At 37.0% G+C, this 71698-nt stretch overlaps 5 protein-coding genes and 1 non-coding gene across 10 annotated transcripts in view; 3 read left to right on the forward strand and 3 right to left on the reverse strand.

Moving 5' to 3' along the window:
• Positions 1 to 5524, reverse strand: part of LOC106157536 (adenosine receptor A2b-like) — an 8987-nt gene extending 3463 nt beyond the window's left edge. The window contains exons 1-2 of one of the 2 annotated variants that reach the window (XM_086994081.1): positions 4138 to 5524; positions 2252 to 3908 (exon numbers count right to left, since the gene is read on the reverse strand). In XM_086994081.1, coding sequence (XP_086850207.1) covers positions 2252 to 2556 — 305 coding nt within the window. In that variant the 5' untranslated portion in view covers positions 2557 to 3908; positions 4138 to 5524. Of the gene's footprint in view, positions 1 to 2251 lie in introns of both variants that reach the window. The other variant, XM_013533216.2, reaches the window with a different exon arrangement.
• An 8116-nt stretch (positions 5525 to 13640) lies between these two features.
• Positions 13641 to 13712, forward strand: Trnaw-cca (transfer RNA tryptophan (anticodon CCA)). Its single transcript has one exon. It is a non-coding gene; the product is annotated as a tRNA-Trp (tRNA).
• Positions 13713 to 21372: 7660 nt separating this feature from the next.
• LOC106172989 (uncharacterized) lies at positions 21373 to 36077 on the reverse strand. Its single transcript, XM_024075087.2, has 14 exons — positions 35918 to 36077; positions 34711 to 34939; positions 33892 to 34353; positions 33344 to 33424; positions 32263 to 32313; positions 31548 to 31970; positions 30561 to 30753; positions 29184 to 29933; positions 28470 to 28779; positions 27861 to 27955; positions 25365 to 25534; positions 24722 to 24878; positions 23890 to 24056; positions 21373 to 23512 (listed from the first exon to the last, which is right to left on the reverse strand). Exons 1-14 carry the CDS (start codon positions 36025 to 36027, stop codon positions 23252 to 23254), a joined length of 3459 nt encoding a protein of 1152 aa, XP_023930855.2. The 5' UTR covers positions 36028 to 36077; the 3' UTR covers positions 21373 to 23251.
• Positions 35960 to 38647, forward strand: LOC106173034 (kelch domain-containing protein 9). The gene is made up of 2 exons (XM_013554017.3): positions 35960 to 36125; positions 36961 to 38647. Exon 2 carries the CDS (start codon positions 36967 to 36969, stop codon positions 37954 to 37956), a length of 990 nt encoding a protein of 329 aa, XP_013409471.3. The 5' UTR covers positions 35960 to 36125; positions 36961 to 36966; the 3' UTR covers positions 37957 to 38647.
• Positions 38648 to 38772: 125 nt separating this feature from the next.
• Positions 38773 to 44539, reverse strand: LOC147760279 (U11/U12 small nuclear ribonucleoprotein 48 kDa protein-like). 2 transcript variants are annotated; one of them, XM_087019178.1, is made up of 10 exons: positions 44429 to 44539; positions 43728 to 43993; positions 43246 to 43362; positions 42919 to 42982; positions 42481 to 42540; positions 41312 to 41497; positions 40917 to 41029; positions 40487 to 40593; positions 39638 to 40090; positions 38773 to 39282 (listed from the first exon to the last, which is right to left on the reverse strand). In XM_087019178.1, exons 2-10 carry the CDS (start codon positions 43881 to 43883, stop codon positions 39177 to 39179), a joined length of 1362 nt encoding a protein of 453 aa, XP_086875304.1. In that variant the 5' UTR covers positions 43884 to 43993; positions 44429 to 44539; the 3' UTR covers positions 38773 to 39176. The 2 variants fall into 2 exon arrangements, with proteins under 2 accessions (XP_086875304.1, XP_086875303.1); XM_087019177.1 differs by having other exon boundaries at positions 43246 to 43374.
• LOC106175579 (translation initiation factor eIF2B subunit delta) lies at positions 44522 to 52320 on the forward strand. 3 transcript variants are annotated; one of them, XM_087019176.1, is made up of 12 exons: positions 44522 to 44656; positions 45031 to 45103; positions 45525 to 45846; positions 46610 to 46655; positions 46913 to 47117; positions 47404 to 47521; positions 47888 to 47964; positions 48428 to 48530; positions 49989 to 50116; positions 50283 to 50460; positions 51168 to 51348; positions 51758 to 52320. In XM_087019176.1, the coding sequence occupies exons 3-12, from the start codon at positions 45532 to 45534 to the stop codon at positions 51961 to 51963; spliced, it is 1557 nt and encodes a 518-aa protein (XP_086875302.1). In that variant the 5' UTR covers positions 44522 to 44656; positions 45031 to 45103; positions 45525 to 45531; the 3' UTR covers positions 51964 to 52320. The 3 variants fall into 3 exon arrangements, with proteins under 3 accessions (XP_086875302.1, XP_086875301.1, XP_086875300.1); XM_087019175.1 differs by having other exon boundaries at positions 45031 to 45085; XM_087019174.1 differs by lacking the exon at positions 45031 to 45103 and having other exon boundaries at positions 44543 to 44656.
• Positions 52321 to 71698: the final 19378 nt, after the last annotated feature.

Genomic DNA, 71698 nt, shown 5'->3' on the forward strand with positions numbered 1-71698 from the left:
CGTCGGACCACGTGACCAAAACAGATCACTACCCTATATAATAATCTCTCAAGAGAACATAAAAAAAACCTTCTTATGAAAAAAAATAAATAAATAAATAAGCTGGGGATAACTTTGAATGCCAGAGAGGATTCATTAACCGTTGGTAAGTTTGGGGAAATTTTCAATTTTTTGCTAAAATGAACAGGTATTATTCCTTCAAAACCTGACTATTACGTAACATATCCCCCCCCCCCCCCATTTGACACTAACAATGGATCAACTCTTAAGCACACGAGTTTTTTTTTTTTTTTTTTTTTTTTTTTTTTTTTTTTTTTTTTTACAAATTCACGTTTTCATCTTTGTCCAGTTTGGCCTGTCTGCGACCCCACAAAATTATTTTATCCCTGACGTATTAACATTATAGTTTTGGCACGTCAAAGTTTTCTGCTCGCGACAATCAATGACAGATTTACATTTCCTCTTATGGCCAATTATTTAAAGTAAATTTCCTATTAATTCTCATTTCGGTTAACACTAAGGGCGTATTCCCATAGATGTTAGATCGATCTATCCCCGTGGGGAGTCCCACTAAATTACTGTCAGATAATCTGGCTTAAATGTCCGTCCCGCCTACTACAAGCTGTAATGGGGTAATTAACTATGGTGCCCGCTCGGCTGACAGCTATTTAGCGTGAACCCCCAGGGAGTTAGGTCGATCTAGTTTGGATCGATCTAATCTCTGGGAATGGGGTCTAACAAAAGCGGTCTCACTGGTCACATATCAATCAACATATTGTGTCTGTCCGTGTCACTACTTTCACCACTCAATATAAACACGCTGAGGAAAACAGAGATTAAAAACATCGCTTCTGTTACCTTGTCGTATGCTAATAGGATAGGTGGTCAGGGGCCGGTCAGGGATTTTTTAAGGGGATGAGGGTCTGCGAAGGGGAACCGACCCACTGAAAGGCCCCGAAAGTTTTTTAGGGGGATTTTAGAGGTTGAACGTTGCCATTTGGTACGGTTTAGAACTATTCAGATTCAGTTAAAATTCTAATTTTAAAAGGGGATCATTGGTGCGTGTATGAGGTTTTTTTTCAGATATCGACACCTCTGACCCCTCCCACTAAATCCGCCACTGGCGTTGAACGGAGCTTTCATTCTCAAAAGCAATTCCGTCACTTGGCTTTTTATCCCTTTTTTTAAGAGCTTTATCCAACATGAGAACATGAAGTTCGTCCATATCGCTTAGTCGATTTTAAAACTCTGTGGTGAATGAAATGCTATATTCCTGACAGAGTGCTTTACCGTCTGTTGCATATGTGGATACAACAATTATACGATTATATTTACAGCTGCTTAAATGATACAGCAGAATATTGTCAGAACCGGGTGAACTTCATCCACTAGTATATATATATATATATATATATATATATATATATATATATATATATATATATATATATCCTTATAGTATTCCTGCATGTGACAGCGCCAAAAGAAGCTAAATGTGCATTCCCATTCCCATTCGACTTTATCGGATATTATTCATGCATAACTTCTTACGCTCATCTGGTTAGAATTAAAAACCAAGTATTGTATTGAAAATAATCCTTGACATTCGACTTTCCAGCAACTTCAGAGAGGGGTTCGTTTTCTGAAAAAGTGGACCTTTTACCATAAAATCCTCAAGTACATAGGTCAAATTTTACCCAGAGTGGACCTTTTCCCAGCAAAAAGGGTGGTTCTCTTGGACCCCCGCCCCCCCCCCCCTCCGGCTACGGTTCTTCAGATTCCCTGACCCCCCCCCCCCCCCCCCCCCGGTTGTTTCGGACCCCCTGAAACCCCTGGCTACTGGCCTGCATGCTGTTTTTTTTTTTTTTTTTTTTTTTTTTTTTTTTTTTTTTTTTTTACTGTTAGCACCAGCGCGTTAGACCTATATCGTTGCGATGTAAAGAGGTGGTAAAAATTAATGACGACCAGCCCGCGTCATCGTCTGTCGTCCTTAATTAACGGGTAAAGACACATTTTGTGTATATATATATATTTTTTTTTTCTTTTTTTTTTTTTTTTTGTCGTCCCGAATGGCCGTGAGGACAGAGGAGTGAAAGAAATAAATATAAATACAGAATGAAAGGGTCTGTGAATAAAGGAATGCATGAAGAAACTGAGAGAGAAAAAAAGAAAGAAAGAAAGAGGGAAAATCCGATCAAAAGAAAGAATGCTTGTACTGCATGGATTTTGATTAAAAACAATTAAAACCTACCTAAACACACAAACGTATATATTTTCCAGTATCCGTCTATCAAAGAAGATATAGATGTGGAACGGCATCGTGGCCCCGACACAAGTGTCTGCAACGGCGAGATGGAGGATGAAAAAGTTGGTGACCGTCCTCAGCGCCGCGTTTCTGTAAAAAGCCGCAATGACCAGAACGTTGCCACAGCAAATGACCACCATAAGAATGGCCTCGCATATCACGATTGTCAGAACAAGGGTGGACAATGTCCCCGGCTCCGTGGAGTCGCTCGAGTTCCCGGTAATATTCATGTCTGTGTCACTCGGGACCATATTTGTATTGTGAATTGCTGGCGATGTCTTTTCTAAGCTTATATTTTTAAATACTTAATTGGCGTACTGGCGTTGATTGATTATCTATAAATATTTGAGGCTAACGACACTCATCTAAATGACCCCTCAAGTTTATAATACCATCATTCCATCATACTTGTCAGTTCTCCTAATAGTTTAGTCACAAGCGTCTGTTAGATTATACGTTTGAATAATCAATAACCCATGTTATGTCATTTAGTTACATATTTTCACTAAAGGTAGCCCCTTGTATCTCTGCCTGAATCGATCCGAGACAATCGATAAGACGTTGTTCCCGCTGAAATACTTTCACTTTCACTATTTCAATCACGAGACGCATCGACAAACAAAGACGTTGATGTATCAGTTTTAATAATTTCACTCTCTCACAGTGCACTTGAGGTCTAAAAATCCAGTCATTTGCTATTGTCACTGTACATGGCGACGTTTGTTGCGAGTGTTGAATAATATGTCCTTATATTGTTGAACTGTCCGTACTTTCAGTCCCGTTTAGTCTTGATTCGATCCTTATTACATTAGTCCAGTTTTATAGACGCCGTGGTCCTTGTTTGTTTGTTTGTTTGTTTGTTTGTTTGTTATGATAGCTGGGATATTATATCGAGTTGTCCCAACCTGCTTGGTAATTTTATAAAGCCAATATTTCTACACCCATCCGGTCTTCACGTAGACGTCCTAGTACATCGTTCCTTCTTCGTTGTTTCCTAGAGTTATTTCCCTAGCAGTCTGTCGTTTATTTTAAACTTGTTTTCTATACTTCACGCAACATTCTTAGCATTTGTTGATAAAATCTAAGCCCGTGAATCTCTTCACTCAATCCAATATAGGGAGGAGGTCAAGCTACATATTTCCGTCGAGGGTGTATATATAGAAGACAGTAAACCGTATAACGAGGCCCGAGCAAATATCGCAGACAGAGTGCTAACCTGTCATTAAGTTAGTGTGAAATGTCGATGACCTATGGCCGTCAAAAGACGAGATAGTACGTCGCTTCACTGAGTGAACACGCTTGGGTGATTTCTCTGTTCAATTATGAAGCACCTTGATCCATGTCCGACGCGTTGATGTGTCTAAATACTGGGTTTCTTCTGTGCCACTCACGTCACTGTATTATTAAAAACAGAGTAGAATCTGAGGTATATGTGTTTCACAAGCCGGCCCAGTCGAAGATCCGAAGTAGCTTTATGACAGTCCTCGTATGTCCTTTTGAATTATACTCCCAACAAATTGCATTTCATATGAATCAGCCAAAGAAAAAATCATCAAGCTAGCCCCAAGTGATGTCACAGTGTTCACATTAACTTGTACCAGTCCTTTAAAATGATACAACAGTCTGTCAAGAAATACACATGTATACTGGGATAGTCAGTAAATTATTGTAATTACCTTACAATACTAGCGCACATAGGCTAACGGTATAATAACGGTCGGTGAATCACAAATGTTCAATTAGACGTTATTTGTGTACAGCCCTGTCCGGATTTTCCCTTCGCCTAGCTGTAAAAGATAGAATATTCTTTTCTCTCCGAATATACTGCCTACCTTTCAATGGTGTCTGCTACCAATACTTGTACCGGGGTACCCTACAATCCTCGGGCGCTTTTTCACCTGAGTCACTTTCATTGTGTGACAAAACATCTTAGTTATTCATGTATGTATATAAGGGACAGAGTTGCGTTCCTACCTGAAGGTTATCAGTCCCTTTGTCCATTAACGTCAATGAATCCCTCTGTGGTGCTATAATTAGCCATCCATTGTAAACAGTTCATATTCAGAGACCTCTTTGAGGACGTCATTTACACCCCATTCTCACAGATTAGATCGACCTACATTGGATCGACCTAACTCCCTGGGGGTTCACGCTAAATAGCTGTCAGCCGGGCGGACACGAAAGTTAATTACCCCTTAAAGCTTGTAGTAGGCGGGGACGGACACTTAAGGGGGATTATCTGACAGTAATCTAGTGAGACTCCCCGCGGTGATAGATCGATCTAAAAGTTGTGAGAACAGAGCCTTAGACCCCATTCCCAGAGATTAGATCGATCTACTTAAGATCGACCTAACTCCCTGGGGGTTTACGCTAGATAGCTGTCAGCCGAGCGGGCACGAAAGTTAATTACCCACTTACAGCTTGTAGTAGGCGGGACGGACATTTAAGCCGGATTATCTGACGGTAATCTAGTGAGACTCCCCGCGGGGATAGATCGATCTAAAAGCTCTGGGAATACGCCCTTAAACTGTGCTTCTAGTCTATATTCTCCTTGTAAAGAGCCTATTTTTAATTTTTCGGATGGGAAAGTATAGTGACTTTTACGGTGTTAATTGTAATGTCGTCCTTGACATGTTCGGGATATCCGGATTGGATCCTCACGCATGCTCTGTCGCAAAGATAGAGCCTGTGGTTTTATATTCTGGACAATATCGTTAATTCTTCCTAGATAATACGATATTTGGATACTAGAAAGTCCACGAGACATCCATCACTGTCAAAGCCCCTCCATTGTGTAACTTTAGAACTGATAAGTAATTTCCCTCGGGAGGTTTTCAAACGATAAATCCCTGGCCTAACATTTCCATATTACGTAACGGTCGTATTACGAAATGTAGTCTTCTTCGGTATATTTGGATGGGACTACAAACTTGGTTCCAACGGGAGAACCGGCTTGTGAAATTCGAAGTTCTGAATCTTTAAATGATGTAAAACGACAACAGTGTCTCTCTTCCAAGACAGGACCGGTCAAAAGTCTCCTCACCTTCAACTCTTTGTTTTGAACTCGTACTGCTGGTCGAATTGTTGAGCCGATGACGTACTTGGTATGCATAAATTATCACAGGTCACGGAAGAGAAATATCCATAGCTTGCGAAAAGCACAATCACGTTTCCACTGTAGCGAGAAAATGACGTTTATCTTCGTGACCCCGCTAGAAGATAATAAACACCCACCTGTTACTCTTTGGGCAACCCATTTGAAGAATTTCATGTACATGTGCTAGTGACGTCAAGCCGCAAATATACCCGCTAGCTCCTGTCACCCGGTAGCTCTTATCTGATGAAAGAGCTCCATTCAATGTCCGTTGTATATCATTTTTTATATAAATGGTTTAATTTGTATTTTTTATTCATATCCAACCTTGCGGTTACCATGTGTTCACAAATTTATTATTATAATAATTATTATTATTATTGTTATTATTAATTTAAGTTTCGGCGACATTGAAGGACTTAACTGTTATAGGCCTGTCTTATACCAGTATACTGTATATTCTTTCTGTTCATTTCGATGGAAGTACACTTTTACAATAAGTGTGATCGATTCAGAGAAGAATGTCATCAGCTGTGTTATGTTATAAGAATGAAGTAATTTTTCATCTGTCAACAGTTAATTTTGAGATTTTTATTATTATTGGGTATGATCGAGGGATATACGGTTTCACAAGTGCACGCAGTACTTACTACATGTGCAATGGCTTATCATAAAGTTGCTGTTTTAAGAATTAGTACTGTAGTGAAATCTTTTTTTATATGGTAGGGCACTACGCCGTATACTAGGAGACAATATTAATTGGAGACCTAGGGGGTTATCATTGCAATAGCGACGGGAAAAGGGGAGGGAGTTCGGCTAAGCTCTCCCCGTACTTTCTGCGCTGATAGTGACCAAAATGAAAAAAGTGGCGGCTCCCCTCCCCAAAGACCGTCTCACACGCATGTCTCTCTCTATTTTTTTTTCTTTTTTTTTGTCGTTATCATTGTAGGATCTGCTTGTACCGAAATGCCATCAGGTTATAACAGTAACTATAGAAATTGACAATGAGCGTTTTGACACTTCAACTTCAATGCACAAAGACTAGCCTATTATAGCGCCACAGGAAAAATACATAAAAAAATATTGCACCCCATACTTTAAAGAGAAAACAACTCGTCCTCAAAATTCCACAATAAATACAACGTAAACACGCACATAGGTACATGTACATAATAAATTCCATTTACCACCAAAACGACGATGATCGCAATTCTTCTGAGATTTGTACTTGTCATCGGACCATCGTGGATCTTCAAAGATAGCTACCATAAGTACATGTAATGATCTGCTAAGAAATAATTATAAAATTGAGTTACTCTGAAGGTCGGAACGGATGCATTGACCACTGGAAAGTATGGGGACATTTCATGTCACGTTTCCCGCCAAAATGAAAAAGCTCTCTTCCCTTTAATGTCAAAGAATATTGATTGAATAAAACGATAAAAAAGGCAAAAGGGCCAAAGATCTGATGGCCTGTTTGCAGTGGCGATTGGTCGAACTAACTTAGGTCTATCCAGATATTGAAGGGATGATTTGACAACGGTAAGTTTACCCGAATCCTGGGCCATTTCTTGTCGCGTCCCCTGTAGCTTGAGGCCCACGTATGTCGCGAAGCGCGAGCTAGCCTTGAGCTTGTTGTTAAAGTTATCCGTAGAAAGCTCTTGAATAAACATTTCCCAACACACCGGGTATCCATTTATTTTTATTTATTAAGTATTACCAAGCGGTTTGCCACTTGTGTGACATACATACATCAGTGCAATCGTATTCTTCAACTTATATTTGATATATTCAAATAATAACAATAACAATAGCAAGGCAATCCCTTCTGTAACATATTTCCGGCATATTCAAATACTACTACTACTTCTACTACTACTACTACTACTACTACTACTACTACTACTAATAATAATAATAATAATAATAATAATAATAATAATAATAATAATAATATATCAATAATCCTTATCCATCTTTATTTAAATAGACCCACATCTGTTCTTGTGCCTCTCAACTTGCACTTTGTGTTAAAACGGCTTTATCCAAAACGTTCGTGAAGGCAAAAGTGGACCACTCCTAAAGACTTTATTTCCTCATTCCCCCTGTATTGGAGTTAAGATATTACCGTCATGAATTATTCACGTTCTATATATATAAACTTGTACTTCTCCCGAGGCTTTGAGCATTGTTATCGTCTCATGGCGAGGTGTCCCCCGATTCACGACCGTGACGACCTGATACAAAGATATGGAGTCAATGAGGACTTTTGTCAACAATACGCTTTACTTGTATCACTGTGCAGTCAAAACATGTCTCAAAATGGCGATACTCCATGTAATAGATAAATAAATAACATAACATAAAATAACATATAAGAATTGTAACATTACGGTTATAAAATATGTGCATACCTTATTCTGTTTTACATAAAGTACTTTCATTGCTCACCATTAGTGTTTTTATCTGACTTAATAAAACACGACAGAGCAGAAAACAATAGAGGCGCCATGCTCTGTTCCTTGTAGAGTCACGCAGGATGCGGCTCTTATTTTTTATTTATTTTATCCATTATTTTATTTATTTTTATTACTTTGCTAGGACCACTCAGGCCCGTAGCCAGGGGGGGGGGGGGGGGGGGGGGTTCGGGGGGTTCGAAAGAACCGCCCCTTTTGCTGGGAAAAGATCCACTCTGGGTAAAATTTGATCTAGTTACATCTAGTTTTTATGGGAAAAGGTCCACTTTTTCAGAAAAAGAACCCCCTTTTTGAAATTGCTGGCTACGGGCCTGGGTCCATGTTATGCTTCAAATATAATTAAAAACTGATATTAATCAAGTGCTAGGGTACAATTTCACCTGTAGCGCCTCATGTATCTTTCATGCATTATTTAGCACAAATAGTGCATATCAGAGACCGTGAATAACAGCACCAGTGCTCACGCGTGGAACTTGTGCTATTAATTATAACAGAACCCTGGCACTCCAAATGTTAATGCAATGCATGCCTAACATAAATTAATGACTCCGTGGCGCAACGGTAGCGCGTCTGACTTCAGATCAGAAGGTTGCGTGTTCAAATCACGTCGGGGTCACAGGTTCATTTTTTTTAAATTGTTGGTTGTCTGATCTATGCAGCCCATTATATCTACGTGATCCCTCCTTATTTCATAGTAATGACAAGTGCATGTCACACTTCTTCGTAGAGTTCTATTATGATTCCTGTTATATTTTATTGCAATATTTTTTATTGTTCCTTGCAGCATTCTAACTGTTAAACCATTATTTATAGAGACATTTCCTCTGTATTCATAGAAACATTTTCTTATTGTGTAATATGTAAATCATATCATAGCATTGCGTTTTAGGACATCAAATGTATGAAGCAATTCATGAATAAACTGAACTTGAATATAACCGCGATGCATTTTCTTCTGTTGTTTTTCTTCAGGGCATTAAATACGTGCCGCACCTGTCGCATTGAGAAGTTCCTCTGCCAAGGAGGTTGTGTTTTCACCTCCGTTTGTCTGTCTATTGAAATTTTCAGGATAGATCTGAAAAAGCCGTACTGAAAGTGATAATATTTTTGGTGGTTCTTTGTAAGTAACTTATATTAATACCCATGAGACTTGACCTGCTTTTTTTAGTAATTACACTGCATGTATAGACTACCGTTTGCTACGAATTTAATCCATGGAAACATTAAAAACATGGAAACAATGCAACGCATCTAGTAAAAGTACTTTGTGTCTATATAAGCTTGTGAAATTCGAGAAAAATGTCTGTTAAGAAAATCAAGATTCAATTAAAACGTATTCATTTAATTAGGAAAAATGCAAAGATATCAAATTCAGAAGGGAGCTTGCACTCATCGGTGGGGAATGGTGGGATATTTTTTCCAGAGAAAATGGCCTATGAAATGATTTAAATACACCCCACTTACCGAACAAAGTAAAGTAGAGTTTTGTAAACCCCCATTTATCATGGTCAAAATATATAAACGTGCTCTCACGCAAAAATACTTGGTTTCGTCTCTCTTCATTTGTTTGAATGGGGTTAAAAGTCAGAGGTGGGAATCCCGCCTCTCTCTCTCTCTCTCTCTCTCTCTCTCTCTCTCTCTCTCTCTCTCTCTCCAGAATGGCAACTCCGCCACCCCATCCCCACCCTAACTCGTGAGCCCCTTAATGTGCATCGGGGTTTTGGGAAATTAACGATCACATAGATATGATTGGTTTAATAGCGTTCTTATGAATGGACATTGTAATAATCTTTTAAATTAATCTCAGAGTCCGTTTAATGACCACTGAATTTTAGCAATTGAAATTAATAACGATATCTGGTAATATATATCCGTCTATTAACTAGCTTAATATATACAGTGAGCCCTAGATTTTCATATCTGCAGAAAGACGGTCAAAATTGTAGTAAATTAAATTTTATAAGCATGTAATATCCCACCCAAAACCGTCCAAAACAGTAAGGCCCTGTTAATCCGTTTTGTCTTGATATATGGTTCTTGTCGCCTCGTGTGTAAATTATTGGGTTATAGCTACATTGCGACCCTGAATAAATTAAAATATTAGAATAAAAAGGAAATTGTTCATGAATTGCATCTCTGTATATCTAAATAACGAAGAATTAAAATTATCTTTTTGGCATTATTCTGTCTTAAAACTCAAATTTGTAAGCGGCACATGGTCTTTTTATATAGTGAAGATTCTCTCTTTGCTATAATATTGCCGCCTAGAAATATTTAACATGATATATAAACTACACATGGTATTTGTTTTTAATTTTACGTGTGTATTACTTAATGCACTTTCAAATAATTGAAAACACATTTCTTTACATTTTGCCTGTTTAATATACTGTACATAGAGAGGAGAATTCGTGCAAAAAAGGAATCTGTAAATCGTTATTTATTGTTCCAATAAACAAAACACGTTATGCATGCAACGTATGGCTTCTTTATCGTGTTTCTTCAAGTTGTCATCCACTGGCCCTGAAATGTAACAAAAATAGATGTTAACATACTAACACCTATACACTGTACATAAACCATACTGAAATCGAAACTAAAACAGAAATGCGCTCGGGCGAGAATAATTTAGAAAGCAGAATAAGTTTCACTTTTTGCATCAACCAGTTGTCTAAGGGCTTGTTACAAGTAAACCTCTGTGGTATAGCGCACAAATGTTATTGTACTGTCGTTCGTCAATTCCACATACTTAATTAAAGGTATTCTAAGAGAATTAGAACTTTAAATAAGAAAAACAAACAAGAAAAGCAAACAAACAAAAATAACAATAAATTAAAACGCTGTTGTGAAAAATCGCGACATACGTTTTCTCTTTTATAAGTAATTTTCCCCGTCATGTTTGAATTTCACCTGTCTCTATCTCAATTACGATAGCGGCTAAAAACGAAAAATTATAATTTTGTATTTAGTCGAAGTTCTAATGACGATTTTTACTTGTTTATATATTATTAGGATTCCCCATAGGGGAATACTATTGTTTTTGGTATTCTTATTATTCTTCTTCTTATTATTTTTCGTCAAAAAATTTCTTTCTAAAATTCTGAAAAAATTCATACTGATAGCCTATGAAAAGTTATTCCGGTCCACCCAATTTTTTTTTACCTTGACCTAATTTTAAAGGTCAAAGAGCCTTTTAAAGTGAAATTTTTGCAAATTTCAAAATGCAATATCTCCTAGAATTTTCAACATTTTGACAAATCCTTTCACAGGTGAGGTTACACAATAATTCTATATCAAGTGATGTAATTTTAGAAAAGTAGGTCAGGTCAAGGTCAACCTATTGTAAAATACGCTCCAGGAGGTTGACACTCAGCAGGGGGTAAACCAGATGTCACAGAGCCACAAGGATGATGTAAAAAGTTGCCTTAGATATCTATCCAGTGCAGTATTTAATAATATTGACAATTGACTGATTAGTTTTTTTAATATAGATTTTTAAATATTAATAATTTCACAGTAATAGTGACTTTGTCAATTTCTCCATGAAATATTGATTTTTTGTGATAACATGCTATAGTAAACTACCCCAAACATATACCCAACACCCCCAAATCAAATGTCAAATTTGACCTTGACCCTCATTTTCAAGGTCATTTGGCTATTTCATGGAGAAATATTAAAGTGGCCTAAAAGTGATGTTTTGTTGCCCCCCCCCCCCCAATTCGCACATGCTCTTTCAGAATATGGGGTCAAATTTAACCTATGACCTTCACATAACCTTGTAAGAGCATTTCCACACCTATTTTGCAGGGGAATCCTCTGCCACTAGCTTTAGCCAGTTGCAGTCTAGTTATTATTATTATTATTATTATTATTATTATTATTATTATTATTATTATTATTATTATTTGACACGGTATACTTTGGTGATTAACATGAAACGTGTTGGTAATACTTCGTAGAAAGGAGGCAAAAGCATCGCTTTGGTTGTAGAATGAATAATCAATGATCGGCCAGTTGTCGGCACGTAAAGTATTTTTTACTCTCAAGCGAGGTCTTGCTGCAGGACGCAGAAAAGACGCCACCCACGGGGGCTTAAGTAAAGAAATCATTGAAAAAAAAAAAAACGCTCACCTCCTATTAGGTTTTCTTGTCCAATGAAATAACATCATTAGTACAGGTTGAGTTTTGGCAGTTCGGTGCCTCGGCACAGCTGCATCCACAGGTGACATAAAACATTCAGGGTTGACCCTGCTGTATAGGGATGAAAGAGAACGTGGCATAACTTGCCCCAGCGTTACACAGGTCGTTATACGTTGCATTCAAAGACGGTACCACAGGACATTCAGCTTCAGAGTTCAGGCACGAGCTTAATTTCCCCGATGGAGAGTCGTCGTGCTCCAATTTCAAAACGGGGCGTGGGTCTTTCTCGAGGCCCGACATCTTGCAGAAGCTCTTCATGTCCCGTGGAGCGTTTGCAAATGGATCTGGAGTTGTGTTCGGTGGTAGGGTTGCTGACAGAACTGCCGCTGCGAATACGGCGACTGCGGTCACGTAGAATATACCAGACATATTTCTGGTCGTTCGTTTCCAAAATACAAGTAATATATAATGATGCCAGGACAACAGCCAGACTATTTATATATACGGATCATCACGCGGGATCCTGACCAATACCATTATAATTGTCATCAAATTTAAATGAAACTATTTGCAACGAACCGAAATTAGCCAAAATGGAAGTGGTTATGCCATAAGTCAGCTTTTGATTATTGTCACTTTCCGGTGCTATATTGGATTCTGGTCAACAGTAGTGCACCACAAAAAATGTACCATACAAGAACACAATATAAGATAGGTACACATAAATCCTCACTAGCTCAAATTTAAACAAAACTATTTTACCAATCCAATTGGAATACAAAAATCTATGGGTATCATCCGAAATAGCCTGAGGTTATCCAAGTTAGCCCAAAGTGATCCAAGTTAGCACGAAGTCGTCCAAGTTAGCTCGAGGTTTTCTGAGAAATTTAATCATTGTTTCTTTGTTGGTATTCCATAAATTCTGCGCATGCCGAAGTACAGTCTATTACAACATTCATCACACCACGGGCGTCACTTGTGTATTGTTTTGTAATACGACTTTTCGGAGCATATATTTTCACCCACGACGACCTGATACAGATATATGGTGTCATTGAGGACTCTAGTCAACAATATGCTTTACTTGTACCTTCTATATCACTGTGCAGTCAAAACATGTCCCAAAATGGCGATAATTTATGTAATAAATAAATAATTATTAACATATAAGAATTTTAAGACATTATGGTTATGAAATATATGCATACCTTATTATGTTTTACATAAAGTAATTTCATTGCTCACCATCAGTGTTTTATCCAACTTAAAAAAAACGCAACACAGCAGAAAATAATAGAGGCGCCATGCTCTGTTCCTTGTAGAGTCACGCAAGATACGGCTCTTATTTTTTATTTATTTTATTTATTGTTTTTATTTATTTTTATTATTTTTACTAGGACCATGTTATGCTTCAAATATAATTAAAAACTGATTTTAATCACGTGCTAGGGTACACTTGCACTTGTAGCGCCTCATGTATCTTTCATGTGTTATTTAGCAAAAATAGTGCATATCATAGACCGTGTATAAGAGCGCTTGTACTAACACGTGGAACTTTGTGCTAGTGACAGAACCCTGGCACTCCGAATTTTAATACATTGCATGCTCAATGTAGAACACGGACTCCGTGGCGCAACGGTAGCGCGTCTGACTCCAGATCAGAAGGTTGCGTGTTCAAATCACGTCGGGGTCATTCCCTTTTTCCCCTTTTTTAGGAGTGTCACAGCTCTCCTTTCTTTAAAAGTATATGTTGACTGATTTAAGCAGCCCTTTATATCTACGTGATCCCTCCTTATTTCATAATAATAACAAGTGCATGTCACACTTCTTCGTAGAGCTGTATACTGATTCCTTTTATGATGTTTTTTTTAATTTAATTTAATTTATTTATTTATTTATTTATTTATTTTGCAATAAGCAGTTGTAATTAAAAAATCAAATGTTATTGCTAATGTTTTAATACGACGAAGTGTCACATTAGTACATCGTATAAGCAATCAGAAACTTCGCATATTGTGGGACTAGATATACGCTAATATACTGCAGAGACCTGAACCTTTTTTTATTGTTCATTACATCATTCTAACTAATAGAGAAATCTTATTGTGTAATGAGTCAATCATATCATAGTATTGCGTTTTAGGACATTGCATGTTTGCAGCAATATATGAATAAATTGAACTTAAATTAATTTTTATTCTGTTTATTTTCGTCTGTTGTTTTCTACAGGGCATTTAATGCGTGGCGCACCTGTTGCATTGTAAAGTTCCTCCGCCAAGGAGGTTGTGTTTTCACTTCCGTTTGACTGTCCGTAACCCGCCTAACTCGGAAAGACTTACAGATGGATTTGGATGATATTTTAGGATACATGTTGATCAGAAATGGGCATACTGAAAGTGATAAGATTTTAGTGGTGATATATATAATTAACTAATAATGATAAATAGCCAATGAAAATTGAGCTGCTTTGTCGGAGGTTCCCGCTCTCTGGGTGTTTTCATTTTTTTAGTAATTACACTCTATATTGAGACTACCCTATGTCACGAATTTAATCCATGTAAACAATTTGAACTATGGAAACAATATAAACCATGGAAACAATCTACTGTCAATTATGGGAACATCTAGTAAAAGTTCTTCATTTCGATATACCCTTGTGAAATGTCAGAAATACGTCTGTTTAAAATAATCACGATTCGTTTCAAAATGATTCATTTAATTAAGAAAAATGCGTAGATATCAAATTCAATTGTAGGGAGCTAGCACTCATCGATGTGAAATGGTGGAATAAGTTTTCTAGAGGAAATGCCGTATGAAATAATTTAAATAAGCTCCCCTTACCATACAATGTAACGCAGATTTTTGAAAACCGGCATTTATTATGGTCAAAATATGAACGCGCTCTCACGCACAAAGATACACACAAGTATTTTCCTCTGTTTAAAACTGGTTTTGTCTCTCTCTGTTTGAAGAGGTTTAACGTCAGAGGTGGGGATTCCGCCCCCCCCCCCCCTCTCTCTCTAAAACCGCAGCCATGCCTCCTCCCAATCCGTGAGCCCCTGTTTGGGGAAATAAACGATCACATAGATATGATTGGTTTAATAGGGTGATTTTAAATGGACTTTATAATATCCGGTTAATACTTAATCCCGGAGTCAATTTAGTGACCATTGACTTAAATGCAATTTTAACAACTGAAATTAACAACGTTGTCTGGTAATATCTGTTCGTCCATTATCTAGTTCAATACATACATCAGGCCTTATTTTTTTCATAATTCATTTTATAACAAAGTAATATACTACCCAATATCGTCGAGAATATTAGCGCCCTGTGAACCCGTTTAATCTTGATGTAGCCTATAATTCTTGACACCTCGACTGCCATTCACTGGTTTACAGCTACATTACGACACTGTCCAAAAACATTAGGATTTAAAGGATATTGTTGATGAAATGCAGCTCTGTACATCTAAATGCTATATCCAGTAACCAGTAAGATTATTATTTTCCATTATTCTGTCTAAATAGTTATTTCTTGGAACCTGTACATAGTCTTTTTATATAATTAAGATTCTCTCTTTGCAATAGTATTTCTGTCTAAAACCCTATTTCATGCAAGCTGTACCGAGTTTTTTTTCTTTTCTTTTTTTTTTTTTTTATCCATAGTTGGTCGTTTTTTTATGCACTTTCAAACAGTTAAAAGCACATTTTTGTATATTGTGCCCGTTTAAAACACTACGCATAGAGAGGAGAAATCAACCAGATATTAGTCTGTAAAACATTATTTATTGTTCCTATAAACAAAACACGTTGTACATTCAGTCTATGATTTCTGACTCGTGTTTCCTCAAGTTACCATCCACTGGCCCTGAAATGTAACAAAAATAAATGTAAATCAACAAAACTAAAACTATAATGGGCTCGGGCGGGAACAATTTTAGGAAACAGAATATATCTAATTTTCTCCATCAACATGTTGACTCAAAGCTTGTTACAAATAGATGACGGTGGTATAGCTCACAAATGTTATTATATTGTCGTTTTAAATTCCACACACGTTATTTTAGGTATTCAGAGCATAAACCTAAAAAAATGCAACTTTTCCTGGAAGTTTCAGCATTTTGACTGTATCACATACAAAATCATAATCAAAATAATAATGATAATAATAAAAACGGATAAATAAAAAATATGATTAAAAAGAAACGTTGAGTAAATCGAGATCTATAAAAGCGTTTTTTAAAATTTTTATTAGTAAATTCCTGTCCCGTTGTCACGCTTTAATTGCACCTTCCTCTATCTTCATAACGAGAGCGGCTAAAAACAAGAACTTAGAATTCAGTCGAAGTTCTGGTGACGGTTTAGGACATGATACACTTTGGTGAATAAGGGGGAAAGTTTTGACATTTGCCAGATATCTATTTCTCCACATCTGCTTTGTAAAAGACCAAACACTCACTTTATGTTTAAGTAATAAAAGTAATAAAAACGCCCACCTCCCATTAAGATTTCTTGTCCAGCGAAATAACATGTTCAGTACAGGTTGAGTTTTGGCAGTTCGGTGCCTCGTCACAACTACATCCACAGGTGACATAAAACATCCAGGGTTGACCCGGTTGTATAGGGATGAACGAAAACGTGGCATAACTCGCCCCGGCGTTACACAGGTCGTTATACGTTGCATTCAAAGACGGTACCACAGGACATTCAGCCTTAGGGTTCAGGCAACTGCACGAGCTTAATTTCCCCGATGGAGAGTCGTCGTGCTCCCATTTCAAAACGGGGCGTGGGTCTTTCTCGAGGCCCGACATCTTGCAGAAGCTCTTCATGTCCCGTGGAGCGTTTGCAAATGGATCTGGAGTTGTGTTCGGTGGCAGGGTTGCTGACAGAACTACCCCTGCGAATACGGCGACTACGGTCACGTAGATAATACCAGACATCTTTTTGGTCGTTCGTTTCCAACGTACAAGTAATAATGATGTCTGGACAATAGGCAGACTATATATACAGATCATCACACTGGCCTCTGACCAATAACATTATAATCATCAAATTTAAATGAAATCATCTGCAACGAACCGAAATTAGCCAAAATGGAAGTGGTAATGACATAAATCAACTTCTGATTATTGTCATTTTCCTGTGCTATATTGGATTCTGGTCAAGAGTAGAGTATCGCAGAAAACTACCAGTCCGCAACCAAATGTACCAATTCAAGAACACAATTTCATAGAAGTACAAATTTAACTTAGAAAACCGATGATATATATTGCAATAGAATTTAAATAATAACTGTAGGATTGAGGTGAAAAGAACAAAAATGAACAATATTTTTGGGAAACGACACGATGGGTACATGTAGTACATGCGCGTAACATATGGCGAGTTGTGCATCGGATGCAATTGCTATTTGAGTTACTTAACGATCATATGCTATCGAATAAAATCATTTTATATATGGACCATATTTTCCTTACTCTTCAATTTAACACTGGATAGCTGTTTACTGACACTTAAAGGCATGTAATGCTCATTAGACTTTTACTACTTTTGTAGTGTCCTTAGAGATGTAGGCCTATGCATATGGTCCAATGCAACATAGTCTAGAGCACGTTATCTCCGTATGGTTGTGGCGATAAAAGAGTAGGCCCTAACTGTCACTGGGGGTGGAAAGATGTTGAACACCTGTGTACAGAGAAAAGAATGAATTATTTTTTCTCCCTGAAGGTCTTTGGTGACGGGTACATAATGGTTTCTATTTACAAATGTTATTCAAACAGTTTGAAAACGATATCAGATCGATGCTTTTTATTCGCTTTCAGCAGGTCATGTTAGTAAAGGCCTGTCACGGGAGGTTAATTCTTTTCAATTTTGTACTGATGAAAAAGTCCCATCATTCCGCCAGACGTGTAAAGTGGAATAACTAAAAAAAGAGGGCAAAGGATGCGATGGGGGAGGGGGAGGGGGGTCAGCAGGTCTGTGCAGTGTCCATTGCTGCGCCACGCCTTAGCCTATATAATCCTTTTTAAACCATTAATTCTTCAAAAAATCAGATGGTATCTCATACAATTTCCCGGTCAACTGAAGCAAACGTTGTAACTTTAAGTAAGACTATTTGGGAGCGAGTGGAAAACGCAACATTGAACAAGAAAGGAGGTCTCAGGTTTTACCTCTCGCACATATGGGACGAGGCACTGGAGACAATCCCTAGCCGTTTGGCCATAGATCAGGTGACCAGTCCATCCAGGAAATTTACCTAAGGAAAAGTCTCAGGATAAGACCGCAAAAGGCCCTTCGGGAATGAAATGGAAATGGAATCTTTTGTGCGTCAGAATAAAATGGATAAAATAATGTCAGTTAAAATATATCAGGTGACTAAGAAAATCATTAAAAAATAAATGAATAATCGTCAAAAGTATTGAAGGTATATTGGAATAAAATGTAGGGTCTTTTAGGCAATGATGTTTTTAATAAATGCTGAATATTTTATGACTCTACATTTCTTAGATATGGCACACCAAAAATATTAAAACATGCTTTGTTTTACGAATCAATATTTAATATTTTGCGACCATGTTGTTTTTTAAACAGAAAAAAATATTTTAAAAATATTTTAAAGATATTTTAGGTAAAAGCGAACTTTGGGAGCAGCATCTGTGATTTGTAGAATACTATAATCATTACAAGACAGTTAAATTTATAAAAACAGGTTAATTTAAGGCAATAACTGTCAAATTGGCTAGGAAAGGTATTTTGCCTGCTTTTCAGAAACTAAAAACACAAGAATGGTTATCGTGATACAGTGTTAATATATATACCACTATTGCAGACACAAGGGTAGCTCAACACCAACACTGCCTTTGCACAGTTATTGCTGCGCTGAGCAAGCTGGGGGAAATTTTAATTCGTGGTATTAAAAATTTAATAAAAAAAGATTTTAATAAGTTTAACTGTCATTGTTGTCAGCTTACGTGGGAGGAGATTATTAATTTTTTATTTATTTATTCATATTATTATTATCATTATTTTTATTATTTATTTACTGAGTGTAAAAATAAAGTAGACATATTTAGTTCAGACTTATACGTCTTAATTGAAGCATCTTCACGTAAAAAAGCAATCTATGGTGAAATTCCCTGGATGATTATGTAAATATCATGTACATTTTCTTCCACTATGACAATAAGCAGACCAAGCAATATTGGCATAACGATATTGAATTGTGAACGTACACGGCATGCTGTTGCATTAAATGCTGTGTTCTAAGGTGCGACGTAAATCAACTGGAAGAAGTCCCGCCATTTTCGAGAAAAACACCAATCTAAAGCCAATGTTAAAATAAAACGCTCTTTCTGATTGGCTGAAGCTGCTTTTTGTTTGAGAGAGAGAGAGAGAGAGAGAGAGAGAGAACTTTAACTCATTCTAGGATTAGTCAAAAAGGCAGACAAAGTGTTCAACAAGATCCTCCCATTAGTTACTTTATTAGTTCTTTTCTTTATCAATTGGAACGAGTATCTTTTACGACCTAGTTCGAAGAATCAAATAGCCGAAGGTCGTTTATCGACAATTTCAGGTTAAGATAAGAAATTTTTACCAGATGTAGATCCCCATAAAATTATGGCAGAAACTGATGGAGAGAGACTTATCTTAAACAACAATCAACAGTCTGGCGTGAAAAAAACGTTTTCGGAGGAACATCGCAGAGAGCGCCAAAGGATTTCCAGGAATAAATGAAAGCTTCACTTTGACTGGAACCCTTTCCTGGCACAACCGCATATCATAGTCAGAATCTTTCAGCGGGATAGGGGTTGAGAATCGTTCGGATATTTCATCGCCATCGTATCCAAATTGGTTTGCCAACAACACGCAGCCCGTTGGCTGATTTGATGCAGTTCATTTACCCAGTTAATCGACCATTTTGCGTCCTTAGGGAGGGCAGTACAACGCGCAGTGTTGTCTCCAATGATGTTGTACGGGTGCCGTGCTACTGTGACGACATGTGTTCCGTTTTTGATGATTGCTGCTGGCTACTCGATCGTTTTTGCAGATAAATTAAGAGCACAGGAATTGCAACTCAGCCAAGTGACACACAGTGCTGGTTGCAGGGGATTCGAGAACTGGCTTAGCTGACTAGTATTTTCATGAGAGTGCTGTAACTGTTTCTGATAGGGTAAGATGTGCGCATGTGATCATCTAACATAGGCTTTTAAGTTGCTAACCAGGGAACCGGACCTATTTTATTATTATTATCATTATTTTGAGAAACTGGGGCCAGAACTACAAGTGTAATTTGTCTTGGTCTTATAACTGACCAAACAAGGAAAATGCCTTAAGTTATAAAATCGTTTGGTACAATAAAGATAAACCTCTAGGGCAAATAGATTATAAGGACGGAAACTTTTTTTAATTGTTGTAATTTTGTGCCCTTTACGTCACTTCTCTGGATTCCAGACTGTTGTTTGATGAGAGAGGGAGGAAATAAAGAAAAAAATCCCCAGATAATGGCAAGCTATTTATGACGCAGTGGACGTGCCTATTAAATTGGGAAAACCCGACAGCATCCGGACTAAATATGACTGAGATGTTTGCTCCTTGATTATGCTTGAGGTAATAATATCATTTTTATAAAAAAAGAATCCGATTGATAGGATCCGGTGTAACGAAACTGAGGGTCGTGTAGCAGAAAGTCCGCCCTTTACTTTGTTTTAATGGTTAGGGTTAGCCTGACCTAAGTGGGTCGTAATCTAGGGCTCGGCTTACCTGTACAAATAAATGGCAAGCAGACTCTCTAAGGGAATCTCTGTCACGTTACACCGGTGCCCAATTAAAGAAAATCAGATTTGGTAAAAAACACGATACTGAATCAAAAGTCGTTTCAGGTTAAAAACAATAATAATTCGGACAACGTATATTCTACGATGTACATTGGATATTTTTACACTCACTTGTAATTCTTATAATAAATTCCTTGTATCCTTATTAATAATTTGATTAATTTTTATACGATGTAGATTGTGTACATCGAATATTTTTACACTCAGCTGTATTTCTTATAATAAATTTCCTGTATCCTTATTAATAATTTAATTAATTTGTCTACGATGCACATTGTGTACATCGGATGTTTTTACGCTTAGTTGCATTTCTTATAATAAATTCCTTGTATCCTCATTACTAATCTAATAAGTCAAAAATTCTGTTCATTTGTGAAGGACATTTCACGCAATTATGTAAATTGTGTTAAGGAGGGCATTTTATCTGTCCTCTTTCAGAAGACACAATTTTAATCATGATGCCAAACATATAACCTTTACTTTAGATTGTGCAAAAATCAAACCATAACTAACCATATTTCTTCTTCCATTTCCTAGGAAACCATTTATTCTAATTACATGATACATGACCAATCATATTTCTTCTTCCATTTCCTTGGAAACCATTTATTCTAATTATAATGGTACATTAAGCCACATAAACTGACATCAGTGAGAAAAAAAAATGTGCGGACCATGTTTCGAATATCATATTCTGAATCAAATAATCTACTTGTTTTTAACAAATTAGGGCTATTCTAGATACATCCATATAAAGAATCTAACTATTAACCCATATTTTTCTTACACTTAGCATTAATATCAGTAAAATTATTGCAACAGACAACGCAAGCCTATATTAACATACTGGCATATGGCTTATCATAATAAAACAGATGACTAAAATTGAAGCAATTTATTCTCTTTATCTGTGGTGATGTCATTATTTCTCCGCTGGGAGATAAACATGCAGTGGGAGAGCAAGGGCCCTTGTGGCAGGAATGGAATTCCCGGGAAAGGCCACCATAAGTCTGGCATGATTAATATGTAAGTTAAGCCTAGGTCCCAACCGAACGTACGGGCTGCTACGTGTGGTCTACGGCCAAGAAAATGGGGAAAACGTGGGGGTTCGTGCGACTTTTGGAGGTCGCAAACAGCACAAAGAAAATTTTCACCAATTACTTGATTTCTTCCCTGCGATCTAGCTACGTCCTAGCCGGACGCAAGGAACATAAAATCCGTGCGTCCAAAACGTAGTTGGGACCTAGGCTTTAGGGTTTGCCAAAAGTTTGGGGGTCAGTATATGGGACAGATGTTACCTGTATAAGTAATGGGAAAATGACTGAAGTTTCTGGTGGGGTACCATTCCTGTCACATTGGGCAGTTGGGGGCAAAATAAGCCATGTACACTTCTCCCTCATCTAGGAATAATATAATGACAAGCAGTTATACCCGTGCCTGTCCCCACTTACTAGTACAGAGTAAAATTCTATTAGTATACTTGCCTGGCTCAGTAAGGATTTCTTTGGTAATCCTTGTAACACCCCCCCCCCCCAAAAAAAAAAAAAAAAAAAAAAAAAAAAACTTTAAATAAAATCCTCTATTGGCCATTGTCAAGAATCTTAGGTGAAAACTTATGAAAATATACAGATTTGTCTAAAGAAGATCTTATCAGCACAAATCGGTGTATCTGACTCCCCCGGTCCATTTTTCTAATCTGGCTTGCCTTGATTGTAACCCATAACCCTCTGCTGTCATGTAATTCCAATCCTCTTAGCAAGATCTCAAATCCTTAAGAGACAGTAACTGCTTTAAGCATGCCAATATTCAAGCTTTACAATTATGATGATTGTTATTAATGCATCTAGAGTTTAAACTTGTCATAAGCAAAACAATATCATTAAGTTGATGCCCTACAGAAGGCTACATCTTCCCTGGGCATTATTACTATTAACACCACCATTTCACTAAAAACAATTAATAAATGTCTAAGATTAAAAGAACTAAAAAACTAAAATAAAGTAGACTAATCAGATTAAGGCAGATTTTAACAAAGCCTCATTAGCGGTTCTACTGTGATTGCAAAATTTAGTACTTCCTATCTTAGACAAACTGTGCTTACGGTTAGCTCACCATTCCCAATCTTATCATCACTTTAATGGTCCACAGCCACTGTGATTAAGTCATTAAGCTGTGAATTATGGTTTTTGACCACAAAATGGCATGGTACTAAGTTTGACAGTCACAACATCACTGTAAATTCGCCCACTGAGTAACAATTTAAATTCATCTAGACTGTGACATTTTTTTTTGTTCTGTGTAAAAAAGAAAAAAAAATGGGGGATCATTTCAGTTAAAATAAAGTCAACATCAAAATAACTGAAATATTCAAAGACCATCTTGAACAACAATGCCCCCTATTCTCCAGTACCCTCAGCTGTCTCTGCTGCAGAAGCGGCGCCAGCTGCAGCAGCGGCAGTTCCACTAGTTCCCTCTTGCACTTGGAAAAGCTGGAAAAGCTCACCAGCGGTCATTTCGCCACTCTCTACCTTGCGTAGGGCTTCCTCTGGAATGGTCGCTGTTTGGCCGGGATTGACGCGCTTGGCTTGAGCCACCACCATGTCGCTTTCCTCTTCCTCTTGTTCAACCTCTGTGTTGCATGCCATCTGCTCAAAGGCCTGTGATGGAAGAGAGCCGAGAGATAAATTCAAAGTCTTGGCCTTATCTATTAAAATATGCACAGTAATTGTATATATTAAGCTATATAAAATGGGACACTTCGGTTCCCAAAAATTGAGTAATAAGTAACACAAATATTAAGGTAAGTTTTAAGTTAAGAAAAAAAAAATATTGTACAAGATTTCTTAATAAAAATGAACAACAACCAAACAAACAAAAAAAGTTTAATCTTTTTTTAAAATCTAACTTCAGAAATAAACACTAAATAAAACTTAAAAATTAGTATAAACATCCTAACATAATCTCCTATTCACATTATAACTGCACCCATGTAATGGTTGTATAACTATAATACTAACGCTTCATATCTCCATACCTGAATGCTACTGACAACAATGGAGCCATCGGACTCGTACTTGACGTCCCCAGATGACGTGGGAATGAGATGGACTTCCACTACAGTGGTGCCCTCTGGGACAGTCACCGTGGTCCCAGCGTTGTCTCCATCTCCTGCTAGGGCAGCAAAGCCAAAGTCATCGTTACCTGGGGATGTAAGAAATATGTGACATGAGGAAGAGGACTTGCACTAAATGCACCGCAGAAAGAGTGACTGGGTGTGTAAGAAGTTAAAATATTTGAATATAAGATTGCTGAGTGAGAGTAAGTGAGAGTGAGAGAGCGAGAGAGAGAAAGAGAGAGAGAGAGAGAGAGTCAGTCTCACTGGCATCATAACTATTCATGTTATATCATAATCAATTGATTAACATGTTTTATTACTAATGTAATATCAGAACTTGTTGCACTTGGGACTTACTATCATCATCATCATTATTATTATACCAATGTAACCATTATCATTATCATTGTGAAGATATAAATATGATTTTCATCATCAGGAAAATACAATGATTCTTTTCATTACTGTTATCATTATAATTATGATCATAATACAATCAAACAAGAATTTCATAAGTATCATCATTTTAACCATCATTTTCATCACTATCTGGTATCATCTGAATCACAATTATCATTTTCATCACTGTGATAATCAACATGATAATATGATTATCATAATCTTAATCACCATTATCATTGTCATCATCCCCCTCAATACCCACCTGGCCCCACTTGTGACCCCTTCCCCTTCCTAGCACTCCTGGTCATCACCCCCTTGGGATACGACCCTGACCCCCCTCAGTACCCACCTGGGCCCACTTGTGACCCCTTCCCCTTCCTAGCACTCCTGGTCATCACCCCCTTGGGATACGACCCTGACCTGGTCACCAGGGTGGTCATGCGGTCTACTTTGGGCGCGGCCTTGCCAGAGGAGCGACGGCCAGAGCCTTTTACCCTGGAAAATCCCTGTAACAGAGCATGGCTGGATAATTGAAAAATCGAATGTTTTTATCACAACTAGTATTGTATAAATTGAATAATTTATTAATGTTATTTAATATAATAGCTTTGTCTATAATTACCAATCACATGTGACTTTGAACTGTACCACAGAGTATAACTTTCTTGAAATAATGGATGGAAAGACTTATGTTAGTAAGAAAATCTTAACCAACAGATACAGATGAAAGTTGATAAAAAAAAAAAATAATAATAATAAAAACCCACACACCAAAACAACAAAAAATTAAACACTAAAATAACACTCAAACTTACTAAATAAATAAATAAAAATGAACGACAATTTTTAAAAATAACCCATATCTTCCAGCATCTTTTAACCAGTCTTACCAAAGACTGCTTCTAACCTAGTCAATTTACGGATTAAAAAAAAAAATTATAATCATCAAATTCAAGCTAATTTTCACCAATCACAACTCTCCAAATATTCACCTCGGGTGTTGTCATCATGCTTTCTTCCATGCTGTTCTCCTCGTCCTGTGACATACTTCCATTGTCCATGTCATCGTCAACACGTTCTGGTTTGTACCCAGACTTCCTCATATCCGCCTCCGTGATCATGGTTCTACGCTGGGGGCGGATGGGGGAATGCACTGCTATTCCTGGAAAATATAGGTCAAGGTCAGATCAAATACTTCTCATTAATTAATTAATTTACTTATTTTTTGGGAAATAAAATATGGTTGAGAAAGATGTGATCAATAAGTTAGGAGAGAAATGTGTCCCAAATATTTTTATCAAGTTGAGTCAATAAGCTTAAAACTTCCCGAGATATTTCCCATACAATATTTTACAAACTTTGAATGTTGCAGTGCAATTTTTAACAACCAGTAGAGTCTACAATCAGAAGTTAGTAATATCAGAACTGCCCAGTAGGGTTTATACATATTAAACTGAATATCAACAAGAGCTATGAAAAACTGTAAGGCTTTGCCTCCTGTATTACTTAGACCAAGTTAGCTTGACATGAAGTTGTAGGCTGTGGCATTTTTTTCTATACTATGTTTTACATAAATAAAGTTGTTCAATAAAATTACAAAAATTTGATGTTTATAGAAAACATTCTGAGATTTTTATCTCTGAAGCTCTGTGGGGTTAGTTTCAGAACAATGAACATCATTTAATAAAATGCTCGGAGTAAAACATTGCACACAGGGAGATTTAACTTCATGCCCACCTTAAAAATAGTATAAATATGACAGTTAACTTTTAAAACTTATCTTCATAACTAAAGAGGCATATAACATCCAACCCACAAGCAGAAACTAATGATTCAGAAGCAATAATTCCTAGGCGTGGACTTTTTTTACTTTTTTGTCAAGAACAATTCAGTTTGACAGGAAAATACCAGGTAAGATAACCCTTAATCTGAGAGTATGTGCAATCTTCCACTCTTAAATAAGTTTTTAATTTTTAAATTCAACTTGAAAACTTCAACAATAAAACAGAAACAACTTGATTCAGCCTCTCAGTAGCCTTAACAGATTAACTCATTCCAATTTCAGGTTTTTAGTATTAAAAAGTTTAGAAAAAAAAATTCATTTCATAAATGATGAAATCTGCATCAAACAAAGAATGATTGGTTTGAAAACTATGGAGTAAAGTGTCCAAAAAGTTGTAACTGTATTCAGCCATTCAAAATCTAGGCTTCAACCATTACAACTCTTTTGACCTGATCTGATTAAAAAATTCAATTGTTTAAAAAAAATTAGATTCAATTTTTTATATAAATCTGGGTTCACTCTTTTAAGACCTTTTGCTTGTGACAGATTTTTAAAAGTAAGATTCCACTTTTTGGGCTATGAGATTTCCCCCCAATTAAATTATCTATTCTAATATGATTTTTCCTTACAGGCTAGGCCTTGATAATTGAAATTGCGAAAATTTTGCGGTTCATAAACTTAACTGGGCAGCCAGTTGAATTAATAAATTCTCAGAATAAAGTAAAAACATATATTGGTAGTCAAAAATACATATGTAATTGGGCAACTTCTGTGCAAGTTAGGTCTTTGCCCTCCAAACGGAATCCTGGAAGGTGATTTGAAAGTGATCTGCAGAAGTCTACATGAAGAGAATGCAACATTTCCTCGGCTGCAAGTCCAGTTATACATCATGAAAGAATCTATGGTGTTTTCTTCAAGTAAAAAAAAAAAAAAAAATCAAATTTGGAAAATGGTGGTTGCAACACCAAGTATGCTGTGTCACATAACCAAGTGAACCCAGACTTGAACACTTTCAAACAACAACAAAAATCAGCAACTTTCATCAGGTTGGTCAGAAAATGCTAACTTTGTATTAAACACTCTACAAAGGCATCTGAGAAAAATACAGCATCCGACTCAATTACTTTCCCAATACCTGAAAAACACGACAATGAAATAACAGGGGGGGAAATAAAATAATTACAGTTCCCAAACCATCTTCAACTCTGCAGGCCCTACAAACATACAAATAGGTGGGACCAAATCATTTCCTACATACTCCAGATACCAAAATAACAATAACAAATTACACTATGACAAGAAATTCAGTACTGAAGTGACAGGTGTTTTAACATTATCAAGGAGGCTAGAGAGGCTGACATAAAAAGATTATCACATAAAACAAATACACCAAAGTACAGGATAGAGAGAGAGAGAGAGAGAGAGAGAGAGAGAGAGAGGGAGAGAGAGAAAGGGATAGGGGGAAAGAGGTAGAGCAAACAAGAGCAGATGTTGCCTCTATGCAGATCGACTCACATTGATCAGATTTACAGAGTATTACCATAAATTTCAATGAGTAGCAGCTACGCCACATACAACTTAAAATCAATAACATAGCTACACATTTGTTCAATTCTTAATCACAGTGCATTTCTCAGAAGTAGAAGCACAACTAAGTTCTCACATTTATAGAATGATACCATTAAGCTCCGCTTAGCTGACTTACCCTCATGTTCCAAATCAATGACAAAGTTGAGGAGTTCAGGTTGTCCCTGCATCTTTGCAGTGTGAATTCGCCTTAAATGGCTCTTACATTCAGACCTGCGATATTGCACAAAAGAAAAGTTGATTAAAACAAGGATTACTTAAAAGAAGTTTACCTACTCTATATTCATAGTTCTTATTCATTATAATTTAGAGAAATATCTGTGCCAAACTATAATCTTTTAGTGTGTATGTATCCTATTTGGGTGTTTATTAAAAAACCTCAGTATATTGTAAGAATTTGTACAGAATATAACTATAATAATTTCAAATTTCATAGCAATATGATAACTTTCAATTAAACAAATCAAATAATGATGCACAGGACTAGTAACTGGAATTCATAACAGGAGGGGGAAAGTGACACCTGGTAAAAAATTGCCAAAATCACTGAGAGAAAAAAATGTTTGAAGGCACAAATATAGAAATTATGAGGCTGATAGATCGATACTGAACAAATATATTAATTTAAAAATTAAAATAAATCATTGAACAGATTTCATTACGCTTATTTCAATCTGAGGAAAAAAGTTCCAAATTTATTTTAAAGAGATTCTTATTACTGTAATACCTGTTATAAGACATAAACTTGCACAGTTTGCACTTGAAGCGACGCCAACCAAGATGGCGGACAGCATGACGACGGAGATTAGAAATACTTCCGTATTGGCGGTCACATTTCAGACAAATGAGGTTCTTCATATCAATGTTGGACTCGATCAGCGCCTCATCCTCGTCACTGTATTTCAAGATTACGGGGGAGTTGCTCTCTTTCTTGGCGCTGTTGGAACGCTTGACGCCCGAAGATGGTTGGTCTTCTTCATCAAATTCGTAAACATCTTCTGATTTCCCTCTTCCTTCTTCATCTTCTTCGCCCATAGCTGGTTAAAAAAAGTTTGTGTATGTTGGTTAAATTAAGAACCGTTTCATATGAGGCATGACATTTCTTAGTGGGGATTTCACCAAAGGGTTTGGATTGTGTGACCCAATTCTTGATGTGAGCTCCACCATAGACTGAGGAAATGAGGTATATACAGTAATTAAGAAGACAGACATGTTTTTTATTCAAGAGATAATGAATAGCTTGTGTATTATATAAATTGTTAAACTTGCTTTTCAACAGTATCTGAACTTACACTTTCAATACAGTAGTGAAACCTGAGCATGAAGTCTAACTTTTGAAACAGATTTTCATTATTTTGGGGGGTGGGGGTGGGGGTGTGGGGGGGGGGGGGGGGGCGTTGGGTTCCAACCAGTTTCTCATCTTTCTAAAACTACATCCTACCCTCATCCTCCATCTCTTCCTCAGCTCCTTTATCCTGAGGGTCACTCTTCACATTCACTAAATCCTGCTCCTCTTCCTCACCATCCACTGATCCTCGATCCCCTCCTTTCTGGATCACGTCCTTGTTGTGACGCGGGGTCTCGTACTCTCCCATCTCGTCCACGGTCTTGGAAAATGCGCGCTGTCGCAAGGTCTCGCGCATGTCCTCCACTTCCTCCTTGGACTTCTTGTGGCTGCGCATGATGTGGCGCGTGACACCCCACAGCTGCGCGAACACGTTGTTGCAGAAGATGCAGGGGTAGAACGTACGCGTGTCCGAGTGAAGCGACTGCATGTGGAAATTCAGTGTCTTGATCGAGGAGTAAGTGGTGTTACAGTTCAGACAGGCCAGGGTGCGAAGATCAACGTCGTGTCTCTCTGCCAGACGTGCTGCAGCAGGGGATCCTATGTCCGAGCCATCCATCGTGCGTCGACGAATGCGGGTCATGTTCTGGTCTGGCTCAGCAAGGGCCAGGTCTTCCTCCGTGTAGTACTCCTCCCCAAACATGCGCCCGATACGACTCCTCTTGGTCCGTGGCGTGCCTTCCGGGTCTCCCTGGCGCTTCATGCGCACAGCGTTACTGTTGCCTGGGATGCGTTCCAACTCCACGACACGTGACAGCTTGCCATCTTTCCTGTCCCGTGGGATATTGCCTTCACGTACAAGCACTGGTGGTGCATCATCGTCACCCTGGAGGTCATCCATGCTCACTGTCATAAAAAAAACAAAGAAGTCAAATAACACATACACAGACTCATCGTATACGTCTCTCCACAATGAGGAAAAAAAAGACAAAAACAGCATGAATATCATTCAGCACCTTAAAAGTATTTCTATTATTTCTCAGACTTGGGCATATGCATCAAAAAAGAATGATATATGCACAAAAGACATCTGAACCAAAATTCCCTGCCCACCAATTGAAACAGGGACATTAGAACCCTTTCATTACATCACTAAAAACTGAGTTAGTCCCTTATCATTATTTACAATTATCCCTTCCTTCTGTAGTTTCCAACAAAATATACAGCATTCCTTTAACACCATTTGTGTTTGGGACCAGCATATATCCCACAAATGGTCTTGAATACTCCCACTTAAACCTGCTAGTATGTACATCCCCTTGACTGGTTTATAGCAATTACCCTAAGCAAAATATCAGGCCTGCTGCAAATTCACAGCAAATCTGCTGCAATACTGGTGCAAACTGCAATTCCTTCTTGCAAATTTGCAGCAAGTTTGCTGCAATATGGCTGCAAGTTAGCAGCAAGAAAATTTTTCTTACAAAACTCGTTACAGCAAACTTTTCATTGTAAGGGAATTCTTATCATACTCACGGTCGGCACCCTCAGGCTGTAGAATCACCAGCTCATCTTCTCCGCCTTCGGACATTCTCAGACGCGCCGAGCGGAACGAGTCCTTGCAGTAGATGCGCTTGTGGGCGATGAAGTTGGGTAAGCCTCGGAACAGGTTACGACAGACACGACACTCAAAGATGACATGGCACTCGCTGACTAGGAGGGACTTCATCTGGAAAGATTTTGGTAAAAGAGGTGAGTAAATGACATAAAAATCTCCAGGGACTTTACCTGGCAAAAATATTATCAACTGAAGGTGAAATTTAAATAAAAGAGGTGAATTTCTGACATGAAAACACCTAGTGACTTCATCTGAAAAAAATTAGGGTAAAAGAGATAAATTATTGACATAAAAATCTCCAGGGACTTTGCCTGGCAACTATATTACCAAGGTGAAATTTTGACTTTGAAATATACAAGGGACATCATCTGGAAAAGATTCATCATAACTGATTTAAGCTATATGAGGTACATTTTTGACATTAAAATTATCAGGGAGTTCATCTGAAAAAGTAAAAGTGAATTATTGGCAGTGTTATAAATGACATAAAAATCTCCAAGGTCTTTCTCTGAAAAATATAAATTACGGATGGGGGAAAATGGCAAAGTAACTGGCAACTCCATCTAGAGAATAAACGGTGAACTTTAGGTACAATTAACTCCAACAGACCACCCTTTGATATAAAAAAATACGCACTCCATTTTTTTTCTGTCACTGCTCAACTTGCAACTAAAAGCACATGACAGGTATTGTAAAATAAAATCAAAAAGATGACTATAAATACACCAAAAATAATAAGAAATGTGTAAAAATTTATAGAAAAAGTAAATGAAACGATACAATTTCAAAGTAATTTGGTATTCAAAATTCATCCTTAAAAAAAAATGAAATGGATATTTAATGTATATGAAATTATACAACAAGATGAAAAATTCATAAAACATTTTTTCATGAATATAACATACCTCATCAGTCCCTGACTTAATACAATTAATGACTTGCTGGACGCCAGATACTCCCAACTCTATGGGTCGCCTCAACAGAGCATGGTCCGTCTTCTTCTTCTCTCCCTCCACCTCCACCCCAGAGGACTGTCCCGCAGCCACCGACGCCTTAGTCGCTGATTGGGCAACAACAGTCGCCGCAGTTGCTGGCTGTGATGTAATCACCTGCTGCGGTGGTGCCATCTGCGTCTGGACGGCTGATGCAGGATGCAGTTCTGCCTCGCCGTTCTCGTTGACTTGAATGATGACGTAGTTGGTTTCTTGCACGGGTTCCTGGGCCTCCAATGTCGGGGGTTCCTCACCTCCCTCCCCCGGTACCCCCTGGTCATCACCCACAGCTGCTTGGATGGTGGGGGCCTCTTCCTCTTCTCCCTGGACCTGAGACTAAAATGAGGAAAAATAAAATTAATAAATTAAGTTATAAAACATAAATTATGACAACACCATATCATTATATTAATGTCCGTAAATGATAAAGGACTGAGACAAACATGACAAAATTCATAACATTTGCTTCATGTGAGTACAAGAAACTTTTTTTAAAATCAAACTCTTAAGATCATTAGAATTAGCTTATGTAATAAAAAAATTCCCATGTATCACCTATTTAGAGGAAAGTGCACCAACATTTACCACCAACATGCAGTTGTAACCAGTCACTGTCAAGAAAACCTACCTCTGCTGCCTGGGCCTCATTAATTGCCACTTGGTCTGTTTCCATTACCCCCTGATATTAAAAAGCAAACATAAATTATTGTAAACTTTTGGAAGAAAAAGTAATATAACTGAGCAAGTTTTTTAGTATCAATTATTATAACTATCTCAGCTTCCATATTTGATATGATCAGGGAGGACAATTCTTTTTATTTTGGAATATTGTATTATTTTTCTTCCTATTTTTTTGTCACTGCTATTAATTTCAACTAAACGCACAAGGGGTGTTTGACCAACGGAGCTCTAACCACAGAATCAACCGCCTCCTTGATGTGAAAAAAGGCTAGAAATCCTCATATCTATGATGGCATTCAAACATCAGGACTTCACATTAATACCTCAGACCTACATGCACGTGTGGCAGAAATACTGAAAGTGGCACCTGTCCAATTTGCATAATGTTAAAAAAGAAGGCTATTTCTTCATCCTTGTACCCTACTTCAATCCATGAATAACAAGTTTACTTAGCCTTAATGTGGTGGTTGGATTTGTTAGATGCAGTTAGAGAGGGAGGGATAGTGGGGGGGGGGGGGGGGAGGATTAGGGAAGGGGGTGGTAGAGGAGGGGTAATGGCTGCAGAAAGGTAGGGGGTGAAGGAGGAGGTGGAGGAGGGGTTATGGCTGAGGAGTGGTAGCTAGGGGGTGTGGTATAGGGGTAGGGGGAGGAGGAAGGAGAAGGAGAGAATGAAGAGGGGACAGGTTTGTGGGATGAGGAGGGGTCAGGTTTGTGGGATGAGGAGGGGATGAGGAGGGGTCAGGTTTGTGGGATGAGGAGGGGATGAGGAGGGGTCAAGTTTGTGGGATGAGGAGGGGATGAGGAGGGGTCAGGATTGTGGGATGAGGAAGGGATGAGGAGGGGTTAGGATTGTGGGATGAGGAGGGGTCAGGTTTGTGGGATGAGGAGGGGTCAGGTTTGTGGGATGAGGAGGGGTATGGGAAAGAAAAGGAGATAAGGTTGAGGGAGGTAGGGAAGGCAGAGGATAGGGAGGAAAATGGGGATGAAGAGATAGATGAAGATGGGATGATGAGGAGGTCCATGTTTACCTGTTGTTGCTGTAACATGGCCTCCTGCTGGGGGTCTACAGCCACATGCTGCTGGGCCATGGCTTGCTGCTGGATTGCCTCCTGGAATAAGATCAGTAATAATGTCAGGGAACAATAATCTTACCTTCTTTTATTCTCATTAACAAATGCTGATAAAAAAAATATTACTGATAAGTACTAGCACATAATGAGGTATATGTTTTCAAGATTTAAGAAAATTCAAAATGCACTGCAACCACATACAGATATATACACCAGTTTTTGTATATCCCTTTCAATAATTATACAGTACAAAACACAAAAGGAATTGTATGTACGCTGGTACAACTCTATGCAAACTGTTGCTCAGCCACTAAATGTCTACTACCAATATTACTGTAATTATCATCACTCTTATTATTACTTATATCCTAATCTTATCTGTCTACTTACTATAGTACCTATTTATTCACTATCATTTTTTTCTTTTATTTATTTGTTTCCGCTAATAAATATATTTATCCAGTCATTCATTCATCCACTTTTTATTCATTTATTTGTTTATTTACCAGTTGTTCTCTTGCTGCTTGTTCTTGTGCCATCTGCTGTATCAGCATTTGTTGTTCGATAATCTGCTCAGCTGTCATCTGTTGTTCTTCTGCTGCTGGCTCCCCCTGTGGGTCATTTACCACATCAACCTGTGGCTCCATCTGCTGGCCACCTTCCACATCAACCTGTGGCTCCATCTGTTGCCCAGCCTCTACATCAACCTGTGGCTCCATCTGTTGCCCAGCCTCTACATCAACTGGTGGCTCCATCTGTTGCCCAGCGTCTACATCAACTTGTGGCTCCATCTGTTGCCCAGCTTCCACGTCAACTGGTGGCTCCATCTGCTGGTCACTTTCGATATCAATTTGTGGTTCCATTGGTTGCTGCATGTCTTGGTCTGTGTCCTGTGGGGCCATCTGCTGGTCAGCTGAGTCTTCTAGCAAGGGCTGCATCTGACCTTCTGCAGCAGGGTTAGCTACAGGCTGCAAATTATCACATTTCCAATCAAATATTTCTTTTTCGTCACACTGAACTGTATGAGACTGTATGGTGATCTTTCAATGCTTATATTCATTCTCATTTCAAATGTTTAACATTTTCATTCATTTCACCATTCATAAGTTTGTTCTCATGTTACTTTCTAGACAATGACTGATAAAGTTCCTTTCAAAATTAACAATATTTAATATTTTTAGATGTAACCTTTTATTTTTCTGCTATGAATGAAAGAATGATAGTTTAATCTATTTATTTTATTTTTCACTCTGTTTAAAGTATTGTCAGTGTTACAAATTTCAATTCATAGTAAATAATAATGGCCGATTGAGATTCAACTATACCTCCATCCCCGATTCTTGTGTAGATTGCTCTTCGATTTGCTGAGTCACAACAGCTGGCTCCTCTTGAGTGCCTTGTGCTTCCACCTGGTGGAGGAATGCCTGGTCGCCATCTTGTCCCATGTAGGTCTCCATTCCCGGTTCATCCTGTACTGGAGTGCCCTGGTCTTCTCGGCTCACAGTTTCCACCCCCGCCTCTACTGGGGTACCCTCAGACATTTTGTACACAGTGCTGCAAGGAGATAAGCCAGCAAATGTTTTTGCTTTTGCAATAAATTTCACTACGCAATTTAAAAAGTATTAACTGTAACAACGTAAAAAGATATATAAGTAAATGAAAAATATGAAAAGTTCATTTTTTTTTGCTAGAATTATTAATTAGTACTGTAAAATGCTGAAGTAAATCTTAATTCAATTATTGTTTGGGTCATGTATTGAGAAATTTTAATAATAATAATTAAAAAGGTGACCAGAATCAAGATAAGCGGCAAAGTAAATGAAAAAAAAAAAATAATAAATAAATAAATAACTTTGATCTGCTGTGATTTGAACGTGCACTAAACTGCAAGCTAAGGAACCTATAAGAAACTTGACAATCTTTTTTCACTTTTCAAAGATATCCACGTAAACAAATCCCAAAAATACATAAATGAAATAACAAAAAAAATAAATAAAATAAAAAAAAAATAAATAAATAAATAAATAGTTCACATAACAAAATTTTGTCTTACAATAATTCACAGTTGTTTTTAATCTCCGTGATAAAGAAAGCAAAAATTCAATAACGAAATCGATAACCTGGAAACCTACAACAACTTGACCCAGTTTTCCAATAACTGCGGTGCATACATTACGCCTCGTCATTATAATAAGCCATGAATAGCATGGGCGGGTTTTGCATTCAAAACCAAAAATATACACCCCCGAAAACCATCCGAGCTAACTGCTCAATTATTAAGAAGGTAGAAACCTTGATGGAATAAAGTAGTTTCGTTCTGGCGATTCTGTTAGCGGCAAATTGTACAGATGAGGCGGCGAATATGCTCAAGCACAATCATTCAACGCAATCGGCTTCATTCTTCCATTTTGGTTGAGACCGACAAGATGTGTCGCGCAATGTGCTCCACTGAGGCCCCATTTCCCCTCGATTCTTCGCGTGCAATAACTTTACCCTTCATACTTTAGAAATATCAGCACAACCCCGACTTACCTAGCTCCTCTGAAGTAAATTTGGACAGAATACGTTAATTTTCTCTCTCTGAGCACGCCAGCGCCGGTAACAAAGCCTGATGCATTGTGGGTACAGGTGCTTGCGTTCATCCGGGCTTTAAAGATGGCTGCTTCCTGCAGCTTCTGTTGTTTACCTTAGATTCCAGCCAGATTTTGTCAATTCAACAACAAATTTGGAATATTTTAAGGTATATTTTTTGAGGAGATAATCGTTTTGAATGGATGTTGAATTATTTAATAAGATTCACAAAATTTATATTCATTTTGAAATTGTATAGTGTAATTTATTACGATTTTGCGCCATGCAATAACGCATGAAATTCAAATAAGAAAAGCATATCTAAAAATAAATATAAAAATTCAATCTTAAGATGTTAAGTGATGTTCTTGAACTGGTAACTAAATGTGGACAATTAGATCGGCTAGTCCAGACACTTAACAGCTGTCTGTATATCCCACTGCCGCTAATTTCTACATAATTTTCACATCTTGTACTGTGTACATATTTACGTTCTACATAGTACATACATGCTATGTACAACATTGTCATTTGAGCACATGCTAATACCATACAATAGACAAACAAAATGATAAAAATACATGACCAAACTTTAGATCTGAATGTATTTGTGTAATAATTGATTTAATAACTGATAAGTATTTTATTATATTAACTGTCAAATACTTTAATTTAGAATTAACATATACAGTACAAGTACTGTCAAGTTCTTTTTTGTATTTACATACTAATTCAAATGGTCATGCTATTTTCATACATATTTTTCCATTGAAATTATAATTGAATTATGTATCTTTTACAATTAGTTTTGTTAAAACAATTGTTTCTCTAATGCTTACTTAAAAATATATATTTTAACTGTCATACCATCCTGTCTATAATACATTGAATACATATTTTGAATATGCACTTTACAGCTAATTTATGTATTATTTTATCAATTTTTTCCACTGGACAATGCCTGCATGTTGCACTACAACTGTATTTTTTTTTTCTTATTACAGGTTGCCATGGCAGCAGCCCCTGCCATCCCAGATGTCCAGTTTGAAGTGGTCAGTCCCTGTGGTCCGGCCCTTTGCCACCATGTTGCATGTCTCGTTGGTGGAAACATTTACGTTCACGGCGGTGTGGATAAAAAGGGGGGCACCACCCCCTGCAATAAACTCTACCAGTTCAATTTCATATCGAGCACATGGAGAGAGATTTTGAAGGAGGGATCACCATTTTTAAACCATCATGCTGCGGTGCTGTTAGAGAATAGGTACTTTGTTCTAATCGGAGGCTGGACTGGTAAAAAACGCTGCGCTGATGTTTACATGTTTGACACGCAGGAAGAAAAATGGATGCCACAGCCAACGGTGACAGGCTTTCCCGAAGGTGCCGGTCTCAGCTCACATACAGCAGTAGTGTTAAAGGATGCAAGTATTCTGATAATTGGACGTGAGGGTAGCACGCGGTTACAGCGGAAGTTTGGGAACGCTTTCTTGTTGACTGGTAGTGTGCATAAGGGTGCTTTTCATTATTCAGAACACACAATGGGCCTTGCTTCACGCTCGGGCCACACATGTAATATATTAGGCTCAAGGCTCATCATCATCGGGGGGCGCAGTGATAAACTGGTCGATCAGCACCAAGGGTTCAGAGAAATTCCAGGTGGGCCATCTGCTCCATCGATCCTCTCAGACCTGTCGGTCAGGTCTCAAAAGTTACAACCAATGGCTAAACTGCCGTGCGGCAGGAAGCATCACATCGCGGCTGGTGGCCATGGGTGTATTTTCATTCATGGTGGCGATACGTTTGATGGTAAAAGTCGAGAGCCTGTTGGAGAAATGTTCTTGGTGAGATTGGAGTCCCATGTGGAATGGTTTAAACTTGGAGTGAGCTCTTTGGGGAGGGAGGGACATGTTTGTTGTGTTGATAAGGACACCATTTTCATCCATGGAGGTTCGGGGGCCAGAAATATTGTCTATGGAGATTTACACAAACTTACACTGAAGTAAAAATTGGTTTCTACAACCGATTTGCACATCAGGTCCAACAAATTTTGAGATCTGTTACATGTCTCAGAATTAATTCTTGTTAATAGCCATTTATACTGATTAGAAGTCTTGAATTTCAGTTTTTTTAACACACTTGATATGAGGTATGAAGTATTACGTATGTTAAGTATTGCTGGTTTTTCATTTGTTTGTACTAACCATAGTCCTGGAGGACTTGTGGAAAATGTTTGTTTTTTTTTTTTTTTTTTTAAATTGAAAATAAGAACTGTTGAATTTTTTTTCTGTGGTTTAATTCATTTTCCCCCTTACTTAGAGAAATAACGCCATAATTCAAAGCTGTCATTTTTAAACCATATTGTATGTTTTCACTCTACACAGGGACCAATTTTTTTATGAAATCTGAAAATAATCCAGATTGTACAAAAAAAAAAAAAAAAAAAAAATCTCCCTTGGTCATGTTGGTCAGTGTTTTGTTCCATATAATTTTAGATTTTATAAGTACTTCATATTCTATTTTTTATACTTCAAAGTTATTACTTGGTTTTTACACACTTTCAAGTAAATTACAGTTTCTATTTCATATGGAATATCCCACCATTGTTACTCATTGTTAAATTAATTTTATTCAATACACATTTTAGCTACAGGTACTTTATGTGCTTCATTTACTAAAGAAAATATTTTTATTGACTTAATAAAGATGTTATATTTTCTTCTGATCAGTTTGTTTCATTTCTAAAAAGTACATCTGATTCAGTGGATCAACCAAATGACCTGCATATAAACAAATTTTAAAAATAAATAACAAGAATGATCTTAATGTTCAAATTTTATTTTGAACTCAAACTTTGAATGAGAATTATGTTAACTACCACCACTAAAGACAGTGCAATATGGAAAGTATATTTATTGAAAATTATTGAAAAAAAATTCAAAATGCCCCAAAGTCATATAGTTTTTTTGTCTATAATATAAATTCACACTTGAAAATCAAACCCCTTCAAGTGATGGTATCAGAATGTCTGCCCAGTTATTTACAGTTATTGATTACATTACGGATGGATATAAAATATCAAATATAAGCGCTGCGACAGATAGAGCCATGATGTGTGTAAAAAAAAAAAAAAAAAAAAAAAAAAAAATCCATTTGGCAGTGAATTCCAAGACGGAGTACCTTGAATCATGTATAAGTTGACATTTCCCTGAAAAACATACTGGATTCAGTCTGATTCGTATCGATGCTTGTGTTTATGCTTGTGCTTATGTTTATGTTTCTTCTGTTTGTGGGACTTGTGACTCTTTCCTCTGCCCTCTGAATCTGATCCCCTGAATCAAATAAAACCAAAAAACTTTTTTTTATCAGGCAAATGTATCAATGTTTTATCAATAAAAAAATTAAATTTTGATTACAACTATTTAGTGCAACTGTCAGATAAAAAGAATCCTATGAAAAAATTTAAACATTTGTCATGAGCAACTCGATTTTGCAGTTGAGGTTGAATGAAAGGGACCATCTCTTCTGACTTCCAATTATAAAGATCAATATTTTGCTTAATAGTATAAAAATATTTTTCATGCAAAGGGAAACAGTGTGACTCTGAACCCTCCCCTAACTCTTTCAAACATTTAAACCCTCAAATTTAGCATTTTAATGATGATTTAACTGATAAAAATCCCTTACCCTGAGAACTTGGCTGAAGATTCTCTGCTTTCCTGCTCTATAAATGAACTGGTTTCTCCATCCTTTTCTTGATGTGCCTCCCCATCCTCTTGGCTATGTAGTTCAGATAGAGCACCTGCATCTAAAGATGTGGAAGACGTCTTCAAGTTGTCTGTAAGTCCCTTAGTAGCATCCAACTCTTGATTTCTTTCATGTTTCACTGATGCCCCTTTACTACCAATAAAATTACTCTCATTGGTAAAGGACCCCTTTTGTTTATTCTCATTGTCGGTTTTACTTTTTTGATCATCCCTCTCTTGTTCTGAATGGCTGTTTTGTCTTTCTGATTTTCGTTTGGAAGATTTGTCGTCTCTATCGCGGCTTCTTCGTCTGTGTTTCCTGTCCCCTCTATCAGATCGAGATCTTTTTCGATGACTTCTAGATCTTGATCTTGACCTAGACCTTGATCTTGACCTAAAAATAAAAGCAATACCTAAAAAACTTTGCACTCCATTTTTTCTCGTTAGGACCCTTTTGGACAGCTTCACATCTTTTTAAACCTGAAACTTTCTAATTATAGTAAAAAGGAAGCTAAGCTAAATTAAAAATTAAGTACTAAGTCTTATCAAAAAAAATAATAATAATAATAAAAATAGACTGGCAATTAATGATTTCCCAGATAAGGAAACCAAGGAAATGAAATTTTAAATATTAAACATCAAACAAATATGTTTTACCAATTTTAAAATTAGAACAGTTTACTGTATATTTGGAAGTCAAATATCAATAAGTTTATGAAGTTGGCCTATATTGAATATATGTCAGAGTAAACACCATAACGGATTCTTTAATAAAAAAAACATTTCTCACCTTTTTCTTCGAGAATTTTCTAGTATCTCAGCCCTCTCCTCTTCTGCTTTATCTTCAGCCATTTTCTCCAGTGCTTCCATCTGATTGGCAAAAACTTCTCTGATGACCTTAAAGCAGTTAACAGAAACACATGATAATGCATTATATAATAGGAATTACAAATATTTTTAAAGTTACAGAATGCTCCTTATCTATTTATTTATTTATTTATATATTTATTTATTTATTTTTCTAAAATAATGCAAAAAGAAACCACAACTGACCCTCTCACATAACATAAATATGATTCCTTTTGGCATTAAATGGCAATATTACATAGCTCAAGTTCATTTTCATGCTTTGATATTTTGAAAAACAAATCAGAACTATTGGTAAAATGTTTGCATGAATTTAAGATAGACACCCACAGAAACACACATTGATATTCTACCTCTGTGTAACTCTTCCTCGTGATGTGGACATTTTTGGCTCTGTATGTCTGACGTCTTCTTTTGAAATCTCTCATCTCCTTAACTTTCTCCATGTAAGACCTGGGTTCTTCTCCTGAGATGATCGTAAACATTACAGACATGAGAGCATTATCATGCTCATTATTATGAGACATCCCGATCCCCATCCCCGATCCCCTTTCCCCCCCCCCAAAAAAAAAAAAAAATTTTTTTTCATACATGCTTTATTCTTATATACCCAATCATTAAAACAAGGAGGAAAAACATTTCCATACATCATCATACAGTAAGGTAGTGGTAATGAGGTCAATGTCAATAAATAAATAAATATATAAATAAATAAATCTGACATCATCATGAAAGTCCCGTTTCCTACCTTCTTCTTTCTTTGGCATATCAGTTGGAAACAGCAATTCCTCTTCAGAGATGGAGATTTGTTTGTTAGCCGCCTTGGCCTGCTCTACGCTATATTCGTACACCGCTAGTCTTTCCTGAGGAGTGAGCTCAACCACAGCACGGTCCATGGTGGGTGGGACCTCTTTGAATATGTTGGCTGCTGGAACTAAAAAGAAGATTATTTTGTTAATTCTTTTCTTGGCAATACTTTTTGTTCTGATTACTAGATTTTCACCATCTTGGTTAAATAATGCCCCCAGCCCCACCTCCACCCCACTCACCCCCAAAAAACTCTATTTTCTCTCTTATTTTTCTTCAGTCAAAGTGCATTTCAATATATGGCAAAAAGTTTACAAAAACTGCAAATGTGATATTGTGAGTAAATCACATCCAAACCTTCTATTACACAATCTTTCTCAGATAAATCTTAACCACGTCTTCTCTAACACAATGGGCTGAGTTTTATACTAGTCAATACTGATCATATTATTATGTATGAATATTACTAACTGTACTGTACTACGTGCATCCATTTCAAGTAATGGATATTTTAATCTGACAAAAATGTAATAACAAAAAAAAAAATCAATATTATAATTGGTTACTCTCAAAGATTTACATTTCAAAAAAGGATATGTTTGAGGATACAAGTTCATAAAAAGTTCATAATATTCCGAATTCACGACTCACTTTGATCATTGCTGTAAAAGAAGTAAAACATTTAAAAAGCTAGGGATAAGAATTATCAATTTTTTGTAGAAAAAGTGGGATGTTTTAAAGGCAAGACAGGGTTTCTTCCATTTCACTACATTCATTAAATTCTATAACTTAGTCTACAAAAATGGAATGAATCATTCTCAAATGTAATGATAAATGAAAAAAGGCATTCTCCCTTCGAAGGCAATAACTGTGTCTTCAAGTTCTTTCTAAAGCTTTCAGAACAACTTTTGTGCCCTTATAGGAAAGAAAAGAAAAGAAAGCAATATACTTCCATCTCTTTTCTTTCTTTTTTTTTTCGAGTGAAACTCTAATGCAGAGTACAAATCATTTTATAAAGCAAAACAATTTTTGCTTACTATTTGTTTTATTATTAATAAGTGAAAGATACAGAGGTTGCTGTTAAAAATCACAAAAAATCAAATAGCTTACCTGTTCCTTTGTAAGAATTACTATACAGCTTTGCCAATATTGCATCCTGTGTAGGTTTGTCTGAAAAAAAAAAGAGCAACAATTACTTACAGAATGCAGTGAAATAGTTTTTCCATCATTTCTTATTATAATGTTGAAATGCAAAAAAAAATTACTTGAATTTTTTTATAAATGGCTTACTAATTTACAACAGTAAATGAGTAATTTCTAAAAAGGTCCCAGTATTACTTTGCAACATTCTTTGATTGTGTTTTGCTGCATACAAAGAAATAAATCATTATGGTATTCATGAGGTACAAAAAGTATTAAAATAAAGTCTTTTTTAACAGAGTGGAAGTTACAATAATAAGATGAGTATTGTCATTAATAATAACAATAATGATAAATGGCAGTCTTACAACAAATAAAATCTTGAAAGAAAATAAAAAAAATTCTTACCAATCTTTACAGTCACCACATCCTTCCCTTCATAGAAAAATTCAGAACTCCTCTTTGACAGTTTCTGTAACAGTTGTAATATAAAACAAAATTATTTTAAGGAAGCAGTCTGTGCCAAATACTTTTCAACTTCTAGGCCATCTAAGCCACCAGAATCTTCCTGCCTCTACCAAAAAGCCTACCTTTCAAAAAAAAAAAAAAAAAAAAAAAAACACCACACTTGTGACACACTTTTTCATTTATTCTAATATCACATTTAAATGCTTTTAATTTAAATTAATAATTTAACAGTAATTCAATATTTTAACTAATTTTTTTCTATCTTACTATTTCTTCCTTTTCCAGCCCCCGTTTCACCAAGCTGCAATCCTCCAGATGGCGCTGAAGTGACCGCCGAGGGACAAGATGGCTGGAGTCCAGAGGACAGGTGGACATCACATCAGACTGGAAAATATTCTTAAAATAAGAATTTTTAAATCTCGATTCAAAATATTTGAAAATTAACTTACAAAATCTCTTTTCAAAACAATTGAAATATAATTATTACATTTGTTAAAAAATAAATAATTTTTTTCACCTAATTATTATGTTGCATTTAAATTTGGCTGCTTGGAGCTTCTATCTTGCAAGGATACCAATAAGGAGGACAATATAAACACCTCCCTCAATCACCCCAAATCCACTTTTAAAACATATTTTCTAATTCTAAAATACATTTTTAAAAAAACTTGAAAAATGTATCTGATAAGTTAAAGAGACAAATTCTGCAACAGGAGGGCAATTCCCATCCACTAGTATGGGTTCTCAACCTTATTCAAAATGTGCTCCTTTGTCCACCCCAGCTGTTCCAAAGTACTGGTCACCTCCTCCTCTGTGCTGTCCAAGAAAGTGGTCAAGCTGTCCAGTTGTTCCTGTCTTTGGGACTGAACATCTTGGGACAGCTCTGATGGTGCTGAGTGTGACATGTCTGCTATGGAAATTTTGACTATGTTGCATCTTCCATTTTTATATTATTTAATTTTTTTCTTCTCTTCTCTTTTTCTTTCTTATAAACACAGTCAGCGGGAGATGCATGCTGAAAATGGAAGAAAAATATTTCAAAACAAGTAAATATTCCATGCTTGCATGTGTCCTCATTAAAATTATACAGTGTATATAGTATACATGTTGGGATATATTGCTAAATAAAATAAAACATTATGAAACATTTTCAGAATGGAACCAACATTTTTAAAAACGTCATAAAACATTTTCAGAATGGAACCAAAATAATCATTTGAAATTAAATGTGTATGTAAAATGATAAAATGCATATCGCATCTTTCTTCGTTACAAACGTGCCTATTAGATACTGCCTAGGTGCTGAGCCCCTCTTTGCAAAGTGAATAGCAAATAATCTGCTTAGAGAGAGAGAGAGAGTGAGTTAGTTTCAAACCCATGGCAAAGAGGACTGGCAGGAAATATATATATATTATTTTGGGTTTAAAGCCTAAAAGGATTCAATAATTACCGTTTACTAAGCAAACCGGGAACAGACTACGATTGAACTCTTCTCCCACGCCGCGGAACATTCACTCCTTCTTTCTAAAAAGAAGTCGATTGCGCCTCTTTTCCGTCCTCCAGTCACAAAAGACTTCCGACGTCGCGCCATGTCACTTGCATCATGTGGAAGAAAGACAGCTTGATATTTTGACCAGATGGGCCTCGTCGTCTCCTTTTTCAACAGAATATTCTCATGGTGTGTATCTTCACTGACGAATGTTTTAAGACTCATGCTTCTCAGGCCTAACACTGAGCTATGTAATTGAGCTGTGTCTGCCGAATGATATATTATTATTATTAATTTTACATATTTTGCTTGCCTTCTGTAATTTGTCATGAACCGTCTTGCTTCCTTCCTTACTTTGCTCGTGCAATTTAGCCTATTTTCATACAAGAAATGATTTTTAGATTAAAAAAAGAAACTAAAAATTTGACGTGTTTGAATCCATTAGATTGACATAATTATGAAGAAATACGTGTACCATAGTATACTGTTTTGCTTGGCATTTTATTTAAAATTACATGTACATGCATATAAATATTAATGTTTTATTTTCTGCTTTCTTATAGCTTATCATTGTTATAGTAATTATCCAGATACAGTAACTTGAAGAAAAGAATACAGGTATTCAGCATTTTCAAGGTGTGGTGTCCCCTAGTTTCAGAGATTACTGGATATAATTGTCTGCACTATCAGCTTTTCTCTGCAGTTTCCAATAATTTCTAAAATTCAGTGTTTGATGTGGAAGATAGTACATTATATACACTTGCTACTTACAGCTGGAGTAGAAGAAATCATCATTGCATGCTAGTGTCATGTTATGTTTTTATTACAGTTATGTTTAAGTTCTGTTTAATTACAATAGTTTAAAGTTGAATTAAAATTGAAATTTGTATTTTTAGATTTTTTTATTATTTATTAAAAAATGAAATAAAAGGATGAAACAGTGCTAGTTTGTATAAAATGTTATCAAGGGTTATGTTAATGATGTCTGAAACCAAATTATGGATGAAGTATTTTTTAAATTTTATTATATTTCTTTATATTTTTTTTATTTTTTCAGGTTCATAATGGCAGATAAGGCAGGGATAACTGAAGGTCAAACTCAACAAGGTAAAGGCCACCAAGGGAAATCTGGTAGTGGTAAAAAGAAAAATAAACCCAAGAATGTAGCAAATGATCAAGTCAAAAAACAAACTGATCTCAATTCACCGAGGACTTTGAGTGAATCATCAACTGGGTCTCAAGGAAGCCAGAAATCGAAAGGTCAAGGTCAGGATAAAGGTCAGGTTCAAGATAAAGGTCATGGTCATCAAAAACCTACAGACCCAAATGCTCCTCAGAAGTCAAAAGCACAGCTCAAGGCAGAAAGGAGAGCACTTCAGGTAAATTGTGCCACTGTGTTTTTTTTTTTGGTATTTTCTTCCTCTTTATTTTTCTCTCCTTCCTTCCCACCCCTGTGCCACCCTCAAGAAGGGACTCTCTTTTACCTGCTGTGTAATAGTATGAATAATGCATTATGGATATATGTTTATACTCAAGAGGGAAGAGGAATGATTATAAAATTTACTTAACTATCTTAATCTGGCAGCCTTTTTTTTATCTTTTTTATCAGAAGTATGTTATCTTTCCTTCAGTCAGTATACAGATGAGTTCTGTATGTGGTACACTGCTTGTGGTTATATAGTATATACAGTATTGTAGGCTTACAACAACCAGCCGCCCCTCCAGCATTTTACTTAACCTGTAGCCATGACATTAAAACTAAAATTATGAGAGGGGATTTTGACATCTTTATTGAGTTTGCTAGATTTTTAGGTGCCACTCATGCATTACAGTTACTGTAAGAGAGCGTTCACATCGAGAAGAGCCGAGGTCTAGCAAGGCCGAGACCTAAATATGGTGGACATACATGAAAGGAAGACCGCATTATCCTTTAATGGTCTCTCAGTGAATGTCATTGAAAATAAAGAGAGACCATTAAAGGATTATGCAGTTTTCCTTTCATGTAGGTCCGCCATATTTAGGTCTTGGCCTTGCTACACCTTGGCTCTTCTCGATGTGAACGCTCTCAAAGTAAATAGACTCACAGCTGTGGTTTGAATGAAGCGATGTGTTTAATTTTAAGTGATAACTTTTTGATTTCAGGAGGCTCAGCGTGCTGCTAAAACTGCTGCCAAGGAGGGAGGAGCAGGTGAGCATTGGATATAATAGAGAGAGACAATTTATTTAAGTAATTAATTAATTTTATTTATTTATTTATTTAAAATTATATATTTTCAGCACAAGGGCAATAAAACTTAACTATTTTGAATAAAAATGTAAGTACTCAGCAAAAGATGAGAAGTATCACTCAGACTGTAGTGTAAAAAGTCTATGTACCAAAATAGGAAATGCACAAAAGACATATGAAATGAAAATAACCATTTTGATGGTTCAATTCTATTTAAGGTCAGAAAAAGGAAGGCAGCACAAAGGAGAAGATGATCCGTGTCCCAGACCACCTTAAGGTTGACGATGCAGCCACACAAAAGAAAGTTGCCAAGAAGTTAGAAAAACAACAGGTGCCACAGAGGGCAGCCACTGAGAGGAAAGTGGGTCTGTTCAGGCACCTCCAGCAGTTTGAGAGAGGCACATCTCTGACTCAGGCTATACAGTGAGTATAAGCTTGGTTCCAGTGTAGAGGGGTGATCAGAGAAGGACCAATTTAGGCTTAAAATCAGGCTAACTTGTGATGATTTACAATACTTATCAGTTTAAGGTGATAGTTTATATAAGTCACTATTTAAGAATCTTTACTTTGCCATGAAACTAATTCTACTTACAAGACTATTGAAAGACATTTTTCTCAGAAATACTACATATATCTTGCTTGGGTAAATGTAATTGATGAATTCTGTAAACAGCTTGAATTTTAAGAGTAATATTACTGTTTTTTCTAGATTCTCAAACAATGTTGCTATCCACCCTGCAGTTTTAAAGCTGGGCTTACAGTATGCAGAGGGGGTGGTGTGTGGGTCCAATGCAAGGTGTATTGCACTGCTTAATGCCTTCAAACAGGTGGGTATGGATTGGTTCTCTCTTGAACAGTGGCTCACTCTTCATTTTTTTTTTATTAATATGAAATAGATTCCTACCAGTACTAGAAATATAAATAAAATCTGACTTTAAAAGCAGAATAAAAGATAAGTGTCTCTCTGCCATATTGGTAAGCTAGAAGTCAGATTTTTTTTGAAAATAATAAAGATCAGAAGAAGAAAATATTTTGTTAGATTTCTAAAGCATGTAATGTTTCTCTTAATACATTTCATCCCATATATATACCAAAAATGAAAACTCAGATACGTCCTTTTTGCACATTAATGTGTTAACGAATAATCCAAAAAGATTTCTATGCATGCATTATGTTTTACTAATTCCACACAGGTTATTCGTGACTATACAACACCTCCACAAAAGGAGCTAGCCAGAGATTTAGATAACAGAATAAAACCATGCATAAGGTAGGACAAGACTGACATGTCTACTTGCTATATGTGTGTGAAAGACAATAAATACCTTGACTATTTTCTGTAATTATCCGTGGATTATTTCTCCCTGGGTTGAACTTTCTGAAATAGACTGAATCAGACACATATTATGGCTCTTTGATTTTCAGTAACTATATTTTCAAAGTCCCACTTGGTAAACATTCCTAATATGATAAAAACTCTAAGTTAATATTTAATATATTTCAAGCCCAGGTTAGCCTGTTTCAGTCTCTTTGGGGAATGCTCTCAAAGCTCCCAAGTGGACAGAAAAAATTAAAATTTTCAGTTCATCTTTTTAGTGTCTTATGCAGTGCCAGCCCATTACAGCAACATAGTAGTGGAAGGGCTTTAAAGCTATCAAAAGGAAAAAATACAATGAATATAATTCTATGGAATAGTGCAACATTAAAAAAGAAATGTTATTCTTTTCTTTCAGTTTCTTGGCCCAGTGTCGGCCAATTTCAGTCAGCATGGGAAATGCTATCAAAGCACTCAAGTGGCACATCAACCACACACCAAGTGAGATGCCAGACTCGGAGGTGAATTTTTTTTTCTAGAACAGATTTATTCTAAACAGTTTTCCTAGCTTAAGCAGCCCCCACATCCAGTGTCTTAAGACCACCAAGCCATTTCTACCTCTAATGTTTTTCCAAACAACCCAAATTCATGTCTGATGGTGGTCATATAAAAGTTTTATATGTATGGATGAATGCCAGGTTAAAAACGGTGTGACTGAAATGTGCAATACACTGCAATACAGCGAAACACAGCGCAATACACTTGATAACACAAGCCCAGTTGCAAGTACACACAGGAAAGGGTAATCTCAAATAAAATAGGGTGATCTGAAAGCAAAATATAGTACATAGTAATTAATATTACTGATAACACTTGACAATTTTTTCATTGTTTGTCAGCCGCCATGTTGGCGAGTTCACCATGTTGGCCAGTAATATATCCAAGAAGAGCCACTCACCAACATGGCTGCCAACTGGACTATATTAATGTCTTGCTGATTTGTTAAGTTATATCAATGATATTACTTACCCAGTAATATAGGTTGTTTTTATATCACCCTACTTTGCTGGGAATGGTCATTTCTTTTGTGTAATTGCAACTGGATTTGATTTTTGAAGTGTATTGCACTGTGTTGCGCTGTATTGCGGTGTATTGCACATTTCAGTCACACCGGTTTAAAACTGCTAGTTTACTGGCCATTCAGAGTACAAGAAGTCATTTTATCTGCTGGCCCCAATCGGGATTCACTGGTCCAGATAAGAATTTCAATAAGGCTGGATATTTATGCCTGTTACATTAAAACTTGATTTTGACAAATATGACTCTTAAAGGTACATACGAACCAAGCATCAGTGGAGCGCGGATTCCCAGTAACACATGTAAACCACTTAAACTAGTTTCTTCTACGACTCTAATAAATTCAACATGCCAAGGGATAAACTCAATAAATCACCCGATCAACCATAAAAGAGCTTTAGAGTGTTCCTTTCTTAAAAATTTTTGGTTGTCAATTTAACATACTTTTGTGACCTACTTTTCTGCCCCATTGACATACAGCATAGAATGCTAGCAGAAAAATCTGTTCAAACATCACTTTCGGGTAAAATTAAACAATGCCCTTTGGTAATTCCCTTAGTTATACTACTTGAAACTATATGCCGGCATTTGGTTGGTTTTTATGACAAAAAATTGACTTTGTATGTATCTTTAATTAAGCTGATGCTTCCTATTAGGTCTATAAAACCTTTTGGCATATTTGTCTTTGACTCTTTAACCTTGGGCATATTCCTCTTGGCAAATGAATCGTGTAATTCAAGGTTTGTTATTTCATATTGATGTGATTTATATAGTGTTTGGTAGAAATCTTACACAATTTAATTTCTCATAAAAAATGAAACTTTGAGGTAATTAATATGGCAGACATGAGATTTAGGTATGGAAATTGAGAGGGAAAATAAATATTTGGATTTTTTTCCCAGGCCAAAAGAAATTTGAATGAAGTAATTGAAGATTTCTTGCAAGAGAAGATAGTTTTAGCTGGAGAAGCCATCTCTCAAACTGCTCTGCAGAAAATTCAAGATGGGGATGTCCTTCTTGTCTTTGGTTGGTGAGTGGTAAAGACTTTTTTAGCCTTGATTTTTTTTTTAATTTGTTGAACAGAATTTGTCCAAGTGGGGATGCTTATACTAATGGTGTCAGTTTTAAAGAGTGTTTTTCTAATAATGAAACATAAGCTTGAAACAGGTAGGATGAGCCTTTTCTTCTCTTTTCAGCTCCTCTTTGATCCGGAAGATACTCTGTGACGCACACTCCAAAGGAAGACAGTTTCGTGTTATCGTTGTTGATGGTCGTCCAAAGTTAGAAGGAAGAGAGATGCTCCGTCGTCTCGTTAGACATGGCATTAAGTGTTCCTATGTTCTCATCAATACAGCTTCTTACGTTATGCAGGAGGTCAGTGAGAGGGGTGTTTCCAGGATTTGGGGTACAGGGAGTCCAAAATGTGGATCATTCTGTAATTTGCCCAATAATTTGTAGAGAGTCCAACCCAAGCTTGCCTAACCAACCAACCACCAAATTTTGTAAGCCATCTAGCAGTCTTTGGAAATATAGGCCATTTTTTAGGCTGATGACTGTCCATATGTCAACTGGATAGCTCTGTGCGGAAAGCCTTGTTTCAAACAAAAAAATAAACAATTTTTCAGTCAGTTGTATGCACAGCATGTAGCTAGTGCAGTACACAATGGTCAACCAACACAATAACTCAATGGATACAATGCACAGTCTCCTCTAACGCAATGCTCTGTGAGAAAGCTTTCACTCTTAGTAGAGGTAATGAAATTCGTCGCAACTTGTACAGTGTACACTGGCTCATCAAACATGACATCTTGGGACAATACAGTAATTATTTTATCTGTTTCAGTAAAGAGTATTTGTTGAGGAGATGGTCATGGTTTGCCTTTGTACATTTAAATGTCTCACCTTACACAATATACAATGCTTTGTCTCAACCAACACAGTTCATACTGTCTCCTCAAAGAAAATGCCAATATCTCATCTAGCACAGTGTATTTTGTCTGACATGATAATTCACTTTCATCTATATATTTTATTTTATATAATAGATAAAGTAACACTGTGATTTATCATACTAATTCCAGGCTACAAAAGTCTTCTTAGGCGCTCATGCTTTGCTAGCCAACGGTTATGTCATGTCCAGAGTTGGGACCTCCCAGATCTCACTCCTGGCCAAGGCGTATAATGTGCCAGTCCTGGTGTGCTGTGAGACCTACAAGTTCTGTGAGAGAGTACAGACGGATTCCTTTGTTGCCAATGAATTGGGTGAGGTTTTTTTTTTTTTTTTTTTTTTTTTTATGTCCAGGTCTCTCTGTTTCTGTTTGCATTTACAACAGTGGACCAACAGATCCTTGGATCAAGTATGGCCGACCCACTTGAATGCTTGTTGTATAATTCCTGCGGTGAATCTATTCATTGTCTATTAGAGGATTAGGTGGCATGCTTTTAAGTGGGTCGACCATATTTGATCCGCGGATCAACTTGTTCTGAATGCGGCCTCTCTCTCTCTCTCTCTCTCTCTCTCTCTCTCTTTCATCATCATGGTGTTTAACGATGCTCAGCAGACTGTAGTATAATCATCAACAGAAGACAAACAAAACAGCCACCAAAAAATCAAACATAGTCTGATTCTTAAAATAGGCTAGAAATTTGACATATTTTAATCACACTCCAGGAGACCCCGGGGACTTGGTGAAGACTCACAAAAAAGAAAACTACTTGGACAACTGGAAACAGTGCAAGAACCTCAGCCTCCTGAACCTGGTCTATGACGTCACACCTCCAGAGTTTGTTACCATGGTGATTACAGAAATTGGGGTCATCCCTTGCACCTCTGTTCCAGTTGTCCTGAGGGTCAAACAGACTGAGACACCCCAATGAACATGGACAGGCAGATACAGCGCCACCTATTTTTCTGAAAATGATGGATTCAGATCCAGTCCTTTTTGACAAGAGGAGTACCTATCTATCCTAAAGAGGCTTAAGGGGGGGGGGGGGGGAGAATATAGATGATGATGATTGACAAATAAATTTGTGCCACCTCTTGAGATATTTAATTGATTTGTTTTTCAACAAATGCATTTTTGTGCACTGTGACAGCAACAATGGAAAGAAAACTGAAAATGTTGTTGTCATTTTCTAACTTAAATCTAAATTAAAAACTCTAATATACTTAAGGTATGTTTTCCTTGAGTGGGTAATCAGTGTATGTTTAAAAAATAAAGGAAAGACAGAAAACGCTGTCGACGCTGTCGGTGCCCAACACATGTCGTTCGTCCCATAACTTCCAAACCATATTTTTGTTTTACTTTAAAATTTACTGATTGGCTTTGTTTGGTAAAGTTGAAGGTTGCTTTTCCAAAATGGCATGACCGGTTTGCATTTACAGTGATTGTTTTCTAGTTTTTTTCCACAATTTTGATGACATTCGCCTCATATTTAAGTAATTTTTTTACGTGTATTTTGTTGATGTTTCTTCCTTTTTGATGTCTGTATATTTGCCAGCTTTGCTGTGTAGTTCAAATTTGTATTCAATTTGTTTATTTTATCTGCGTTCACAAACCTCCCTCCTGATACAGGACACCTTAAGTACTTAAATTTTAACAGCTTTAATTCAAACGAAATGAAAAGTTTGCAGCGAATTTATGACAAAACTGAGGGTCTGTATTACAGAGAGCCGGTGGGACCTGACAGAGAGTCCTACATGACAGAAGTTCCGCTTCTCATTTGTACACAAATTAAAATAATTTTAGCCAAATTTATTAAATTATCAGTAAGGATATAATATGAGAAGTTCCACTGAGTGTAAAAATATCCATCATATATATAAATAACAAGCTTGAGTGTGGAACAGAGTGCTCAACAGTCCGGAGCATTTGTACACAATTAAAATCAATCAATAAATTAATAAACAAGAGACATGCAATAACCCCGACTCTGAGTTTCACGGGCATACCCAGAAGGTATGCCCGATCGTCAGGAGGTTTATTTGATAATGGTATTATTAGCCGTTTTACGCACACGGCGTGACGACACTTACGTCGCACGCCGTGTTAGTTATGTCACCTTATGCCGACACATGGTAATTACATATTTCAGTTCTTTTATTTAGAGTATCTGGTGTTATCATTATTAACAGTTTTTCGTCCAGGCAAAGGTTGCATAGGTGCTGATTTCTCCTTTGCGGCGCTGATTTCTTTATGATGTCCCATCTAATGTCATACAGGTTGTTATTTTCTTTTAATTTCCAAATATATTTGGATAACTCAGTTTCTTCAGCATATTTTTTGTCCCTAAATGACTTAGTGTGATTATTATATCTCAACTTAAATTGCCCACCACAAAGGCCTATATATATCATGCATTTGTTCTTAGTAGTAACTGTTGCTTGGTACACAATGCTGCTAGACAAACATTCACCTCTCAAAGGACACTGACTTGGAGCTCTAAACTCGGAGTCGGGTTTATTGCATGTCTCTTGTTTATTTATTTATATATATATATATATATATATATATATATATATATATATATATATATATATATATTGCCTAAAATATTATACAATTTTTGACTTTGAAAAAACTTTTGATTCGGTACTGTGACGTTTTCTTTACCAAAGGCTCAATAGCTTTAATTTCGCACCGGATCTTTCCAATTTATATTTGAAACATGATACCATTACATCGTGTTTAATCAAGGGTGTTACGTCTCGTTAATATTAAGTCCGGATTGCGGGTGTGGTCAGGTATTCCCAATTAAATAAGTACGTCCACTACGTCAAAAATAGCTTGACGTCATTAGGGTTTTTTTTCTTTCCTCCTTCCCCCATGATGCTTCTAAACTCGACAATACAAGTCTGGGGTCAAAAAGGGCAAAAAAACGTAACATCATTGTTTCACAAAACATCCGGGTTTTGGTCTGCTTTTCTCCACAGGTTATCGTACTGTTCATTGTTCCAAATCATTGGATAACCTGTGTCATTTTCTTCGCAATAAAAACACCAGTACAAATTACGTCTGATCTCTGCTTCTCTTAGCGGGTATAGTTAGAGAATGAGTTTAGGAAACAAACACGCCAATACTACAAGCAAATTAAGTACCAAAGGCACTTGAAGGACGCATCCCCTGCTAAAAACAAACGTGCCGTGTCCAGATATAGCAGTAGCCGGCAATGCTGCGTCAGAGACGTTCCCGGATGTGCGATTAAACACGACGCTTGCATTAAAAGGTATGTTGCCAATGGACAGCTGGCTGCCAATGTCTTGAATATAAACTGCAACTCGATCTTCAAATCGTTCGAACCAACGCAGGCCGTCAGGGATGCGGGGGACCGGTTTCGCAAGTTTAACTGGTACACGAACAAGGGTGTATTCTCCATGGAACGACGGGTCGCCGCATCCTGTTTGTAAGGCAACACCATATATTCCTTCCCGTAAGGGGTCGATATGGAGCGAGGACTGGGTAGTGAACAAACTGTCCGAGACGCATTCTTTGAACAAGACGATCCAGTCTTGCCAGCTTTGTACAGGGGTAAGTTTCAGGGTAAGAATGAACTGCATGTTGACGAAGCCGGTCAGGGGTAACAAACATCCCGGGTCATTCTCTTGGCATGAATGCAGTTGGCACGATTTCTAAAAACAAAAGTTTAAAAATGTGAATCAAAGAAATAAAGTCAGCAGTTAAAAAAATAAAAATAAAAATGCATGGGTATGTCTAACAACACACCTCTTTGTATAAATAGTCGTCCAACAGTAATAATTATTCGCTATTTTGAATTACTTATTGGCCTACACCTGTACCTTCCTCGCCTTCTGATTTCTGTTCCTGTTTTTTTTTTTTTTTTTTTTTTTTTTAACCCGTTCTGAACTTTAAGGGTGCATTCCTATAGATTTTAGATCGAGATATCCCCGTGGGGAGTCTCACTAGATTACTGTCAGATAATCCGGTGTCACGTGAAGAAACCGTCGTCGTGAATAAACCTTTCTGACGGATTATTCACGCGGGGGTAGCAGTCCGTTGATTTACAGTACATAGCTGCACATGCATTTCCAACATTTTCCCGTAGAGAAAGTTATAGTATTATCAAACACACAATTTCCTTTTAACGAAAATTACTTAACTCTGAATTGAAAGAACATTGTAGAGTGAAAGCATTTGTACTACGAGTCTTAGATCTACCACGTTTTTCTCACAGAGCAAAACAGTTCAGTCGCGATCAAAAGCTCATTTCCAACATTCCCCCGTATACTGTAGTTATAAGATTATCAAATACATACTCTCTCATGACGGAAACCACTGAATTATAAATTGAAAGATCATAGTTCAGTGCAAATATAGCGCCTACTTAGGACGACATCGTCATACCGGAAGTTCTTTCTTGGAATCTACCCTTAATGTGCAAGTGCAGAACGATTTTGTCACGGAACGGGTCTATCATGCCACACCGGCTTAAATGTCCGTCCCGCCTACTACAAGCTGTAAGGGGGTAATTAACTTTCGTGCCCGCTCGGCTGACAGCTTTTTAGCGTGAACCCCCAGGGAGTTAGGTCGGTCTAGTTGGAGCGATCTAATCTCTGGGAATGGTGTCTAAAAGACTTTTTCTTAATTGCTGGCCATCAGAAAAGCGAAAACAAATCAATTTTAAAGGAGCCCGTAGCTATTTACGCTGTCAAAAGCAATTCACAGAAAACCGTATGCGATTTCATCGTACCGCGCCCGTGTCAAATGTAATTTCGTTTTTTGTCAGGAAGCAGTAACTTATATATATATATATATATATATATATATATATATATATATATATATATATATATATATTGTTTTAGTCATTCATGACATTAATCTATGAAAATATTTAAAGCATTAATTGTCCAAAAAATGTTGATTAAATTCATTTGTGTGGCGACCTCAATAACCCATGCTAAAATCAGGCAGCATGATGCCCCGCCTACTACAAGCTGTAAGGGGGTAATTAACTTTCGTGCCCGCTCGGCTGACAGCTATTTAGCGTGAACCCCCAGGGAGTTAAGTCGATCTAAAGTAGATCGACCTAATCTCTGGAAATGGGGTCTAAGATTTCCAAACAACCTTTTAGGCCTCCTTTAATCACCCAAACCAAGTCCTATTTATACTCTTCTCTACATTACATGTCTTATTAAAGTATTACCTATTGATTATAACCTTCACGTCTTATCAACCCTCACGAGACAAGACTCATGAGATGCGAGCATCATCTAAGGCATGATACATCCTAAAGGGGAGCCAGAGCGTCCCTTACAGTACGATGGGTCCGCCTGATTCACTGAAGACATGGACCTCATCTGCATCCAAAGGACGTTTGTGATCCAACGGTATAAATTTAAAGGCATAGGCCTACATTGTGTGATAGCGCGCAAGAAAACGCAGTAGATACTCCAGCGCAGTAGACTACTGCAATCATACTGCAAACCGCAGTAGACTACTGCAATCATACTGCAAACATGCTTCAAATCTGCTTCAATTTGGGAGCTAATTAGCATATTTGAAACATGCTTCTATCATGCTGCTAATCTACTGCATTAATGCTCCTCCTCTGTACAACCCTATGTAATTTTTGCAGTAGAATTGCAGTAGGCTATGCTGCATTTCTACTGCAAATATGCTCCACACCACTACTGCGTTAATGCTTTTTTGCTACTTCGATACTACTGCATTTTCGTGCGGGAGATATGTTGGTTTAAAAAATCTAGACAGTTTTTACGTGTTTTTTTTCTTACATCACAGTGGCCTCAAGTAGAATGGATGGGCCGAGTACTTACTGATCCGTCAACTTCAAAAGCGATTCCGCTGATTCCCGATGGTCACCCAGCCTCCACACGCGCCATTAAACGGATTAAATCTCGGCTCCGAGATTTAATTACTAGGCCCCTGCAGCCACTGAGAGTGTGGAGGCGGGGAGACTATCATGGAATTAGCGGCATCGCTTTTGAAGAGGGTGTCGGCCATATTTAGGACACGTTTAATGACTGTAATTCTGTATTGAAATTTCCATGAAAATTCAATATTTGCTTTGTAAAGGTATAGCAACATTTAATAGAAAGTGTAAAGGGATAACAACTTTTCTATGAAATTCAACCTTTCACAATAAATACATTGTAGACAACACATGGAAATATAGCAAATTCCCTTTAACCACCAAAACGGTTATCCCATTCATTCTGAAGTCTGAGCTTCCCATCGTACCACGTGGAATTGCATGCACGGTTACCCTCCGTAGTACTCCCTTAATAGATTAAAAAAGAACACTTTAAAGAAAAAAAAACAATTGCAATCGACTTCATTAAAATAGGAAAGTATGGGAAAATGGTCGTTTACCCCAGAAAAATTGGCTTTCGGCATTTTTCCTATCCCCGCCAAATAAAGAGTTGTTATCCATTTAAACAAGTAAGGCATATTAATACATTCATTTCATACGTTCAATGCTTACGTCGTGCTTATTTCCTTGACATCGCATTTCTTTCTGGAAGTCTATGACAGCGGAGAAACCAAGTGAATCGAATGTCTTGAGATCACTTGCCTCTGAAAAAAGAACATACTGTTAGTGCTCATTTCCAATGAAACTATCAGTCTACGGAAATCGATGCAACTTCGCAGGGACTCTCACTGAATGCAACGAAATTTGAAGATTTCCACTCCTCCTGTTGCTTCCGACGTACTAGTATAATCACCAATTTTTCTGTATAAAACTCAGGAGGAGGCTTGTAATCTTTTAAACTGATTGCATTCATCGAAAATCCCTGCGTTGTTGGATCGATCTATGCAGACCGACAGTTTCAATATGAACGAGTCCTTAAATACCCACAGAGAGTCAGATATGCTTCTTCTACGGATTCTCAAACAATGAAACAATGCATTATGTGAACTTAAGTTTTATGAATTTAGCATAAGTAGGAAAATGTAGAAAGAACCTGGTCTGCCATTAAGATGAACGTATTAAGGCAACGTTTCATACCTTTTTTATTACAAAAAACACAGAAAAAATGACAAAAACGCGAATTTAGCCTCCCTTTCCCTTTAATAAGTAGATTGAATATACACAAGGTAAAACAAATGGATCATTTCATGCAATTTTAGGAGCCCCCCCCCCCCCCCCAGTTTAAAATTAAGGCAAAACCTATATCGTTTTCGACATACCGTGTTCATTACATTCTTGAATTTCTACCCCTATGGCACTGGACAGTTGACACAGCCAACAAAAAACGTTTCGTCCAAAGCCGTATCCCAAAAGAGATTGGTAATAGGTTATGGACACAGGCTTCGTCTGGCAAAGTGTGACTAGGTCTTTGTCAGCATAAAGACTGCATCGGTCGTCTTCCAGGCCTCTTACGGGGTCATGACTCCCCCCCGGACCGATGCAAGGACGCCCTGGATAACGCTCCGGGGGTTCAAATAGCATCATACAATCGGGAAACGAGAAAACCTTTTCTAGAATTCCCGACGAAGTTGTTGCATTCACAAACGTTTCAAATTGGGTTTCTTCGCAGACTAATTTCGGCGTCCACGCTTGGAAATTCACGACGCCATGACAGGCTGCACAATAGATATTCTTAAAAGTGATATTGTGCTCTTTTGACGAGACAGGTAAAAGAACGTCCATTTTGGTGGAGAGGCCGCTAAACTCACACTTCGCCCTAACTGCTGCGTCGGTCCATTGCTGCGGACACGACTTAACGACCCAGTAGTACTTGCTGTAAACGTCAAAAACTTCTCTAGTGCCCTGTAACCAACACTCCGTGTGATTTGGCTCAATTGAAATTACTGTTAGCTTTATGTCTCTGCAGTAACGATCGAGTGGCCAGCAACAATCATCAAAAATAGAACAAACGTCGTCACAGTAGCACGTCACCCGTATTACATCATAGGACAAGACACTGTGCGTTGTACTGCCCTCCCTAAGGACGCAAAATGGTCGATTCACGGGGTAAGTGAACTGCAGCATTTCAGCCAACGGGCTTACTGTTGTTGGTAAATCGACTAGATATAATGGCGATGGAATATCTGAACGATTCTCAACCCTTATCCCACTAAAAGATTCTGATGCCGATGTGCGGTTGTGCCAGGAAAGGGTTCCAGTCAAAGTGGAGGTTTCATTTATTCCTCGAAATTCCTTCTTGCTTTCTGCGTTGTTCCTCCTAAAACGTTTTTTCACGTTTGACTTCTCGCTTTTGCTTGAGATAAGTTTCTCTCCATCAGTTTCCGACATATTTTTGTGAGAATCTGCATCTGGTAAAAGTTTCCTATCTCCACCCAAAATCGCCAATAAAACACCTTTTGCTCTTTGATTCATCAAGTTAGGCCGTAAAAAATACTGGTTCCAGGTAATAAAGAAAATAACTAAAGTAAATAATGGGAAGTTCATGCTGAACACTTTGTCTGCCTTTCTGACAATTCCTTAAATGAGCAGTGTTTGGCTTTCTCTCTTTCTACATATATATATATATATATATATATATATATATATATATATATATATATATATATATATATATATATATATATATATATATATCACGCAACCAGCTCAGGGATATATCTCAGGTGCCGCCTTGTATTTATTTTGCTCAGTGCGTCACTGGTCTCCCTAACATGTGAAAAAACTAGGAGCTACAGCCAATCAGGAAGTTTTTCTATTAACATTGGTTTTAGATTGATGTTTTTCTCCACACAAAGACGGGGCTTCTAAAAGTAAGTATACGTTGCACCTTAGATCACAGCATTAAATGCAACAGCATGCGTTGCATCTTTACAAGACAATGACAGCATTGTTTTTTTTTTTTAATCCAATCCATATATATGCACATTTTGGTTGGTATGTTTATGGAATATCACCATTGCCTGCTCTCTGACTTAATCAATTAATTGTGAAGATGCTTCAATAGGCCTACTGGCAAGTAAAATTTTCAACTAGCCAATCATACAGGGCAAAATGCCTGATATCTAGAACACATATGCTGAAATGAACAAATCCAGCCACGAATTAAGTACCCAACGTAAAATTACGTGCCAATTGCACAGCGTTTCATTACACAAACCGTTTGTCCGCCTATCTACCCCTTCGGTGAGTTCTAGGATTTGAGTGTGAATGGTTGCAAAGTAAAAGAGATTATTGTAGACTACAGAATTAATCAAATGAAATAAAACTTGCGGTGAAATTGTTATATAAGTCTGTATTTTCGATTAATTGGGTGTTCAACAGGTACATCGGTCTCATCTGAAGTGGTAAACAACGAAACTACTAAAACGACAAGACTACGAATGCACTTTTTGAAGGGATGACAGCTCTTCGATTGAGATCTATATTTCACAATAAAAACATTTTTAAAAAACTCACAGAAATACAGAAAAAACCTACGGCGGTTACCACATTTTCTGGAATCTGTGCTTGCCATCGGACCACGTGACCTCCAAGGATGCGTAGATGTAGTAACTGATTATATTAAAAAAGCCTAACTTTAGGAAAAAAATTGCATCATTTTGCTCGTTAGCAGTGAAAGGATAAAAACGGATGCCTTATCAAATAATTTCGAATGATCAAAGAATGTTGAATAACAACTCGATGAAGCTAAAGATTGTTATTACGTGACGCAAGGGACACTGTAAAAAGTAGCATCGGGTTCCTGCGTGCAGCGCAAAACGTCATTATGCGCAAAGAAAAGATCCATCCACTTGTTATAATTCAACCACAGTCTTCTCAATGTGGTTCAGGTTTTACCGTTTTCCAAATCTAAGGCACAATAGAATACATCACAGGCATATCGCGTTTGCAACCGTAGACGCAGAGATTCATCAATTAGCCCTTAAATATCACTGATCAAAAACTCTGAAAAAAGGAAACGAAAATAAAGGAAGCTGCAACACACATGAAATATGCGGTTATTTCTATGTTCACTGCCAACGGATGAATTGACAGATGAAATGATGTACTGAAAGGCGATCCACGTGATTTCAGTATTTTGGAATGCCCCCATCTGGTGTCCAGCAAATAAATTTTCTGTGGACCCTTTGCAACTTCGTACCCCCATTTGAAAAAGAATGCCAGTCATTCTAACCAGCAGACAAGTGCAACAATGTGACGGTTCACAAAAGTTTACCTTATTGGGCTGAAATACTTGCCTGAGGACCTCTTTAACTTCTTCCAAATGATAAGCCCAAAATCGTATTTCAAGGGATTTATGCCTGATTATCGTTTTTCCAGTTTTCGAAGCAGATTTTCTGCAGCAAACATGCAAATCATTTATTTTCTCCTCATCTACTTATATATTTACAATATTCATACATGATGCATTTTGTTGATAAATATGACCCTTCATAAGACATTCAATCAAAAAATACAACCCGCCTTGTTTGCACTGTACCCACTTTTTGCACCCCATCAAACCATGTTTGAATATGGTGACTTTCAAAGGTCCATATACGCGCTAGTAGAAGTCCTGTGGCTGTCAAACTATAGGTTTGGTAAGGAACATTAGGAAGATAAAATACAAAAGAGATCCTAGTGGCCTTTTATTAAAGTTGACGATACATCTATGTCTTCAAATGTATAAATTTAGATGGGTGTTGCTCTTGTCTTGGCCAGTAATACCTGCTCATTCCCTTTTATCACGGCACAATATGACTAACAAGAGTACATGTAGGTAATTACCCTCTTACAGAGATTTTAACCCTTATACTCATGCGCTGGTGATTTGTGAAATTTGTGCAGCGTTGATCACGACATTTTAATGGTTGAGGATTAAAACGTTTTTCAACCTGCAAGTTTTCTCAAGTTTCTACCCTTTGCTCAAAAAATAAAACATTTGTGTCACCCCTTCTCAATAATAACAGTCAATTTTTAGATGCCGAAAAGAAAACAAACATCGGATAAATCACATCGGTCATTTAAAACATAAATAATAAATTAGAATTCGAATAAGACTTCAAATATAAGTGTAGGAACGGGCCAACCAATAATTTTCAATGCTGTTCTTTATCCCAGGAAAATTCTTTGTGGCTGGAAAGTCCCGTGGAGAACTCCTTTAAAGACACATATGGACCCAGCGTCAGTGGAGCGTGGATTCCCAGTAATGCATATAAACCACTTATACTAGTATTTTGTACAACTCAAATAAGTTCGATATGCCAAAGGATAAACCAAATTAATCACTCTATCAACCATAAAAGAGCTTTAAACTGTTCCTTTCTATAAATTTGGTCGTAAATTTAACCTACTTATCTGACCTGCTGATTGGTCCAATTTATATACAGCTAAGAAAGGTACATGTTGCAGAAAAATCCCTTCAAAAATCATTTTTCGGGTAATATTAAACAATGTCTTTTGGTACTTCAATTATTTATACTATTTGAAACTATATGCTGGCATTTGGTTGGCTTTAGTAACAAAAATGACTTCTTATGCATCATTTATTATCTAATTTTTATATATAAGTACATGTGCATATATACCTGCAGATATAGATTTTATTTATCTGTTCACAATTGTGTGTTCTTTCATCCCTAGAAATATATTAACATATCCATACCTTGCAGAAATATGGTTTTACAAATGCCACCTACTATATATCATATCTTAAATACATTATTATTTAATATATTTCTATTAAAATGTTTTATTAAACAATAGTGATTAAAAATGTCAAAAATTAAACTACAGTTTGGTTTGAATACAGAAGATGCTTTTGAAAATATCACAAATGATGAAATTATCTGCGAAACGATATCCGCATATTCACCACAGTGAGTGAGAAGCAAAAGACGAAAGATGAGGAAAGTAAAAATACGAAAAAAAGAAAAGACGGACAGGCAGACCGGCAGATAGATAGATAAACAGATAGATAGCTAAAATATAAGCTTTTATGTGATAAAGATATTTCATAGATCCAATGAACGTATAGTCTATTCTGGTGTAACGTGTCAGAGTTCCCCATGATTAAGAGTCCGCCTCCCATACATTTGTACAGGTAAGGCTCGCCCTAGATTTTGACCAACCTACGTCAGGCTAACCCTAACCATTATAACTAAATAATATCAGCCCCGCTTCCCATTCATCTGTACAGGTAAGGCTCGCCCTAGATTTTCATCAACCATTTTCATAAATATTTTGAGCGAGGTATGTCAGGCTGGTGCTTACGACCGGGTCCGGTACCACATTGGGATATTTCGTGAAAATAATTGGAAGGAAATCCCGAACCAGACCTTGGTAGAAAAGAACAGTCCCATTCACGTTTGGTGTGTTCTCAGGTGGACCTGTAAAAGAATCGTCACTTATTGAAGAGATGACAACTCTTCGTATGAGATCCATATTTTACAATAAATGCATAGTAAACTACAGATAGAAAGAGAATAAATTCCATTTTCCCACAAAATGGAAGGATATCGCAATTATTCTGAAATCTGTGGTTGTCATTGGACTTCGTGACCTACATACATGGTAACCCTCTCTTTAAAAATTTCACCATTGGAATGGATTCATTAGTCATTGGTAACTAAAAGGAAAACTGTGGTTTACCCCAGGGAAATTCTCTTTTTATTTTTGTCAAAATGAACATTTGTTATCCCTTAATAAACAGTGCAAAGAAATCAAGGGTTAAGACTGCATGCACGCCTCAGACTAATTACATTTCAGTACTATTACAAATATCTTAAATAATGACATTCATATCAACACCAATTCTTTTTTACATGATGCATTTTACTGGGAATTTGAGTTGATAATTTTAATAATTTTTTACAGGTTTGCTCCTGATCATAAACTGATTTTAACTATGGCATAGCGACGGACAGAATATTCTCATGGTTTGTATCTTCACTGATGATGCTTTCAGACTCATGCTTCTCAGGTCTAACACTGAGCTATGTAATTGATGATACCATGTCTGCCGAATGATATATTTTATTAATTGTCCATATTATGCTCACCTTTTGTAATTTAATATGAACCGTCTTGCTACCTTACTTAAGGTCTGTGCTTGTGCACTTTGGCCTATTTTCATGCAATAAATGATTTTTAGATTAAGAAATGAAATTAAAACTTTGACGTTTTTGAATCCATTACATTGACATATTATGAAGAAACACATGTACCATACTGTTTTGCTTGGCATTTTATTTAACATTACAAGCGTATGAATATTAATGTTTTATTTTCTGCTTTCTTATAATTAATCGTTGTTGTAGTAATTATCCAGATAAAGTAACCTGAAGAAAAAAATACAGGTATTCATAATTTTCAAGGTGTGGTTTCTCCTTGTTGCAGAAATTACTGGATATTATTATCTGCACTTAAGACTTGGCCAGTTTGGTTCAGTTTTGTTGTAGGACATACAGGCCGTTGATACAGCGAATAATGACCTAGCCACATATTGTCTCTGTGGTTCAAATACGGCGATTTTGATGACCAAGGTAGCTGCTCATTCCCTTGGTTCTGTAAGTTATCTGCTATTAAAAGTGCTCTGTGTGAACCGGCAATCTCATCGTGCAACCTAAAATTGTTCCTAAGGTGCCCCCTATCAAATGATGGTCAAGTGGTTCCCAGAGTATTCCTCTTTGATCTGGTTCAGGTTTTCATCGATGACTTCCATTAGTGTTTTGGCACCAATGTGGTATCCACTCCAAATAGTGATGCTTCCAATGACCCTAGTCACTTAAAAAGTGGCACACGTGTTGTCGTAGGCCTCTTCAGGATGTCTGTAAACTCTGTTTTGACCATTTTAGCGGTACGGGTGAAATCTGACTTCAATAAAGAAAGGCACGCGATTTCAGTGTTCTACCCAAAAATGGTCAGGGTCCCCAATTCATTAGAGAAACAGACTACGCTGTTTAGCTGTTTACAGTGGCTTCCTCAGAGGTCGCCTGATATCCTAACCTGCTGAAACCATTTTGGTGTTCGCTAAGAGCCTTGAAAAAACGCGTTTTGGTGACAATTTGCCCCTCATTCAAAACGGACTGGATGGTTTCGGTTTAATTGCAGCAGCATATCCTGAAGGACAGTGAGTCCTGTAACCTGGTGGTAAGATGTCGATACATTGGGCGTGGTCTCTGTGTAGGTGCATCAGTCTGGGCATAACCCTATAAAACTGTGCAGACCATTCCGTTTGACACAATAATCTGTCTGGCAATGTCTGTCTTTTTCGCGCCATTGTGGCACAGCTCAACAATTTTAAAAAACACTGCTTAATTCATTTTACGCACTGCAAAACAGACCGTTTGCATGCAAAATTTCAAATTCTTCGATACAGTAGTTGCCGACATATGGATACTTTTTTTGACAGAACCATGCTTCATCAAAGCCAAGCTTTGACCAGCCCAAAGGGGCACCAGACAATTAAATCACTGCATATTACACAATGCAGCAGTGCAACAGACTTGGTAGTCAGTTAATTGGTAGCGACACACCTGACTTCATACTTCTCCAGTCAGATATCTTATGTGAGATCTGAGTTTTTTGAAAAAAGAAGGCATTTTTACCTAGGTATACCTTTAAAACTGAAATATTCCATATTAAATGTCAAGTCTGTACAACAATTTGAACCTGAATTAAAGTTGAAATGTAAATTTATTTTGAGATTTTTTTTGATTATTTTATTTTTATAAAATCAAAAAACAATTCACCGAGAACTTTGAGTGAATCATCAACTGGGTCTCAGGGAAGCCAGAAATCTAAAGGTCAAAGTCAAGATAAAGGTCATGATAAGGTTAAAGGTCAGCAAAAATCTACAGACCCAAATGCTCCTAAAAAGTCAAAAGCACAGTTAAAGGCAGATAAGAGCCCAGAAGGCATAGTGACATTGGATCAACGTTGAAAACAGGTTGGGACGTTGAATCGCCGTTGATCTACCTAAATTCAACGTCAAATCAATGTTGATCCAGCCACATCAAAACGCCGTCATAATGTGACGTTGACTCAAAATTGTATTTTGGTCGCTGACTCAACGTTGTTGTTAGGTCTTCGTGATGCAAGACATGGATCATAATTTAAAATGTTAAATATTTCAAACGTGATACTATGTTTATCAATACTGTAACGAACTTTATCAAAATATTAAAAACGGTGCTTTAAAGTAAAAGTGACAGTTGTTTTGTCTCTAGTGAACTAGTGAATTTTCTTAACTTGTTATTTAGAAATACATTCCAATAAATATCCTCGCAAGGCCAGCTAAAACTAAATAACTAAACCTTGGAAATCCTAACTTAAAAGCCATACATATACACCCTACATATCAGCGTGCTGCCAAAACTTCTATCAAGGAGGGAGGGGCAGGTAAATATTAAATGTAGAGAATTTTTTCTTCAATTTTTAAATATTAAATGTAGAGAATTTTTTCTTCAATTTTTAAAAATTTAATCTATATAGTTTAATTTATTTATATAGTATGATGGCAGTTAAGCTTATCATATTTTTTTCAAATTTTAATTCATTGAAAAGTATGTCTTAGACTGCAGTGTAGTAAAAATTAATGTAATTCAAAAAATAATTTCTTAAAGAAATGTGAAAAAAGTATAATGAATATACTAATGTTGATGGTTCAATTCTGTTGAAGGCCAGAAAAAAGAAGGCGGTACAAAGGAAAAATTATCCTTGTCCCTGACCATCTCAAGGTTGACGATGCAGCCACACAAAAGAAAGCTGCCAAGAAATTAGAAGGACAACACGGGCCCCAGAGGGCCGCCACTGAGAGGAAAGTGGGTCTGTTCAGGCACCTCCAGCAGTTTGAGAGAGGCACCTCCCGGACTCAGGCTATTCAGTGAGTATAAGCATGGATACAGTGTAGCGACGTGATCAGAGAGGAACCAATTTAGGCTTGAATTCAGGCTAACTTGTGATGATTCATAATATTTATCAGTTTAAGGTGATAGTTTTATATAAGTCACGATTTAAGAATCTTTTCTTTGCCATGAATCTAATTCTGCATCAAGACTACCAAAAAACTTTTTTCCAAAAATACCAACAACTAGCTTGCTGGGGTAAATATAATTGATGAATTCTGTAAACAGAGTAATATTAAGATCTTAAGAGTAATATTATTGTTTTTCTAGATTCTCAAACAATGTTGCTATCCACCCCGCCATCTTAAAGCTGGGCTTACAGTATGTAGAGGGGGTGGTGTGTGGGTCCAACGCAAGGTGTAAGCAGGTGGGTATGGATTGGGTTTCTCTTGAACAGTGGCTCACTCTTGTTTTTTTTTTCTTTTTTAATATTAATATGAAATAGATACATGGCAGTACTAGAAATATAAATAAAGCAGAGTGAAATCCCTGATATACCAAAAATGAAAACTCAGATACGTCCTTTATTCACTTTAATGTGTTAAAAATTATCCAAAAAGATTCCTCTGCATGCATTTATGTTTTACAAATTCTTCACAGGTCATTCGTGACTATACCACACCTCCACAAAAGGAGCCAGACAGAGATTTAGATAACAAAATAAAACCATGCATAAGGTAGGACAAGACTGACAGGTCTACTTGCTATATACTACATGCGTTCCTTTGTGTAAGACAATAACTACCTTGACTAGGTCACTATTTTCTGTAATTGTTTGATTATTTTCCCCCCGGTTGAACGTTCCGAAATAGACTGAGTCCGACACATATTTTGGCTCTTTGATTTTCAGTAACTATATTTTCAAAGTCCCACTTAGTTATTATGATTTAAAAAAAGTAAATATTTAATATATTTCTAGCCCAGGTTGGGCTGTTTCAGTCTCTTTGGGAAATGCTTTCAAAGCTCTCAAGTGGACAGAAAAAAAAAAAAAAATTTTCAGGTAATCTTTTCAGTGTCTGATGCAGTGCCAGCCCATTACAGCAACATAGTAGTGGAAGGGCTTTAAAGCTATCAAATGGAAAAAATACAATGAATATAAATCTATGGAAAAGTGCAACATTTAAAAAAATCTTATTCTTTTTTTCAGTGTCTTGGCCCAGTGTCGGCCAATTTCAGTCAGTATGGGGTATGCTATCAAAGCAATCAAGTGGCACATCAACCATTCAACAAGTGAGATGCCAGACTTGGAGGTGTTTTTTTTCTCTTTTCTAAACAGTTTAAGCTTAAGAACATCCAGGGTCTTAGGACCACCAAGCCATTAATGCCTATAATGTATTTCCAAACAACCGAAATTCATGTCTGTTTGTGGTCATACAAAAATGTATATGTCTGGATCGCTGCCAGGTTAAAAACTTCTAGGTTACTGGCCATTCAGAGTACCAGAAGTCATATAATCTGCTGGCCCAAGTCTGGATTCACTGGTCCAGATATGAATTTCAATAAGACTGGATATTTATGCCTGTTACACTAAAACTTGATTTTGACAAATATGACTTTTAAATAAGTTGATGCCTCTTATAGGTCTATAATACCGTTTGGCATATTTGGCTTTGAGTCTTTAAGCTTGGGCAATTCATCTTTGCAAATAAGTTGTGTACTTCAATGTTTGTAATTTCATATTTATGTGATTTATATAGTGTTTGGTAGAAATCTTTTACACAATTTCTCTTAAAAAATGAAACTTTAAGGTAAAAAATATGGAAATTGTGAGGAAAATTAAAGATTTTTTCCCCAGGGCAAAAGAAATTTGAATGAAGTAATTGAAGATTTCCTGCAATAAAAGATAGTTTTAGCTGGAAAAGCCATCTCTCTTACTGCTCTGCAGAAAATCCAAGATGGGGATGTCCTTCTAGTGTTTGGTTGGTGACTGGTGAACACTTTTTTTAGGTTTGATTATTTTTTAAAAACTTTTTGAACAAACTTTTTCTAAGTTGGGATAGTTATACTAATGGTGAGAGTTTTAATTTTTTTCCTAATAGTGAAACATATTCAGTTAAAACATGTATGCTAACCATTTGCTTCTCTTTTCAGCTCTTCTTTGGTCCGGAAGATACTCTGCCATGCACACTGCAAAGGAAGACAATGTTATCGTCGATGATGGTTGTCCAAAGTTAGAAGGGCGAGAGATGCTCCGTCGCCTTGTTAGACATGGCATTAAGTGTTCCTATGTTCTCATCAATACAGCTTCTTACGTTATAAAGGAGGCCAGTGAGAGGGGTGTTACCAGGATTTGGGGTACGGGGATTCCGAAATGTGGATCATTCTGTAATTTGCTCAATGATTTGTAGGGAGGCCAATCCAAGCTTGCCTTACCAATCAAACCCGAAATTTTGTAACCTGTCCAGCCAACTTTGAAAACCAACACCATATCTCATCCTATACCAATACGATGCCCAATGGATCAACCAACACAATGCACATTGTCTCCTTTAACACAGTGTTCTGTTCTTGGCAAGTGAACTTTGTCTAAGCCTGTGCTATGTACACTGGCTCATCAAACACTGCTCACGACATTTTGGGACACTACAGAAATTATTTTATCTGTTTCAGTAAAATGTATCATGTCTTTGTTGAGGAAATGATCATGGTTTGCCTTTGTGCATTTAAATACCTCACCTGGCACAAAATAAAATGTTTTGTCTCAACCAACACGGTTCACACTGTCCCCTGGCCCCCGTTTCACAAAGAATCTTAAATCCGTAGTTGACTAGCTCGAGCTGAGTGACCTAGCTAGATCGACTACGCTGCAGTCGACTAGGAGTCTTTCACAAAGAATCTAACGTCTTAGCTTGGCGTGCTTATCGTAGTCGACGCGCACGAGAAACTCTTCAAGAAAAGGAAGTGTAAAAGTCGTTTATCAATAATAAAAATATTGTATACTAAAAAATCAGCCAAAACACAAACAAAGTTTGTTTTTGAACTTTATTGATTAGTTTAACTTCAATACAACTTCAAAGTAACAGTTAAACATTAGCTTGTCGTGGAACACTGCTGACGGACGTCTAGCGGTCAAAAACATAAACAAACACGCGATCGGCTGGGTGAAGTGGCATTTTATTTTTTATTTCAATATTCCATAAATGTTAGTGCTATTCAAGGATATTATAACACAATATCTTGAAGGATGTATGTTCTTTCCAAATTTTTGTTGTTTATTCTCCCATGTACCGAATTTTAGTTGAGCTTGCCGACTTAAGTCTACTCCCGAGGAGGCTAGACATCGTCGACTAGCAGGTAAGAAAAAAAAAAAAACGACCTAAGCGACCTTTTAGATTCTTTGTGAAACGGGACTTAGTGACGTAACGACTTAATTACGTTGGTAACCAAGCTCTTAGTCAGGGAAACCGACTTCAGTTTTTTTGTGAAACGGGGGCCTGAAAGAAAATGAACATTTTTCTAGCACAGTGGGTTTGTCTGACTTGACAATTCACTTTCAAGTACATATTTTATTTTATATAACAATCAAAATAACACTAATTTATCAAATTAATTCTAGGCTACGAAAGTATTCTTAGGTGCACATACTTTGTTAGCCATTGGTTACGTCATGCCCAGAGTGGGGACTTCCCAGATCTCACTCCTGGCTAAGGCGTTTAATGTGCTGGTCCTGGTATGTTGTGAGACCTACAAGTTCTGTGAGAGAGTAAAGACAGATTCTTTTGTTGCTAATGAATTAGGTGATTTTTTTTCTGGTCGTGTTCACAACAGTGGACTAATAGATCCATGGATCAAATATGGCCGACCCACTTGAGGGATTGTTGCACAAGCCCTGCGGTGAATCTATTCAATGCCTATTAGTGGATTAGGTGGCACGCTTTTAAGTGAATCGACCACATTTGATCCATGGATCTATTAGTCCACTATTAATGCAACTGTATGGGAGCATTCACATCGAGGAGACTGAGGTCTAATAAGGTTCGCGACCTAAATATGGCGGACCTACATGAAAGGAAGACCACTAATCTTTTAATGGTCTCTCACACGCCTCCCCACGCGTTGTCCCTCGACCGGTTAAAACTGAGCTGAGATTTAATTACAGTGCTCGTGCAGGGACGACGGTGAGGATTAACAGGATTAGCGATCTTCCATTCATATTTCTGCCATATTTAGGTCGCGGCCTTACTAGACCACGGCCTCGGCTCTTCTCGATATGAATGTGCCCTATGTGAGGAAAATCCAGCCATAACCTGGATTCTGGCTCGTGCTGCCTTCAGATTTTAAAACGATCTTCGTAGGGTAAAAGGTTATATGTGTGAAAGGATTAAAACTGCGTGTTTTCAGAACAGGACAGATAACGTCTCTGAAAACTGGCATCTTCATCATCACCCTTAATACAAATCCTTAAAGTACTTTTTATCATTTATTCTCAAATGAAAAGATTTAATCCAAATTGGTGAAATTATCAGTAAGGGTACAAAAGATATATTATATGAAAAACCACTGAGTTTGAAAATATCCATCATAGATAAGCGTTGCTTAAATTATTACACAATTATTGACTTTGAAAAAGCTTTTGATTCAGTATTGTGACGTTTTCTTTACCAAAGTCTCTATTGCTTTAGTTTTGCGCCAGATTTTTGTCTACCACGACAAAAATAGCTTGACTTTATTGTGGGATTTTTTCAAGTCTGGGATCCAGAGAAGTAACGTTAAGGGTACAAAACTTCACATCATTGTTTTAGAAAACGTCCGGGTTTTAATCTGCTTCTCTCCACAGGTTATCGTACTGTTTATTGTCCCAAGTCATTGGATAA

Source organism: Lingula anatina, chromosome 8 (genome assembly GCF_051362555.1).
Source record: "Lingula anatina isolate TDL-2025a chromosome 8, LinAna3.0, whole genome shotgun sequence".
Taxonomy (NCBI): Eukaryota; Metazoa; Brachiopoda; class Lingulata; order Lingulida; family Lingulidae; genus Lingula; species Lingula anatina.

What these genes read in the sequence shown, in the direction of transcription:
- LOC106172989 (XM_024075087.2), bottom strand. Translation starts at nt 36,027, where the DNA reads ATGAACGCAAGCACCTGTACCCACAATGCATCAGGCTTTGTTACCGGC. An exon ending in ATTTACTTCAGAGGAGCTAG is followed by an intron (nt 34,940 to 35,917) that starts GTAAGTCGGGGT and finishes ATCTCCTTGCAG; the next exon opens with CACTGTGTACAAAATGTCTG. An exon ending in CCATGTTACAGCAACAACAG is followed by an intron (nt 32,314 to 33,343) that starts GTAAACATGGAC and finishes TTTTAATATCAG; the next exon opens with GGGGTAATGGAAACAGACCA.
- LOC106173034 (XM_013554017.3), top strand. Translation starts at nt 36,967, where the DNA reads ATGGCAGCAGCCCCTGCCATCCCAGATGTCCAGTTTGAAGTGGTCAGT.
- LOC147760279 (XM_087019177.1), bottom strand. Translation starts at nt 43,883, where the DNA reads ATGTCACACTCAGCACCATCAGAGCTGTCCCAAGATGTTCAGTCCCAA. An exon ending in AGGAGCACATTTTGAATAAG is followed by an intron (nt 43,375 to 43,727) that starts GTTGAGAACCCA and finishes TCTTATTTTAAG; the next exon opens with AATATTTTCCAGTCTGATGT. An exon ending in TGTGGTGACTGTAAAGATTG is followed by an intron (nt 42,541 to 42,918) that starts GTAAGAATTTTT and finishes TTTTTTTTTCAG; the next exon opens with ACAAACCTACACAGGATGCA.
- LOC106175579 (XM_087019174.1), top strand. Translation starts at nt 44,616, where the DNA reads ATGGGCCTCGTCGTCTCCTTTTTCAACAGAATATTCTCATG. An exon ending in TCTCTGACTCAGGCTATACA is followed by an intron (nt 47,118 to 47,403) that starts GTGAGTATAAGC and finishes TGTTTTTTCTAG; the next exon opens with ATTCTCAAACAATGTTGCTA. An exon ending in GTCCTTCTTGTCTTTGGTTG is followed by an intron (nt 50,117 to 50,282) that starts GTGAGTGGTAAA and finishes TTCTCTTTTCAG; the next exon opens with CTCCTCTTTGATCCGGAAGA.